Genomic DNA, 72,089 nt, shown 5'->3' on the forward strand with positions numbered 1-72,089 from the left:
AATCATTCGGTGAAACTTCTTTCTGATCTGTGCATTCAGCTAACAGAGTTAAACCATACTTTTGATTGAACAGATCTGAACACTCTTTCTGTAGAAAATGCAACTGGACATTTGGAGCGCTAAGAGCGTAGTAGTGGAAAAAGGAATATATTCAAATATAAACTACACAGAAGCATTCTGTGAAACTTCTTTCTGATCTGAGCATTCAGCTAACAGAGTTAAACCATACTTTTGATTGAGCAGTTTTGAAACACTCTGTCTGTAGAAAATGCAACTGGACATTCGTAGCGCAAAGTGGGTAATAGTGGAAAAAAGAATATGTTCAAATATAAACTACACAGAAGCATTGTATGAAACTACTTTCTGTTCTGTGCATTCAACTAACAGAGTTGAACCTTACTTTTGATTGAGCCGTTCTGAAACACTCTTTCTGTAGAAACTGCAATTGGACATTCTGAGCGCTAAGAGGCCTGTATTGGGAAAAAGAATGTCTACAAATAAAAACTACACAGAAGAATTGTGTGAAACTTCTTTCTGTTCTGTTTGTTCAACTAAAAGAGTTGAACCTTAGTTTAGATTGAGCCGTTCTGAAACACTCTTTCTGTAGAAAATGCAAGTGGAGATTCGGAGCGCTAAGAGGGTAATAGTGGAAAAAGGAATGCCTCCAAATATAAACTACACAGAATCATTCTGTGAAACTTCTTTCTGATCTGTGCATTCAGCTAACAGAGTTAAAACATACTTTTGATTGAGCAGATCTGAACACTCTTTCTGTAGAAAATGCAACCGGACATTTGGAGCGCTAAGAGAGTAGTAGTGGAAAAAGGAATATATTCAAATATAAACTACACAGAAGCATTCTGTGAAACTTCTTTCTGATCTGAGCATTCAGCTAACAGAGTTAAACCATACTTTTGATTGAGCAGTTTTGAAACTCTCTGTCTGTAGAAAATGCAACTGGACATTCGTAGCGCTAAGTGGGAAATAGTGGGAAAAAGAATATGTTCAAATATAAACTACACAGAAGCATTGTATGAAATTTCTTTCTGTTCTGTGCATTCAACTAACAGAGATGAACCTTACTTTTGATTGAGCCTTTCTGAAACACTCTTTCTGTATAAACTGCAATTGGACATTCTGAGCGCTAAGAGGCCTATATTGGGAAAAATAATATCTTCAAATAAAAACTACACAGAAGCATTGTGTGAAACTTATTTCTGATATGTTCATTAAGCTAACAGAGTTAAACCATACTTTTGATTGCGCAGTTCTGAACACTCTTTCTGTAGAAAATGCAAGTGGGCATTCGGAGCGCTAAGAGGGTAATAGTGGAGAAAGGAATATATTCAAATATAAACTACACAGTAGCATTCTGTGAAAATTCTTTCTGTTCTGTGCATTCAACTAACAGAGTTGAACCTTAATTTTGATTGAGCCGTTCTGAAACACTCTTTCTGTAGAAACTGCAATTGGGCATGCTAAGCGCTAAGAGGCCTACATTGGGAAAAAGAATATCTTCAAATAAAAACTACACAGATGCATTCTGTGAAACTTATTTCTGATCTGTAAATTCAGTTAACAGAGATAAAACATATTTTTGATTGAGCAGTTATGAAACACTCTTTTTGTAGAAAATGCAAGTGGAGATTCGGAGCGCTAAGAGAGTAATAGTGGAAAAAGGAATGTCTTCAAATATAAACTACATAGAATCATTCGGTGAAACTTCTTTCTGATCTGTGCATTCAGCTAACAAAGTTAAACCATACTTTTGATTGAGCAGATCTGAACACTCTTTCTGTAGAAAATGCAACTGGACATTTGGAGCGCTAAGATCGTAGTAGTGGAAAAAGGAATATATTCAAATATAAACTACACAGAAGCATTCTGTGAAACTTCTTTCTGATCTGAGCATTCAGCTAACAGAGTTAAACCATACTTTTGATTGAGCAGTTTTGAAACACTCTGTCTGTAGAAAATGCAACTGGACATTCGTAGCGCTAAGTGGGTAATAGTGGAAAAAAGAATATGTTCAAATATGAACTACACAGAAGCATTGTATGAAACTTCTTTCTGTTCTGTGCATTCAACTAACAGAGTTGAACCTTACTTTTGATTGAGCCGTTCTGAAACACTCTTTCTGTAGAAACTGCAATTGGACATTCTGAGCGCTAAGAGGCCTATATTGGGAAAAAGAATGTCTACAAATAAAAACTACACAGAAGAATTGTGTGAAACTTCTTTCTGTTCTGTTTGTTCAACTAAAAGAGTTGAACCTTAGTTTTGATTAAGCCGTTCTGAAACACTCTTTCTGTAGAAAATGCAAGTGGACATTCGGAGCGCTAAGAGGGTAATAGTGGAAAAAGGAATGTCTCCAAATATAAACTACACAGAATCATTCTGTGAAACTTCTTTCTGATCTTTGCATTCAGCTAACAGAGTTAAACCATACTTTTGATTGAGCAGATCTGATCACTCTATCTGTAGAAAATGCAACTGGACATTTGGAGCGCTAAGAGAGTAGTAGTGGAAAAAGGAATATATTCAAATATAAACTACACAGAAGCATTCTGTGAAACTTCTTTCTGATCTGAGCATTCAGCTAACAGAGTTAAACCATACTTTTGATTGAGCAGTTTGAAACACTCTGTCTGTAGAAAATGCAACTGGACATTCGTAGCGCTAAGTGGGTAATAGTGGAAAAAAGAATATGTTCAAATATAAACTACACAGAAGCATTGTATGAAACTTCTTTCTGTTCTGTGCATTCAACTAACAGAGTTGAACCTTACTTTTGATTGAGCCTTTCTGAAACACTCTTTCTGTAGAAACTGCAATTGGACATTCTGAGCGCTAAGAGGCCTCTATTGGGAAAAATAATATCTTCAAATAAAAACTACACAGAAGCATTTTGTGAAACTTATTTCTGATATGTTCATTAAGCTAACAGAGTTAAACCATACTTTTGATTGCGCAGTTCTGAACACTCTTTCTGTAGAAAATGCAAGTGGACATTCGGAGCGCTAAGAGGGTAATAGTGGAGAAAGGAATATATTCAAATATAAACTACACAGTAGCATTCAGTGAAAATTCTTTCTGTTCTGTGCATTCAACTAACAGAGTTGAACCTTACTTTTGATTGAGCCGTTCTGAAACACTCTTTCTGTAGAAACTGCAATTGGACATGCTAAGCGCTAAGAGGCCTACATTGGGAAAAAGAATATCATCAAATAAAAACTACACAGATGCATTCTGTGAAACTTATTTCTGATCTGTAAATTCAGTTAACAGAGATAAAACATATTTTTGATTGAGCAGTTATGAAACACTCTTTTTGTAGAAAATGCAAGTGGAGATTCGGAGCGCTAAGAGGGAAATAGTGGAAAAAGGAATGTCTTCAAATATAAACTACACAGAATCATTCGGTGAAACTTCTTTCTGATCTGTGCATTCAGCTAACAGAGTTAAACCATACTTTTGATTGAACAGATCTGAACACTCTTTCTGTAGAAAATGCAACTGGACATTTGGAGCGCTAAGAGCGTAGTAGTGGAAAAAGGAATATATTCAAATATAAACTACACAGAAGCATTCTGTGAAACTTCTTTCTGATCTGAGCATTCAGCTAACAGAGTTAAACCATACTTTTGATTGAGCAGTTTTGAAACACTCTGTCTGTAGAAAATGCAACTGGACATTCGTAGCGCAAAGTGGGTAATAGTGGAAAAAAGAATATGTTCAAATATAAACTACACAGAAGCATTGTATGAAACTACTTTCTGTTCTGTGCATTCAACTAACAGAGTTGAACCTTACTTTTGATTGAGCCGTTCTGAAACACTCTTTCTGTAGAAACTGCAATTGGACATTCTGAGCGCTAAGAGGCCTGTATTGGGAAAAAGAATGTCTACAAATAAAAACTACACAGAAGAATTGTGTGAAACTTCTTTCTGTTCTGTTTGTTCAACTAAAAGAGTTGAACCTTAGTTTAGATTGAGCCGTTCTGAAACACTCTTTCTGTAGAAAATGCAAGTGGAGATTCGGAGCGCTAAGAGGGTAATAGTGGAAAAAGGAATGCCTCCAAATATAAACTACACAGAATCATTCTGTGAAACTTCTTTCTGATCTGTGCATTCAGCTAACAGAGTTAAAACATACTTTTGATTGAGCAGATCTGAACACTCTTTCTGTAGAAAATGCAACCGGACATTTGGAGCGCTAAGAGAGTAGTAGTGGAAAAAGGAATATATTCAAATATAAACTACACAGAAGCATTCTGTGAAACTTCTTTCTGATCTGAGCATTCAGCTAACAGAGTTAAACCATACTTTTGATTGAGCAGTTTTGAAACTCTCTGTCTGTAGAAAATGCAACTGGACATTCGTAGCGCTAAGTGGGAAATAGTGGGAAAAAGAATATGTTCAAATATAAACTACACAGAAGCATTGTATGAAATTTCTTTCTGTTCTGTGCATTCAACTAACAGAGATGAACCTTACTTTTGATTGAGCCTTTCTGAAACACTCTTTCTGTATAAACTGCAATTGGACATTCTGAGCGCTAAGAGGCCTATATTGGGAAAAATAATATCTTCAAATAAAAACTACACAGAAGCATTGTGTGAAACTTATTTCTGATATGTTCATTAAGCTAACAGAGTTAAACCATACTTTTGATTGCGCAGTTCTGAACACTCTTTCTGTAGAAAATGCAAGTGGGCATTCGGAGCGCTAAGAGGGTAATAGTGGAGAAAGGAATATATTCAAATATAAACTACACAGTAGCATTCTGTGAAAATTCTTTCTGTTCTGTGCATTCAACTAACAGAGTTGAACCTTAATTTTGATTGAGCCGTTCTGAAACACTCTTTCTGTAGAAACTGCAATTGGGCATGCTAAGCGCTAAGAGGCCTACATTGGGAAAAAGAATATCTTCAAATAAAAACTACACAGATGCATTCTGTGAAACTTATTTCTGATCTGTAAATTCAGTTAACAGAGATAAAACATATTTTTGATTGAGCAGTTATGAAACACTCTTTTTGTAGAAAATGCAAGTGGAGATTCGGAGCGCTAAGAGAGTAATAGTGGAAAAAGGAATGTCTTCAAATATAAACTACATAGAATCATTCGGTGAAACTTCTTTCTGATCTGTGCATTCAGCTAACAAAGTTAAACCATACTTTTGATTGAGCAGATCTGAACACTCTTTCTGTAGAAAATGCAACTGGACATTTGGAGCGCTAAGATCGTAGTAGTGGAAAAAGGAATATATTCAAATATAAACTACACAGAAGCATTCTGTGAAACTTCTTTCTGATCTGAGCATTCAGCTAACAGAGTTAAACCATACTTTTGATTGAGCAGTTTTGAAACACTCTGTCTGTAGAAAATGCAACTGGACATTCGTAGCGCTAAGTGGGTAATAGTGGAAAAAATAATATGTTCAAATATGAACTACACAGAAGCATTGTATGAAACTTCTTTCTGTTCTGTGCATTCAACTAACAGAGTTGAACCTTACTTTTGATTGAGCCGTTCTGAAACACTCTTTCTGTAGAAACTGCAATTGGACATTCTGAGCGCTAAGAGGCCTATATTGGGAAAAAGAATGTCTACAAATAAAAACTACACAGAAGAATTGTGTGAAACTTCTTTCTGTTCTGTTTGTTCAACTAAAAGAGTTGAACCTTAGTTTTGATTAAGCCGTTCTGAAACACTCTTTCTGTAGAAAATGCAAGTGGACATTCGGAGCGCTAAGAGGGTAATAGTGGAAAAAGGAATGTCTCCAAATATAAACTACACAGAATCATTCTGTGAAACTTCTTTCTGATCTTTGCATTCAGCTAACAGAGTTAAACCATACTTTTGATTGAGCAGATCTGATCACTCTATCTGTAGAAAATGCAACTGGACATTTGGAGCGCTAAGAGAGTAGTAGTGGAAAAAGGAATATATTCAAATATAAACTACACAGAAGCATTCTGTGAAACTTCTTTCTGATCTGAGCATTCAGCTAACAGAGTTAAACCATACTTTTGATTGAGCAGTTTGAAACACTCTGTCTGTAGAAAATGCAACTGGACATTCGTAGCGCTAAGTGGGTAATAGTGGAAAAAAGAATATGTTCAAATATAAACTACACAGAAGCATTGTATGAAACTTCTTTCTGTTCTGTGCATTCAACTAACAGAGTTGAACCTTACTTTTGATTGAGCCTTTCTGAAACACTCTTTCTGTAGAAACTGCAATTGGACATTCTGAGCGCTAAGAGGCCTCTATTGGGAAAAATAATATCTTCAAATAAAAACTACACAGAAGCATTTTGTGAAACTTATTTCTGATATGTTCATTAAGCTAACAGAGTTAAACCATACTTTTGATTGCGCAGTTCTGAACACTCTTTCTGTAGAAAATGCAAGTGGACATTCGGAGCGCTAAGAGGGTAATAGTGGAGAAAGGAATATATTCAAATATAAACTACACAGTAGCATTCAGTGAAAATTCTTTCTGTTCTGTGCATTCAACTAACAGAGTTGAACCTTACTTTTGATTGAGCCGTTCTGAAACACTCTTTCTGTAGAAACTGCAATTGGACATGCTAAGCGCTAAGAGGCCTACATTGGGAAAAAGAATATCATCAAATAAAAACTACACAGATGCATTCTGTGAAACTTATTTCTGATCTGTAAATTCAGTTAACAGAGATAAAACATATTTTTGATTGAGCAGTTATGAAACACTCTTTTTGTAGAAAATGCAAGTGGAGATTCGGAGCGCTAAGAGGGAAATAGTGGAAAAAGGAATGTCTTCAAATATAAACTACACAGAATCATTCGGTGAAACTTCTTTCTGATCTGTGCATTCAGCTAACAGAGTTAAACCATACTTTTGATTGAACAGATCTGAACACTCTTTCTGTAGAAAATGCAACTGGACATTTGGAGCGCTAAGAGCGTAGTAGTGGAAAAAGGAATATATTCAAATATAAACTACACAGAAGCATTCTGTGAAACTTCTTTCTGATCTGAGCATTCAGCTAACAGAGTTAAACCATACTTTTGATTGAGCAGTTTTGAAACACTCTGTCTGTAGAAAATGCAACTGGACATTCGTAGCGCAAAGTGGGTAATAGTGGAAAAAAGAATATGTTCAAATATAAACTACACAGAAGCATTGTATGAAACTACTTTCTGTTCTGTGCATTCAACTAACAGAGTTGAACCTTACTTTTGATTGAGCCGTTCTGAAACACTCTTTCTGTAGAAACTGCAATTGGACATTCTGAGCGCTAAGAGGCCTGTATTGGGAAAAAGAATGTCTACAAATAAAAACTACACAGAAGAATTGTGTGAAACTTCTTTCTGTTCTGTTTGTTCAACTAAAAGAGTTGAACCTTAGTTTAGATTGAGCCGTTCTGAAACACTCTTTCTGTAGAAAATGCAAGTGGAGATTCGGAGCGCTAAGAGGGTAATAGTGGAAAAAGGAATGCCTCCAAATATAAACTACACAGAATCATTCTGTGAAACTTCTTTCTGATCTGTGCATTCAGCTAACAGAGTTAAAACATACTTTTGATTGAGCAGATCTGAACACTCTTTCTGTAGAAAATGCAACCGGACATTTGGAGCGCTAAGAGAGTAGTAGTGGAAAAAGGAATATATTCAAATATAAACTACACAGAAGCATTCTGTGAAACTTCTTTCTGATCTGAGCATTCAGCTAACAGAGTTAAACCATACTTTTGATTGAGCAGTTTTGAAACTCTCTGTCTGTAGAAAATGCAACTGGACATTCGTAGCGCTAAGTGGGAAATAGTGGGAAAAAGAATATGTTCAAATATAAACTACACAGAAGCATTGTATGAAATTTCTTTCTGTTCTGTGCATTCAACTAACAGAGATGAACCTTACTTTTGATTGAGCCTTTCTGAAACACTCTTTCCGTATAAACTGCAATTGGACATTCTGAGCGCTAAGAGGCCTATATTGGGAAAAATAATATCTTCAAATAAAAACTACACAGAAGCATTGTGTGAAACTTATTTCTGATATGTTCATTAAGCTAACAGAGTTAAACCATACTTTTGATTGCGCAGTTCTGAACACTCTTTCTGTAGAAAATGCAAGTGGGCATTCGGAGCGCTAAGAGGGTAATAGTGGAGAAAGGAATATATTCAAATATAAACTACACAGTAGCATTCTGTGAAAATTCTTTCTGTTCTGTGCATTCAACTAACAGAGTTGAACCTTAATTTTGATTGAGCCGTTCTGAAACACTCTTTCTGTAGAAACTGCAATTGGGCATGCTAAGCGCTAAGAGGCCTACATTGGGAAAAAGAATATCTTCAAATAAAAACTACACAGATGCATTCTGTGAAACTTATTTCTGATCTGTAAATTCAGTTAACAGAGATAAAACATATTTTTGATTGAGCAGTTATGAAACACTCTTTTTGTAGAAAATGCAAGTGGAGATTCGGAGCGCTAAGAGAGTAATAGTGGAAAAAGGAATGTCTTCAAATATAAACTACATAGAATCATTCGGTGAAACTTCTTTCTGATCTGTGCATTCAGCTAACAAAGTTAAACCATACTTTTGATTGAGCAGATCTGAACACTCTTTCTGTAGAAAATGCAACTGGACATTTGGAGCGCTAAGATCGTAGTAGTGGAAAAAGGAATATATTCAAATATAAACTACACAGAAGCATTCTGTGAAACTTCTTTCTGATCTGAGCATTCAGCTAACAGAGTTAAACCATACTTTTGATTGAGCAGTTTTGAAACACTCTGTCTGTAGAAAATGCAACTGGACATTCGTAGCGCTAAGTGGGTAATAGTGGAAAAAAGAATATGTTCAAATATGAACTACACAGAAGCATTGTATGAAACTTCTTTCTGTTCTGTGCATTCAACTAACAGAGTTGAACCTTACTTTTGATTGAGCCGTTCTGAAACACTCTTTCTGTAGAAACTGCAATTGGACATTCTGAGCGCTAAGAGGCCTATATTGGGAAAAAGAATGTCTACAAATAAAAACTACACAGAAGAATTGTGTGAAACTTCTTTCTGTTCTGTTTGTTCAACTAAAAGAGTTGAACCTTAGTTTTGATTAAGCCGTTCTGAAACACTCTTTCTGTAGAAAATGCAAGTGGACATTCGGAGCGCTAAGAGGGTAATAGTGGAAAAAGGAATGTCTCCAAATATAAACTACACAGAATCATTCTGTGAAACTTCTTTCTGATCTTTGCATTCAGCTAACAGAGTTAAACCATACTTTTGATTGAGCAGATCTGATCACTCTATCTGTAGAAAATGCAACTGGACATTTGGAGCGCTAAGAGAGTAGTAGTGGAAAAAGGAATATATTCAAATATAAACTACACAGAAGCATTCTGTGAAACTTCTTTCTGATCTGAGCATTCAGCTAACAGAGTTAAACCACACTTTTGATTGAGCAGTTTGAAACACTCTGTCTGTAGAAAATGCAACTGGACATTCGTAGCGCTAAGTGGGTAATAGTGGAAAAAAGAATATGTTCAAATATAAACTACACAGAAGCATTGTATGAAACTTCTTTCTGTTCTGTGCATTCAACTAACAGAGTTGAACCTTACTTTTGATTGAGCCTTTCTGAAACACTCTTTCTGTAGAAACTGCAATTGGACATTCTGAGCGCTAAGAGGCCTCTATTGGGAAAAATAATATCTTCAAATAAAAACTACACAGAAGCATTTTGTGAAACTTATTTCTGATATGTTCATTAAGCTAACAGAGTTAAACCATACTTTTGATTGCGCAGTTCTGAACACTCTTTCTGTAGAAAATGCAAGTGGACATTCGGAGCGCTAAGAGGGTAATAGTGGAGAAAGGAATATATTCAAATATAAACTACACAGTAGCATTCAGTGAAAATTCTTTCTGTTCTGTGCATTCAACTAACAGAGTTGAACCTTACTTTTGATTGAGCCGTTCTGAAACACTCTTTCTGTAGAAACTGCAATTGGACATGCTAAGCGCTAAGAGGCCTACATTGGGAAAAAGAATATCATCAAATAAAAACTACACAGATGCATTCTGTGAAACTTATTTCTGATCTGTAAATTCAGTTAACAGAGATAAAACATATTTTTGATTGAGCAGTTATGAAACACTCTTTTTGTAGAAAATGCAAGTGGAGATTCGGAGCGCTAAGAGGGAAATAGTGGAAAAAGGAATGTCTTCAAATATAAACTACACAGAATCATTCGGTGAAACTTCTTTCTGATCTGTGCATTCAGCTAACATAGTTAAACCATACTTTTGATTGAACAGATCTGAACACTCTTTCTGTAGAAAATGCAACTGGACATTTGGAGCGCTAAGAGCGTAGTAGTGGAAAAAGGAATATATTCAAATATAAACTACACAGAAGCATTCTGTGAAACTTCTTTCTGATCTGAGCATTCAGCTAACAGAGTTAAACCATACTTTTGATTGAGCAGTTTTGAAACACTCTGTCTGTAGAAAATGCAACTGGACATTCGTAGCGCAAAGTGGGTAATAGTGGAAAAAAGAATATGTTCAAATATAAACTACACAGAAGCATTGTATGAAACTACTTTCTGTTCTGTGCATTCAACTAACAGAGTTGAACCTTACTTTTGATTGAGCCGTTCTGAAACACTCTTTCTGTAGAAACTGCAATTGGACATTCTGAGCGCTAAGAGGCCTGTATTGGGAAAAAGAATGTCTACAAATAAAAACTACACAGAAGAATTGTGTGAAACTTCTTTCTGTTCTGTTTGTTCAATTAAAAGAGTTGAACCTTAGTTTAGATTGAGCCGTTCTGAAACACTCTTTCTGTAGAAAATGCAAGTGGAGATTCGGAGCGCTAAGAGGGTAATAGTGGAAAAAGGAATGCCTCCAAATATAAACTACACAGAATCATTCTGTGAAACTTCTTTCTGATCTGTGCATTCAGCTAACAGAGTTAAAACATACTTTTGATTGAGCAGATCTGAACACTCTTTCTGTAGAAAATGCAACCGGACATTTGGAGCGCTAAGAGAGTAGTAGTGGAAAAAGGAATATATTCAAATATAAACTACACAGAAGCATTCTGTGAAACTTCTTTCTGATCTGAGCATTCAGCTAACAGAGTTAAACCATACTTTTGATTGAGCAGTTTTGAAACTCTCTGTCTGTAGAAAATGCAACTGGACATTCGTAGCGCTAAGTGGGATATAGTGGGAAAAAGAATATGTTCAAATATAAACTACACAGAAGCATTGTATGAAATTTCTTTCTGTTCTGTGCATTCAACTAACAGAGATGAACCTTACTTTTGATTGAGCCTTTCTGAAACACTCTTTCCGTATAAACTGCAATTGGACATTCTGAGCGCTAAGAGGCCTATATTGGGAAAAATAATATCTTCAAATAAAAACTACACAGAAGCATTGTGTGAAACTTATTTCTGATATGTTCATTAAGCTAACAGAGTTAAACCATACTTTTGATTGCGCAGTTCTGAACACTCTTTCTGTAGAAAATGCAAGTGGGCATTCGGAGCGCTAAGAGGGTAATAGTGGAGAAAGGAATATATTCAAATATAAACTACACAGTAGCATTCTGTGAAAATTCTTTCTGTTCTGTGCATTCAACTAACAGAGTTGAACCTTAATTTTGATTGAGCCGTTCTGAAACACTCTTTCTGTAGAAACTGCAATTGGGCATGCTAAGCGCTAAGAGGCCTACATTGGGAAAAAGAATATCTTCAAATAAAAACTACACAGATGCATTCTGTGAAACTTATTTCTGATCTGTAAATTCAGTTAACAGAGATAAAACATATTTTTGATTGAGCAGTTATGAAACACTCTTTTTGTAGAAAATGCAAGTGGAGATTCGGAGCGCTAAGAGAGTAATAGTGGAAAAAGGAATGTCTTCAAATATAAACTACATAGAATCATTCGGTGAAACTTCTTTCTGATCTGTGCATTCAGCTAACAAAGTTAAACCATACTTTTGATTGAGCAGATCTGAACACTCTTTCTGTAGAAAATGCAACTGGACATTTGGAGCGCTAAGATCGTAGTAGTGGAAAAAGGAATATATTCAAATATAAACTACACAGAAGCATTCTGTGAAACTTCTTTCTGATCTGAGCATTCAGCTAACAGAGTTAAACCATACTTTTGATTGAGCAGTTTTGAAACACTCTGTCTGTAGAAAATGCAACTGGACATTCGTAGCGCTAAGTGGGTAATAGTGGAAAAAAGAATATGTTCAAATATGAACTACACAGAAGCATTGTATGAAACTTCTTTCTGTTCTGTGCATTCAACTAACAGAGTTGAACCTTACTTTTGATTGAGCCGTTCTGAAACACTCTTTCTGTAGAAACTGCAATTGGACATTCTGAGCGCTAAGAGGCCTATATTGGGAAAAAGAATATCTACAAATAAAAACTACACAGAAGAATTGTGTGAAACTTCTTTCTGTTCTGTTTGTTCAACTAAAAGAGTTGAACCTTAGTTTTGATTAAGCCGTTCTGAAACACTCTTTCTGTAGAAAATGCAAGTGGACATTCGGAGCGCTAAGAGGGTAATAGTGGAAAAAGGAATGTCTCCAAATATAAACTACACAGAATCATTCTGTGAAACTTCTTTCTGATCTTTGCATTCAGCTAACAGAGTTAAACCATACTTTTGATTGAGCAGATCTGATCACTCTATCTGTAGAAAATGCAACTGGACATTTGGAGCGCTAAGAGAGTAGTAGTGGAAAAAGGAATATATTCAAATATAAACTACACAGAAGCATTCTGTGAAACTTCTTTCTGATCTGAGCATTCAGCTAACAGAGTTAAACCACACTTTTGATTGAGCAGTTTGAAACACTCTGTCTGTAGAAAATGCAACTGGACATTCGTAGCGCTAAGTGGGTAATAGTGGAAAAAAGAATATGTTCAAATATAAACTACACAGAAGCATTGTATGAAACTTCTTTCTGTTCTGTGCATTCAACTAACAGAGTTGAACCTTACTTTTGATTGAGCCTTTCTGAAACACTCTTTCTGTAGAAACTGCAATTGGACATTCTGAGCGCTAAGAGGCCTCTATTGGGAAAAATAATATCTTCAAATAAAAACTACACAGAAGCATTTTGTGAAACTTATTTCTGATATGTTCATTAAGCTAACAGAGTTAAACCATACTTTTGATTGCGCAGTTCTGAACACTCTTTCTGTAGAAAATGCAAGTGGACATTCGGAGCGCTAAGAGGGTAATAGTGGAGAAAGGAATATATTCAAATATAAACTACACAGTAGCATTCAGTGAAAATTCTTTCTGTTCTGTGCATTCAACTAACAGAGTTGAACCTTACTTTTGATTGAGCCGTTCTGAAACACTCTTTCTGTAGAAACTGCAATTGGACATGCTAAGCGCTAAGAGGCCTACATTGGGAAAAAGAATATCATCAAATAAAAACTACACAGATGCATTCTGTGAAACTTATTTCTGATCTGTAAATTCAGTTAACAGAGATAAAACATATTTTTGATTGAGCAGTTATGAAACACTCTTTTTGTAGAAAATGCAAGTGGAGATTCGGAGCGCTAAGAGGGAAATAGTGGAAAAAGGAATGTCTTCAAATATAAACTACACAGAATCATTCGGTGAAACTTCTTTCTGATCTGTGCATTCAGCTAACAGAGTTAAACCATACTTTTGATTGAACAGATCTGAACACTCTTTCTGTAGAAAATGCAACTGGACATTTGGAGCGCTAAGAGCGTAGTAGTGGAAAAAGGAATATATTCAAATATAAACTACACAGAAGCATTCTGTGAAACTTCTTTCTGATCTGAGCATTCAGCTAACAGAGTTAAACCATACTTTTGATTGAGCAGTTTTGAAACACTCTGTCTGTAGAAAATGCAACTGGACATTCGTAGCGCAAAGTGGGTAATAGTGGAAAAAAGAATATGTTCAAATATAAACTACACAGAAGCATTGTATGAAACTACTTTCTGTTCTGTGCATTCAACTAACAGAGTTGAACCTTACTTTTGATTGAGCCGTTCTGAAACACTCTTTCTGTAGAAACTGCAATTGGACATTCTGAGCGCTAAGAGGCCTGTATTGGGAAAAAGAATGTCTACAAATAAAAACTACACAGAAGAATTGTGTGAAACTTCTTTCTGTTCTGTTTGTTCAACTAAAAGAGTTGAACCTTAGTTTAGATTGAGCCGTTCTGAAACACTCTTTCTGTAGAAAATGCAAGTGGAGATTCGGAGCGCTAAGAGGGTAATAGTGGAAAAAGGAATGCCTCCAAATATAAACTACACAGAATCATTCTGTGAAACTTCTTTCTGATCTGTGCATTCAGCTAACAGAGTTAAAACATACTTTTGATTGAGCAGATCTGAACACTCTTTCTGTAGAAAATGCAACCGGACATTTGGAGCGCTAAGAGAGTAGTAGTGGAAAAAGGAATATATTCAAATATAAACTACACAGAAGCATTCTGTGAAACTTCTTTCTGATCTGAGCATTCAGCTAACAGAGTTAAACCATACTTTTGATTGAGCAGTTTTGAAACTCTCTGTCTGTAGAAAATGCAACTGGACATTCGTAGCGCTAAGTGGGAAATAGTGGGAAAAAGAATATGTTCAAATATAAACTACACAGAAGCATTGTATGAAATTTCTTTCTGTTCTGTGCATTCAACTAACAGAGATGAACCTTACTTTTGATTGAGCCTTTCTGAAACACTCTTTCTGTATAAACTGCAATTGGACATTCTGAGCGCTAAGAGGCCTATATTGGGAAAAATAATATCTTCAAATAAAAACTACACAGAAGCATTGTGTGAAACTTATTTCTGATATGTTCATTAAGCTAACAGAGTTAAACCATACTTTTGATTGCGCAGTTCTGAACACTCTTTCTGTAGAAAATGCAAGTGGGCATTCGGAGCGCTAAGAGGGTAATAGTGGAGAAAGGAATATATTCAAATATAAACTACACAGTAGCATTCTGTGAAAATTCTTTCTGTTCTGTGCATTCAACTAACAGAGTTGAACCTTAATTTTGATTGAGCCGTTCTGAAACACTCTTTCTGTAGAAACTGCAATTGGGCATGCTAAGCGCTAAGAGGCCTACATTGGGAAAAAGAATATCTTCAAATAAAAACTACACAGATGCATTCTGTGAAACTTATTTCTGATCTGTAAATTCAGTTAACAGAGATAAAACATATTTTTGATTGAGCAGTTATGAAACACTCTTTTTGTAGAAAATGCAAGTGGAGATTCGGAGCGCTAAGAGAGTAATAGTGGAAAAAGGAATGTCTTCAAATATAAACTACATAGAATCATTCGGTGAAACTTCTTTCTGATCTGTGCATTCAGCTAACAAAGTTAAACCATACTTTTGATTGAGCAGATCTGAACACTCTTTCTGTAGAAAATGCAACTGGACATTTGGAGCGCTAAGATCGTAGTAGTGGAAAAAGGAATATATTCAAATATAAACTACACAGAAGCATTCTGTGAAACTTCTTTCTGATCTGAGCATTCAGCTAACAGAGTTAAACCATACTTTTGATTGAGCAGTTTTGAAACACTCTGTCTGTAGAAAATGCAACTGGACATTCGTAGCGCTAAGTGGGTAATAGTGGAAAAAAGAATATGTTCAAATATGAACTACACAGAAGCATTGTATGAAACTTCTTTCTGTTCTGTGCATTCAACTAACAGAGTTGAACCTTACTTTTGATTGAGCCGTTCTGAAACACTCTTTCTGTAGAAACTGCAATTGGACATTCTGAGCGCTAAGAGGCCTATATTGGGAAAAAGAATGTCTACAAATAAAAACTACACAGAAGAATTGTGTGAAACTTCTTTCTGTTCTGTTTGTTCAACTAAAAGAGTTGAACCTTAGTTTTGATTAAGCCGTTCTGAAACACTCTTTCTGTAGAAAATGCAAGTGGACATTCGGAGCGCTAAGAGGGTAATAGTGGAAAAAGGAATGTCTCCAAATATAAACTACACAGAATCATTCTGTGAAACTTCTTTCTGATCTTTGCATTCAGCTAACAGAGTTAAACCATACTTTTGATTGAGCAGATCTGATCACTCTATCTGTAGAAAATGCAACTGGACATTTGGAGCGCTAAGAGAGTAGTAGTGGAAAAAGGAATATATTCAAATATAAACTACACAGAAGCATTCTGTGAAACTTCTTTCTGATCTGAGCATTCAGCTAACAGAGTTAAACCATACTTTTGATTGAGCAGTTTGAAACACTCTGTCTGTAGAAAATGCAACTGGACATTCGTAGCGCTAAGTGGGTAATAGTGGAAAAAAGAATATGTTCAAATATAAACTACACAGAAGCATTGTATGAAACTTCTTTCTGTTCTGTGCATTCAACTAACAGAGTTGAACCTTACTTTTGATTGAGCCTTTCTGAAACACTCTTTCTGTAGAAACTGCAATTGGACATTCTGAGCGCTAAGAGGCCTCTATTGGGAAAAATAATATCTTCAAATAAAAACTACACAGAAGCATTTTGTGAAACTTATTTCTGATATGTTCATTAAGCTAACAGAGTTAAACCATACTTTTGATTGCGCAGTTCTGAACACTCTTTCTGTAGAAAATGCAAGTGGACATTCGGAGCGCTAAGAGGGTAATAGTGGAGAAAGGAATATATTCAAATATAAACTACACAGTAGCATTCAGTGAAAATTCTTTCTGTTCTGTGCATTCAACTAACAGAGTTGAACCTTACTTTTGATTGAGCCGTTCTGAAACACTCTTTCTGTAGAAACTGCAATTGGACATGCTAAGCGCTAAGAGGCCTACATTGGGAAAAAGAATATCATCAAATAAAAACTACACAGATGCATTCTGTGAAACTTATTTCTGATCTGTAAATTCAGTTAACAGAGATAAAACATATTTTTGATTGAGCAGTTATGAAACACTCTTTTTGTAGAAAATGCAAGTGGAGATTCGGAGCGCTAAGAGGGAAATAGTGGAAAAAGGAATGTCTTCAAATATAAACTACACAGAATCATTCGGTGAAACTTCTTTCTGATCTGTGCATTCAGCTAACAGAGTTAAACCATACTTTTGATTGAACAGATCTGAACACTCTTTCTGTAGAAAATGCAACTGGACATTTGGAGCGCTAAGAGCGTAGTAGTGGAAAAAGGAATATATTCAAATATAAACTACACAGAAGCATTCTGTGAAACTTCTTTCTGATCTGAGCATTCAGCTAACAGAGTTAAACCATACTTTTGATTGAGCAGTTTTGAAACACTCTGTCTGTAGAAAATGCAACTGGACATTCGTAGCGCAAAGTGGGTAATAGTGGAAAAAAGAATATGTTCAAATATAAACTACACAGAAGCATTGTATGAAACTACTTTCTGTTCTGTGCATTCAACTAACAGAGTTGAACCTTACTTTTGATTGAGCCGTTCTGAAACACTCTTTCTGTAGAAACTGCAATTGGACATTCTGAGCGCTAAGAGGCCTGTATTGGGAAAAAGAATGTCTACAAATAAAAACTACACAGAAGAATTGTGTGAAACTTCTTTCTGTTCTGTTTGTTCAACTAAAAGAGTTGAACCTTAGTTTAGATTGAGCCGTTCTGAAACACTCTTTCTGTAGAAAATGCAAGTGGAGATTCGGAGCTCTAAGAGGGTAATAGTGGAAAAAGGAATGCCTCCAAATATAAACTACACAGAATCATTCTGTGAAACTTCTTTCTGATCTGTGCATTCAGCTAACAGAGTTAAAACATACTTTTGATTGAGCAGATCTGAACACTCTTTCTGTAGAAAATGCAACCGGACATTTGGAGCGCTAAGAGAGTAGTAGTGGAAAAAGGAATATATTCAAATATAAACTACACAGAAGCATTCTGTGAAACTTCTTTCTGATCTGAGCATTCAGCTAACAGAGTTAAACCATACTTTTGATTGAGCAGTTTTGAAACTCTCTGTCTGTAGAAAATGCAACTGGACATTCGTAGCGCTAAGTGGGAAATAGTGGGAAAAAGAATATGTTCAAATATAAACTACACAGAAGCATTGTATGAAATTTCTTTCTGTTCTGTGCATTCAACTAACAGAGATGAACCTTACTTTTGATTGAGCCTTTCTGAAACACTCTTTCTGTATAAACTGCAATTGGACATTCTGAGCGCTAAGAGGCCTATATTGGGAAAAATAATATCTTCAAATAAAAACTACACAGAAGCATTGTGTGAAACTTATTTCTGATATGTTCATTAAGCTAACAGAGTTAAACCATACTTTTGATTGCGCAGTTCTGAACACTCTTTCTGTAGAAAATGCAAGTGGGCATTCGGAGCGCTAAGAGGGTAATAGTGGAGAAAGGAATATATTCAAATATAAACTACACAGTAGCATTCTGTGAAAATTCTTTCTGTTCTGTGCATTCAACTAACAGAGTTGAACCTTAATTTTGATTGAGCCGTTCTGAAACACTCTTTCTGTAGAAACTGCAATTGGGCATGCTAAGCGCTAAGAGGCCTACATTGGGAAAAAGAATATCTTCAAATAAAAACTACACAGATGCATTCTGTGAAACTTATTTCTGATCTGTAAATTCAGTTAACAGAGATAAAACATATTTTTGATTGAGCAGTTATGAAACACTCTTTTTGTAGAAAATGCAAGTGGAGATTCGGAGCGCTAAGAGAGTAATAGTGGAAAAAGGAATGTCTTCAAATATAAACTACATAGAATCATTCGGTGAAACTTCTTTCTGATCTGTGCATTCAGCTAACAAAGTTAAACCATACTTTTGATTGAGCAGATCTGAACACTCTTTCTGTAGAAAATGCAACTGGACATTTGGAGCGCTAAGATCGTAGTAGTGGAAAAAGGAATATATTCAAATATAAACTACACAGAAGCATTCTGTGAAACTTCTTTCTGATCTGAGCATTCAGCTAACAGAGTTAAACCATACTTTTGATTGAGCAGTTTTGAAACACTCTGTCTGTAGAAAATGCAACTGGACATTCGTAGCGCTAAGTGGGTAATAGTGGAAAAAAGAATATGTTCAAATATGAACTACACAGAAGCATTGTATGAAACTTCTTTCTGTTCTGTGCATTCAACTAACAGAGTTGAACCTTACTTTTGATTGAGCCGTTCTGAAACACTCTTTCTGTAGAAACTGCAATTGGACATTCTGAGCGCTAAGAGGCCTATATTGGGAAAAAGAATGTCTACAAATAAAAACTACACAGAAGAATTGTGTGAAACTTCTTTCTGTTCTGTTTGTTCAACTAAAAGAGTTGAACCTTAGTTTTGATTAAGCCGTTCTGAAACACTCTTTCTGTAGAAAATGCAAGTGGACATTCGGAGCGCTAAGAGGGTAATAGTGGAAAAAGGAATGTCTCCAAATATAAACTACACAGAATCATTCTGTGAAACTTCTTTCTGATCTTTGCATTCAGCTAACAGAGTTAAACCATACTTTTGATTGAGCAGATCTGATCACTCTATCTGTAGAAAATGCAACTGGACATTTGGAGCGCTAAGAGAGTAGTAGTGGAAAAAGGAATATATTCAAATATAAACTACACAGAAGCATTCTGTGAAACTTCTTTCTGATCTGAGCATTCAGCTAACAGAGTTAAACCATACTTTTGATTGAGCAGTTTGAAACACTCTGTCTGTAGAAAATGCAACTGGACATTCGTAGCGCTAAGTGGGTAATAGTGGAAAAAAGAATATGTTCAAATATAAACTACACAGAAGCATTGTATGAAACTTCTTTCTGTTCTGTGCATTCAACTAACAGAGTTGAACCTTACTTTTGATTGAGCCTTTCTGAAACACTCTTTCTGTAGAAACTGCAATTGGACATTCTGAGCGCTAAGAGGCCTCTATTGGGAAAAATAATATCTTCAAATAAAAACTACACAGAAGCATTTTGTGAAACTTATTTCTGATATGTTCATTAAGCTAACAGAGTTAAACCATACTTTTGATTGCGCAGTTCTGAACACTCTTTCTGTAGAAAATGCAAGTGGACATTCGGAGCGCTAAGAGGGTAATAGTGGAGAAAGGAATATATTCAAATATAAACTACACAGTAGCATTCAGTGAAAATTCTTTCTGTTCTGTGCATTCAACTAACAGAGTTGAACCTTACTTTTGATTGAGCCGTTCTGAAACACTCTTTCTGTAGAAACTGCAATTGGACATGCTAAGCGCTAAGAGGCCTACATTGGGAAAAAGAATATCATCAAATAAAAACTACACAGATGCATTCTGTGAAACTTATTTCTGATCTGTAAATTCAGTTAACAGAGATAAAACATATTTTTGATTGAGCAGTTATGAAACACTCTTTTTGTAGAAAATGCAAGTGGAGATTCGGAGCGCTAAGAGGGAAATAGTGGAAAAAGGAATGTCTTCAAATATAAACTACACAGAATCATTCGGTGAAACTTCTTTCTGATCTGTGCATTCAGCTAACAGAGTTAAACCATACTTTTGATTGAACAGATCTGAACACTCTTTCTGTAGAAAATGCAACTGGACATTTGGAGCGCTAAGAGCGTAGTAGTGGAAAAAGGAATATATTCAAATATAAACTACACAGAAGCATTCTGTGAAACTTCTTTCTGATCTGAGCATTCAGCTAACAGAGTTAAACCATACTTTTGATTGAGCAGTTTTGAAACACTCTGTCTGTAGAAAATGCAACTGGACATTCGTAGCGCAAAGTGGGTAATAGTGGAAAAAAGAATATGTTCAAATATAAACTACACAGAAGCATTGTATGAAACTACTTTCTGTTCTGTGCATTCAACTAACAGAGTTGAACCTTACTTTTGATTGAGCCGTTCTGAAACACTCTTTCTGTAGAAACTGCAATTGGACATTCTGAGCGCTAAGAGGCCTGTATTGGGAAAAAGAATGTCTACAAATAAAAACTACACAGAAGAATTGTGTGAAACTTCTTTCTGTTCTGTTTGTTCAACTAAAAGAGTTGAACCTTAGTTTAGATTGAGCCGTTCTGAAACACTCTTTCTGTAGAAAATGCAAGTGGAGATTCGGAGCTCTAAGAGGGTAATAGTGGAAAAAGGAATGCCTCCAAATATAAACTACACAGAATCATTCTGTGAAACTTCTTTCTGATCTGTGCATTCAGCTAACAGAGTTAAAACATACTTTTGATTGAGCAGATCTGAACACTCTTTCTGTAGAAAATGCAACCGGACATTTGGAGCGCTAAGAGAGTAGTAGTGGAAAAAGGAATATATTCAAATATAAACTACACAGAAGCATTCTGTGAAACTTCTTTCTGATCTGAGCATTCAGCTAACAGAGTTAAACCATACTTTTGATTGAGCAGTTTTGAAACTCTCTGTCTGTAGAAAATGCAACTGGACATTCGTAGCGCTAAGTGGGAAATAGTGGGAAAAAGAATATGTTCAAATATAAACTACACAGAAGCATTGTATGAAATTTCTTTCTGTTCTGTGCATTCAACTAACAGAGATGAACCTTACTTTTGATTGAGCCTTTCTGAAACACTCTTTCTGTATAAACTGCAATTGGACATTCTGAGCGCTAAGAGGCCTATATTGGGAAAAATAATATCTTCAAATAAAAACTACACAGAAGCATTGTGTGAAACTTATTTCTGATATGTTCATTAAGCTAACAGAGTTAAACCATACTTTTGATTGCGCAGTTCTGAACACTCTTTCTGTAGAAAATGCAAGTGGGCATTCGGAGCGCTAAGAGGGTAATAGTGGAGAAAGGAATATATTCAAATATAAACTACACAGTAGCATTCTGTGAAAATTCTTTCTGTTCTGTGCATTCAACTAACAGAGTTGAACCTTAATTTTGATTGAGCCGTTCTGAAACACTCTTTCTGTAGAAACTGCAATTGGGCATGCTAAGCGCTAAGAGGCCTACATTGGGAAAAAGAATATCTTCAAATAAAAACTACACAGATGCATTCTGTGAAACTTATTTCTGATCTGTAAATTCAGTTAACAGAGATAAAACATATTTTTGATTGAGCAGTTATGAAACACTCTTTTTGTAGAAAATGCAAGTGGAGATTCGGAGCGCTAAGAGAGTAATAGTGGAAAAAGGAATGTCTTCAAATATAAACTACATAGAATCATTCGGTGAAACTTCTTTCTGATCTGTGCATTCAGCTAACAAAGTTAAACCATACTTTTGATTGAGCAGATCTGAACACTCTTTCTGTAGAAAATGCAACTGGACATTTGGAGCGCTAAGATCGTAGTAGTGGAAAAAGGAATATATTCAAATATAAACTACACAGAAGCATTCTGTGAAACTTCTTTCTGATCTGAGCATTCAGCTAACAGAGTTAAACCATACTTTTGATTGAGCAGTTTTGAAACACTCTGTCTGTAGAAAATGCAACTGGACATTCGTAGCGCTAAGTGGGTAATAGTGGAAAAAAGAATATGTTCAAATATGAACTACACAGAAGCATTGTATGAAACTTCTTTCTGTTCTGTGCATTCAACTAACAGAGTTGAACCTTACTTTTGATTGAGCCGTTCTGAAACACTCTTTCTGTAGAAACTGCAATTGGACATTCTGAGCGCTAAGAGGCCTATATTGGGAAAAAGAATGTCTACAAATAAAAACTACACAGAAGAATTGTGTGAAACTTCTTTCTGTTCTGTTTGTTCAACTAAAAGAGTTGAACCTTAGTTTTGATTAAGCCGTTCTGAAACACTCTTTCTGTAGAAAATGCAAGTGGACATTCGGAGCGCTAAGAGGGTAATAGTGGAAAAAGGAATGTCTCCAAATATAAACTACACAGAATCATTCTGTGAAACTTCTTTCTGATCTTTGCATTCAGCTAACAGAGTTAAACCATACTTTTGATTGAGCAGATCTGATCACTCTATCTGTAGAAAATGCAACTGGACATTTGGAGCGCTAAGAGAGTAGTAGTGGAAAAAGGAATATATTCAAATATAAACTACACAGAAGCATTCTGTGAAACTTCTTTCTGATCTGAGCATTCAGCTAACAGAGTTAAACCATACTTTTGATTGAGCAGTTTGAAACACTCTGTCTGTAGAAAATGCAACTGGACATTCGTAGCGCTAAGTGGGTAATAGTGGAAAAAAGAATATGTTCAAATATAAACTACACAGAAGCATTGTATGAAACTTCTTTCTGTTCTGTGCATTCAACTAACAGAGTTGAACCTTACTTTTGATTGAGCCTTTCTGAAACACTCTTTCTGTAGAAACTGCAATTGGACATTCTGAGCGCTAAGAGGCCTCTATTGGGAAAAATAATATCTTCAAATAAAAACTACACAGAAGCATTTTGTGAAACTTATTTCTGATATGTTCATTAAGCTAACAGAGTTAAACCGTACTTTTGATTGCGCAGTTCTGAACACTCTTTCTGTAGAAAATGCAAGTGGACATTCGGAGCGCTAAGAGGGTAATAGTGGAGAAAGGAATATATTCAAATATAAACTACACAGTAGCATTCAGTGAAAATTCTTTCTGTTCTGTGCATTCAACTAACAGAGTTGAACCTTACTTTTGATTGAGCCGTTCTGAAACACTCTTTCTGTAGAAACTGCAATTGGACATGCTAAGCGCTAAGAGGCCTACATTGGGAAAAAGAATATCATCAAATAAAAACTACACAGATGCATTCTGTGAAACTTATTTCTGATCTGTAAATTCAGTTAACAGAGATAAAACATATTTTTGATTGAGCAGTTATGAAACACTCTTTTTGTAGAAAATGCAAGTGGAGATTCGGAGCGCTAAGAGGGAAATAGTGGAAAAAGGAATGTCTTCAAATATAAACTACACAGAATCATTCGGTGAAACTTCTTTCTGATCTGTGCATTCAGCTAACAGAGTTAAACCATACTTTTGATTGAACAGATCTGAACACTCTTTCTGTAGAAAATGCAACTGGACATTTGGAGCGCTAAGAGCGTAGTAGTGGAAAAAGGAATATATTCAAATATAAACTACACAGAAGCATTCTGTGAAACTTCTTTCTGATCTGAGCATTCAGCTAACAGAGTTAAACCATACTTTTGATTGAGCAGTTTTGAAACACTCTGTCTGTAGAAAATGCAACTGGACATTCGTAGCGCAAAGTGGGTAATAGTGGAAAAAAGAATATGTTCAAATATAAACTACACAGAAGCATTGTATGAAACTACTTTCTGTTCTGTGCATTCAACTAACAGAGTTGAACCTTACTTTTGATTGAGCCGTTCTGAAACACTCTTTCTGTAGAAACTGCAATTGGACATTCTGAGCGCTAAGAGGCCTGTATTGGGAAAAAGAATGTCTACAAATAAAAACTACACAGAAGAATTGTGTGAAACTTCTTTCTGTTCTGTTTGTTCAACTAAAAGAGTTGAACCTTAGTTTAGATTGAGCCGTTCTGAAACACTCTTTCTGTAGAAAATGCAAGTGGAGATTCGGAGCGCTAAGAGGGTAATAGTGGAAAAAGGAATGCCTCCAAATATAAACTACACAGAATCATTCTGTGAAACTTCTTTCTGATCTGTGCATTCAGCTAACAGAGTTAAAACATACTTTTGATTGAGCAGATCTGAACACTCTTTCTGTAGAAAATGCAACCGGACATTTGGAGCGCTAAGAGAGTAGTAGTGGAAAAAGGAATATATTCAAATATAAACTACACAGAAGCATTCTGTGAAACTTCTTTCTGATCTGAGCATTCAGCTAACAGAGTTAAACCATACTTTTGATTGAGCAGTTTTGAAACTCTCTGTCTGTAGAAAATGCAACTGGACATTCGTAGCGCTAAGTGGGAAATAGTGGGAAAAAGAATATGTTCAAATATAAACTACACAGAAGCATTGTATGAAATTTCTTTCTGTTCTGTGCATTCAACTAACAGAGATGAACCTTACTTTTGATTGAGCCTTTCTGAAACACTCTTTCTGTATAAACTGCAATTGGACATTCTGAGCGCTAAGAGGCCTATATTGGGAAAAATAATATCTTCAAATAAAAACTACACAGAAGCATTGTGTGAAACTTATTTCTGATATGTTCATTAAGCTAACAGAGTTAAACCATACATTTGATTGCGCAGTTCTGAACACTCTTTCTGTAGAAAATGCAAGTGGGCATTCGGAGCGCTAAGAGGGTAATAGTGGAGAAAGGAATATATTCAAATATAAACTACACAGTAGCATTCTGTGAAAATTCTTTCTGTTCTGTGCATTCAACTAACAGAGTTGAACCTTAATTTTGATTGAGCCGTTCTGAAACACTCTTTCTGTAGAAACTGCAATTGGGCATGCTAAGCGCTAAGAGGCCTACATTGGGAAAAAGAATATCTTCAAATAAAAACTACACAGATGCATTCTGTGAAACTTATTTCTGATCTGTAAATTCAGTTAACAGAGATAAAACATATTTTTGATTGAGCAGTTATGAAACACTCTTTTTGTAGAAAATGCAAGTGGAGATTCGGAGCGCTAAGAGAGTAATAGTGGAAAAAGGAATGTCTTCAAATATAAACTACATAGAATCATTCGGTGAAACTTCTTTCTGATCTGTGCATTCAGCTAACAAAGTTAAACCATACTTTTGATTGAGCAGATCTGAACACTCTTTCTGTAGAAAATGCAACTGGACATTTGGAGCGCTAAGATCGTAGTAGTGGAAAAAGGAATATATTCAAATATAAACTACACAGAAGCATTCTGTGAAACTTCTTTCTGATCTGAGCATTCAGCTAACAGAGTTAAACCATACTTTTGATTGAGCAGTTTTGAAACACTCTGTCTGTAGAAAATGCAACTGGACATTCGTAGCGCTAAGTGGGTAATAGTGGAAAAAAGAATATGTTCAAATATGAACTACACAGAAGCATTGTATGAAACTTCTTTCTGTTCTGTGCATTCAACTAACAGAGTTGAACCTTACTTTTGATTGAGCCGTTCTGAAACACTCTTTCTGTAGAAACTGCAATTGGACATTCTGAGCGCTAAGAGGCCTATATTGGGAAAAAGAATGTCTACAAATAAAAACTACACAGAAGAATTGTGTGAAACTTCTTTCTGTTCTGTTTGTTCAACTAAAAGAGTTGAACCTTAGTTTTGATTAAGCCGTTCTGAAACACTCTTTCTGTAGAAAATGCAAGTGGACATTCGGAGCGCTAAGAGGGTAATAGTGGAAAAAGGAATGTCTCCAAATATAAACTACACAGAATCATTCTGTGAAACTTCTTTCTGATCTTTGCATTCAGCTAACAGAGTTAAACCATACTTTTGATTGAGCAGATCTGATCACTCTATCTGTAGAAAATGCAACTGGACATTTGGAGCGCTAAGAGAGTAGTAGTGGAAAAAGGAATATATTCAAATATAAACTACACAGAAGCATTCTGTGAAACTTCTTTCTGATCTGAGCATTCAGCTAACAGAGTTAAACCATACTTTTGATTGAGCAGTTTGAAACACTCTGTCTGTAGAAAATGCAACTGGACATTCGTAGCGCTAAGTGGGTAATAGTGGAAAAAAGAATATGTTCAAATATAAACTACACAGAAGCATTGTATGAAACTTCTTTCTGTTCTGTGCATTCAACTAACAGAGTTGAACCTTACTTTTGATTGAGCCTTTCTGAAACACTCTTTCTGTAGAAACTGCAATTGGACATTCTGAGCGCTAAGAGGCCTCTACTGGGAAAAATAATATCTTCAAATAAAAACTACACAGAAGCATTTTGTGAAACTTATTTCTGATATGTTCATTAAGCTAACAGAGTTAAACCATACTTTTGATTGCGCAGTTCTGAACACTCTTTCTGTAGAAAATGCAAGTGGACATTCTGAGCGCTAAGAGGGTAATAGTGGAGAAAGGAATATATTCAAATATAAACTACACAGTAGCATTCAGTGAAAATTCTTTCTGTTCTGTGCATTCAACTAACAGAGTTGAACCTTACTTTTGATTGAGCCGTTCTGAAACACTCTTTCTGTAGAAACTGCAATTGGACATGCTAAGCGCTAAGAGGCCTACATTGGGAAAAAGAATATCATCAAATAAAAACTACACAGACGCATTCTGTGAAACTTATTTCTGATCTGTAAATTCAGTTAACAGAGATAAAACATATTTTTGATTGAGCAGTTATGAAACACTCTTTTTGTAGAAAATGCAAGTGGAGATTCGGAGCGCTAAGAGGGAAATAGTGGAAAAAGGAATGTCTTCAAATATAAACTACACAGAATCATTCGGTGAAACTTCTTTCTGATCTGTGCATTCAGCTAACAGAGTTAAACCATACTTTTGATTGAACAGATCTGAACACTCTTTCTGTAGAAAATGCAACTGGACATTTGGAGCGCTAAGAGCGTAGTAGTGGAAAAAGGAATATATTCAAATATAAACTACACAGAAGCATTCTGTGAAACTTCTTTCTGATCTGAGCATTCAGCTAACAGAGTTAAACCATACTTTTGATTGAGCAGTTTTGAAACACTCTGTCTGTAGAAAATGCAACTGGACATTCGTAGCGCAAAGTGGGTAATAGTGGAAAAAAGAATATGTTCAAATATAAACTACACAGAAGCATTGTATGAAACTACTTTCTGTTCTGTGCATTCAACTAACAGAGTTGAACCTTACTTTTGATTGAGCCGTTCTGAAACACTCTTTCTGTAGAAACTGCAATTGGACATTCTGAGCGCTAAGAGGCCTGTATTGGGAAAAAGAATGTCTACAAATAAAAACTACACAGAAGAATTGTGTGAAACTTCTTTCTGTTCTGTTTGTTCAACTAAAAGAGTTGAACCTTAGTTTAGATTGAGCCGTTCTGAAACACTCTTTCTGTAGAAAATGCAAGTGGAGATTCGGAGCGCTAAGAGGGTAATAGTGGAAAAAGGAATGCCTCCAAATATAAACTACACAGAATCATTCTGTGAAACTTCTTTCTGATCTGTGCATTCAGCTAACAGAGTTAAAACATACTTTTGATTGAGCAGATCTGAACACTCTTTCTGTAGAAAATGCAACCGGACATTTGGAGCGCTAAGAGAGTAGTAGTGGAAAAAGGAATATATTCAAATATAAACTACACAGAAGCATTCTGTGAAACTTCTTTCTGATCTGAGCATTCAGCTAACAGAGTTAAACCATACTTTTGATTGAGCAGTTTTGAAACTCTCTGTCTGTAGAAAATGCAACTGGACATTCGTAGCGCTAAGTGGGAAATAGTGGGAAAAAGAATATGTTCAAATATAAACTACACAGAAGCATTGTATGAAATTTCTTTCTGTTCTGTGCATTCAACTAACAGAGATGAACCTTACTTTTGATTGAGCCTTTCTGAAACACTCTTTCTGTATAAACTGCAATTGGACATTCTGAGCGCTAAGAGGCCTATATTGGGAAAAATAATATCTTCAAATAAAAACTACACAGAAGCATTGTGTGAAACTTATTTCTGATATGTTCATTAAGCTAACAGAGTTAAACCATACTTTTGATTGCGCAGTTCTGAACACTCTTTCTGTAGAAAATGCAAGTGGGCATTCGGAGCGCTAAGAGGGTAATAGTGGAGAAAGGAATATATTCAAATATAAACTACACAGTAGCATTCTGTGAAAATTCTTTCTGTTCTGTGCATTCAACTAACAGAGTTGAACCTTAATTTTGATTGAGCCGTTCTGAAACACTCTTTCTGTAGAAACTGCAATTGGGCATGCTAAGCGCTAAGAGGCCTACATTGGGAAAAAGAATATCTTCAAATAAAAACTACACAGATGCATTCTGTGAAACTTATTTCTGATCTGTAAATTCAGTTAACAGAGATAAAACATATTTTTGATTGAGCAGTTATGAAACACTCTTTTTGTAGAAAATGCAAGTGGAGATTCGGAGCGCTAAGAGAGTAATAGTGGAAAAAGGAATGTCTTCAAATATAAACTACATAGAATCATTCGGTGAAACTTCTTTCTGATCTGTGCATTCAGCTAACAAAGTTAAACCATACTTTTGATTGAGCAGATCTGAACACTCTTTCTGTAGAAAATGCAACTGGACATTTGGAGCGCTAAGATCGTAGTAGTGGAAAAAGGAATATATTCAAATATAAACTACACAGAAGCATTCTGTGAAACTTCTTTCTGATCTGAGCATTCAGCTAACAGAGTTAAACCATACTTTTGATTGAGCAGTTTTGAAACACTCTGTCTGTAGAAAATGCAACTGGACATTCGTAGCGCTAAGTGGGTAATAGTGGAAAAAAGAATATGTTCAAATATGAACTACACAGAAGCATTGTATGAAACTTCTTTCTGTTCTGTGCATTCAACTAACAGAGTTGAACCTTACTTTTGATTGAGCCGTTCTGAAACACTCTTTCTGTAGAAACTGCAATTGGACATTCTGAGCGCTAAGAGGCCTATATTTTGAAAAAGAATGTCTACAAATAAAAACTACACAGAAGAATTGTGTGAAACTTCTTTCTGTTCTGTTTGTTCAACTAAAAGAGTTGAACCTTAGTTTTGATTAAGCCGTTCTGAAACACTCTTTCTGTAGAAAATGCAAGTGGACATTCGGAGCGCTAAGAGGGTAATAGTGGAAAAAGGAATGTCTCCAAATATAAACTACACAGAATCATTCTGTGAAACTTCTTTCTGATCTTTGCATTCAGCTAACAGAGTTAAACCATACTTTTGATTGAGCAGATCTGATCACTCTATCTGTAGAAAATGCAACTGGACATTTGGAGCGCTAAGAGAGTAGTAGTGGAAAAAGGAATATATTCAAATATAAACTACACAGAAGCATTCTGTGAAACTTCTTTCTGATCTGAGCATTCAGCTAACAGAGTTAAACCATACTTTTGATTGAGCAGTTTGAAACACTCTGTCTGTAGAAAATGCAACTGGACATTCGTAGCGCTAAGTGGGTAATAGTGGAAAAAAGAATATGTTCAAATATAAACTACACAGAAGCATTGTATGAAACTTCTTTCTGTTCTGTGCATTCAACTAACAGAGTTGAACCTTACTTTGGATTGAGCCTTTCTGAAACACTCTTTCTGTAGAAACTGCAATTGGACATTCTGAGCGCTAAGAGGCCTCTATTGGGAAAAATAATATCTTCAAATAAAAACTACACAGAAGCATTTTGTGAAACTTATTTCTGATATGTTCATTAAGCTAACAGAGTTAAACCATACTTTTGATTGCGCAGTTCTGAACACTCTTTCTGTAGAAAATGCAAGTGGACATTCGGAGCGCTAAGAGGGTAATAGTGGAGAAAGGAATATATTCAAATATAAACTACACAGTAGCATTCAGTGAAAATTCTTTCTGTTCTGTGCATTCAACTAACAGAGTTGAACCTTACTTTTGATTGAGCCGTTCTGAAACACTCTTTCTGTAGAAACTGCAATTGGACATGCTAAGCGCTAAGATTCCTACATTGGGAAAAAGAATATCATCAAATAAAAACTACACAGATGCATTCTGTGAAACTTATTTCTGATCTGTAAATTCAGTTAACAGAGATAAAACATATTTTTGATTGAGCAGTTATGAAACACTCTTTTTGTAGAAAATGCAAGTGGAGATTCGGAGCGCTAAGAGAGAAATAGTGGAAAAAGGAATGTCTTCAAATATAAACTACACAGAATCATTCGGTGAAACTTCTTTCTGATCTGTGCATTCAGCTAACAGAGTTAAACCATACTTTTGATTGAACAGATCTGAACACTCTTTCTGTAGAAAATGCAACTGGACATTTGGAGCGCTAAGAGCGTAGTAGTGGAAAAAGGAATATATTCAAATATAAACTACACAGAAGCATTCTGTGAAACTTCTTTCTGATCTGAGCATTCAGCTAACAGAGTTAAACCATACTTTTGATTGAGCAGTTTTGAAACACTCTGTCTGTAGAAAATGCAACTGGACATTCGTAGCGCAAAGTGGGTAATAGTGGAAAAAAGAATATGTTCAAATATAAACTACACAGAAGCATTGTATGAAACTACTTTCTGTTCTGTGCATTCAACTAACAGAGTTGAACCTTACTTTTGATTGAGCCGTTCTGAAACACTCTTTCTGTAGAAACTGCAATTGGACATTCTGAGCGCTAAGAGGCCTGTATTGGGAAAAAGAATGTCTACAAATAAAAACTACACAGAAGAATTGTGTGAAACTTCTTTCTGTTCTGTTTGTTCAACTAAAAGAGTTGAACCTTAGTTTAGATTGAGCCGTTCTGAAACACTCTTTCTGTAGAAAATGCAAGTGGAGATTCGGAGCGCTAAGAGGGTAATAGTGGAAAAAGGAATGCCTCCAAATATAAACTACACAGAATCATTCTGTGAAACTTCTTTCTGATCTGTGCATTCAGCTAACAGAGTTAAAACATACTTTTGATTGAGCAGATCTGAACACTCTTTCTGTAGAAAATGCAACCGGACATTTGGAGCGCTAAGAGAGTAGTAGTGGAAAAAGGAATATATTCAAATATAAACTACACAGAAGCATTCTGTGAAACTTCTTTCTGATCTGAGCATTCAGCTAACAGAGTTAAACCATACTTTTGATTGAGCAGTTTTGAAACTCTCTGTCTGTAGAAAATGCAACTGGACATTCGTAGCGCTAAGTGGGAAATAGTGGGAAAAAGAATATGTTCAAATATAAACTACACAGAAGCATTGTATGAAATTTCTTTCTGTTCTGTGCATTCAACTAACAGAGATGAACCTTACTTTTGATTGAGCCTTTCTGAAACACTCTTTCTGTATAAACTGCAATTGGACATTCTGAGCGCTAAGAGGCCTATATTGGGAAAAATAATATCTTCAAATAAAAACTACACAGAAGCATTGTGTGAAACTTATTTCTGATATGTTCATTAAGCTAACAGAGTTAAACCATACTTTTGATTGCGCAGTTCTGAACACTCTTTCTGTAGAAAATGCAAGTGGGCATTCGGAGCGCTAAGAGGGTAATAGTGGAGAAAGGAATATATTCAAATATAAACTACACAGTAGCATTCTGTGAAAATTCTTTCTGTTCTGTGCATTCAACTAACAGAGTTGAACCTTAATTTTGATTGAGCCGTTCTGAAACACTCTTTCTGTAGAAACTGCAATTGGGCATGCTAAGCGCTAAGAGGCCTACATTGGGAAAAAGAATATCTTCAAATAAAAACTACACAGATGCATTCTGTGAAACTTATTTCTGATCTGTAAATTCAGTTAACAGAGATAAAACATATTTTTGATTGAGCAGTTATGAAACACTCTTTTTGTAGAAAATGCAAGTGGAGATTCGGAGCGCTAAGAGAGTAATAGTGGAAAAAGGAATGTCTTCAAATATAAACTACATAGAATCATTCGGTGAAACTTCTTTCTGATCTGTGCATTCAGCTAACAAAGTTAAACCATACTTTTGATTGAGCAGATCTGAACACTCTTTCTGTAGAAAATGCAACTGGACATTTGGAGCGCTAAGATCGTAGTAGTGGAAAAAGGAATATATTCAAATATAAACTACACAGAAGCATTCTGTGAAACTTCTTTCTGATCTGAGCATTCAGCTAACAGAGTTAAACCATACTTTTGATTGAGCAGTTTTGAAACACTCTGTCTGTAGAAAATGCAACTGGACATTCGTAGCGCTAAGTGGGTAATAGTGGAAAAAAGAATATGTTCAAATATGAACTACACAGAAGCATTGTATGAAACTTCTTTCTGTTCTGTGCATTCAACTAACAGAGTTGAACCTTACTTTTGATTGAGCCGTTCTGAAACACTCTTTCTGTAGAAACTGCAATTGGACATTCTGAGCGCTAAGAGGCCTATATTGGGAAAAAGAATGTCTACAAATAAAAACTACACAGAAGAATTGTGTGAAACTTCTTTCTGTTCTGTTTGTTCAACTAAAAGAGTTGAACCTTAGTTTTGATTAAGCCGTTCTGAAACACTCTTTCTGTAGAAAATGCAAGTGGACATTCGGAGCGCTAAGAGGGTAATAGTGGAAAAAGGAATGTCTCCAAATATAAACTACACAGAATCATTCTGTGAAACTTCTTTCTGATCTTTGCATTCAGCTAACAGAGTTAAACCATACTTTTGATTGAGCAGATCTGATCACTCTATCTGTAGAAAATGCAACTGGACATTTGGAGCGCTAAGAGAGTAGTAGTGGAAAAAGGAATATATTCAAATATAAACTACACAGAAGCATTCTGTGAAACTTCTTTCTGATCTGAGCATTCAGCTAACAGAGTTAAACCATACTTTTGATTGAGCAGTTTGAAACACTCTGTCTGTAGAAAATGCAACTGGACATTCGTAGCGCTAAGTGGGTAATAGTGGAAAAAAGAATATGTTCAAATATAAACTACACAGAAGCATTGTATGAAACTTCTTTCTGTTCTGTGCATTCAACTAACAGAGTTGAACCTTACTTTTGATTGAGCCTTTCTGAAACACTCTTTCTGTAGAAACTGCAATTGGACATTCTGAGCGCTAAGAGGCCTCTATTGGGAAAAATAATATCTTCAAATAAAAACTACACAGAAGCATTTTGTGAAACTTATTTCTGATATGTTCATTAAGCTAACAGAGTTAAACCATACTTTTGATTGCGCAGTTCTGAACACTCTTTCTGTAGAAAATGCAAGTGGACATTCGGAGCGCTAAGAGGGTAATAGTGGAGAAAGGAATATATTCAAATATAAACTACACAGTAGCATTCAGTGAAAATTCTTTCTGTTCTGTGCATTCAACTAACAGAGTTGAACCTTACTTTTGATTGAGCCGTTCTGAAACACTCTTTCTGTAGAAACTGCAATTGGACATGCTAAGCGCTAAGAGGCCTACATTGGGAAAAAGAATATCATCAAATAAAAACTACACAGATGCATTCTGTGAAACTTATTTCTGATCTGTAAATTCAGTTAACAGAGATAAAACATATTTTTGATTGAGCAGTTATGAAACACTCTTTTTGTAGAAAATGCAAGTGGAGATTCGGAGCGCTAAGAGGGAAATAGTGGAAAAAGGAATGTCTTCAAATATAAACTACACAGAATCATTCGGTGAAACTTCTTTCTGATCTGTGCATTCAGCTAACAGAGTTAAACCATACTTTTGATTGAACAGATCTGAACACTCTTTCTGTAGAAAATGCAACTGGACATTTGGAGCGCTAAGAGCGTAGTAGTGGAAAAAGGAATATATTCAAATATAAACTACACAGAAGCATTCTGTGAAACTTCTTTCTGATCTGAGCATTCAGCTAACAGAGTTAAACCATACTTTTGATTGAGCAGTTTTGAAACACTCTGTCTGTAGAAAATGCAACTGGACATTCGTAGCGCAAAGTGGGTAATAGTGGAAAAAAGAATATGTTCAAATATAAACTACACAGAAGCATTGTATGAAACTACTTTCTGTTCTGTGCATTCAACTAACAGAGTTGAACCTTACTTTTGATTGAGCCGTTCTGAAACACTCTTTCTGTAGAAACTGCAATTGGACATTCTGAGCGCTAAGAGGCCTGTATTGGGAAAAAGAATGTCTACAAATAAAAACTACACAGAAGAATTGTGTGAAACTTCTTTCTGTTCTGTTTGTTCAACTAAAAGAGTTGAACCTTAGTTTAGATTGAGCCGTTCTGAAACACTCTTTCTGTAGAAAATGCAAGTGGAGATTCGGAGCGCTAAGAGGGTAATAGTGGAAAAAGGAATGCCTCCAAATATAAACTACACAGAATCATTCTGTGAAACTTCTTTCTGATCTGTGCATTCAGCTAACAGAGTTAAAACATACTTTTGATTGAGCAGATCTGAACACTCTTTCTGTAGAAAATGCAACCGGACATTTGGAGCGCTAAGAGAGTAGTAGTGGAAAAAGGAATATATTCAAATATAAACTACACAGAAGCATTCTGTGAAACTTCTTTCTGATCTGAGCATTCAGCTAACAGAGTTAAACCATACTTTTGATTGAGCAGTTTTGAAACTCTCTGTCTGTAGAAAATGCAACTGGACATTCGTAGCGCTAAGTGGGAAATAGTGGGAAAAAGAATATGTTCAAATATAAACTACACAGAAGCATTGTATGAAATTTCTTTCTGTTCTGTGCATTCAACTAACAGAGATGAACCTTACTTTTGATTGAGCCTTTCTGAAACACTCTTTCTGTATAAACTGCAATTGGACATTCTGAGCGCTAAGAGGCCTATATTGGGAAAAATAATATCTTCAAATAAAAACTACACAGAAGCATTGTGTGAAACTTATTTCTGATATGTTCATTAAGCTAACAGAGTTAAACCATACTTTTGATTGCGCAGTTCTGAACACTCTTTCTGTAGAAAATGCAAGTGGGCATTCGGAGCGCTAAGAGGGTAATAGTGGAGAAAGGAATATATTCAAATATAAACTACACAGTAGCATTCTGTGAAAATTCTTTCTGTTCTGTGCATTCAACTAACAGAGTTGAACCTTAATTTTGATTGAGCCGTTCTGAAACACTCTTTCTGTAGAAACTGCAATTGGGCATGCTAAGCGCTAAGAGGCCTACATTGGGAAAAAGAATATCTTCAAATAAAAACTACACAGATGCATTCTGTGAAACTTATTTCTGATCTGTAAATTCAGTTAACAGAGATAAAACATATTTTTGATTGAGCAGTTATGAAACACTCTTTTTGTAGAAAATGCAAGTGGAGATTCGGAGCGCTAAGAGAGTAATAGTGGAAAAAGGAATGTCTTCAAATATAAACTACATAGAATCATTCGGTGAAACTTCTTTCTGATCTGTGCATTCAGCTAACAAAGTTAAATCATACTTTTGATTGAGCAGATCTGAACACTCTTTCTGTAGAAAATGCAACTGGACATTTGGAGCGCTAAGATCGTAGTAGTGGAAAAAGGAATATATTCAAATATAAACTACACAGAAGCATTCTGTGAAACTTCTTTCTGATCTGAGCATTCAGCTAACAGAGTTAAACCATACTTTTGATTGAGCAGTTTTGAAACACTCTGTCTGTAGAAAATGCAACTGGACATTCGTAGCGCTAAGTGGGTAATAGTGGAAAAAAGAATATGTTCAAATATGAACTACACAGAAGCATTGTATGAAACTTCTTTCTGTTCTGTGCATTCAACTAACAGAGTTGAACCTTACTTTTGATTGAGCCGTTCTGAAACACTCTTTCTGTAGAAACTGCAATTGGACATTCTGAGCGCTAAGGGGCCTATATTGGGAAAAAGAATGTCTACAAATAAAAACTACACAGAAGAATTGTGTGAAACTTCTTTCTGTTCTGTTTGTTCAACTAAAAGAGTTGAACCTTAGTTTTGATTAAGCCGTTCTGAAACACTCTTTCTGTAGAAAATGCAAGTGGACATTCGGAGCGCTAAGAGGGTAATAGTGGAAAAAGGAATGTCTCCAAATATAAACTACACAGAATCATTCTGTGAAACTTCTTTCTGATCTTTGCATTCAGCTAACAGAGTTAAACCATACTTTTGATTGAGCAGATCTGATCACTCTATCTGTAGAAAATGCAACTGGACATTTGGAGCGCTAAGAGAGTAGTAGTGGAAAAAGGAATATATTCAAATATAAACTACACAGAAGCATTCTGTGAAACTTCTTTCTGATCTGAGCATTCAGCTAACAGAGTTAAACCATACTTTTGATTGAGCAGTTTGAAACACTCTGTCTGTAGAAAATGCAACTGGACATTCGTAGCGCTAAGTGGGTAATAGTGGAAAAAAGAATATGTTCAAATATAAACTACACAGAAGCATTGTATGAAACTTCTTTCTGTTCTGTGCATTCAACTAACAGAGTTGAACCTTACTTTTGATTGAGCCTTTCTGAAACACTCTTTCTGTAGAAACTGCAATTGGACATTCTGAGCGCTAAGAGGCCTCTATTGGGAAAAATAATATCTTCAAATAAAAACTACACAGAAGCATTTTGTGAAACTTATTTCTGATATGTTCATTAAGCTAACAGAGTTAAACCATACTTTTGATTGCGCAGTTCTGAACACTCTTTCTGTAGAAAATGCAAGTGGACATTCGGAGCGCTAAGAGGGTAATAGTGGAGAAAGGAATATATTCAAATATAAACTACACAGTAGCATTCAGTGAAAATTCTTTCTGTTCTGTGCATTCAACTAACAGAGTTGAACCTTACTTTTGATTGAGCCGTTCTGAAACACTCTTTCTGTAGAAACTGCAATTGGACATGCTAAGCGCTAAGAGGCCTACATTGGGAAAAAGAATATCATCAAATAAAAACTACACAGATGCATTCTGTGAAACTTATTTCTGATCTGTAAATTCAGTTAACAGAGATAAAACATATTTTTGATTGAGCAGTTATGAAACACTCTTTTTGTAGAAAATGCAAGTGGAGATTCGGAGCGCTAAGAGGGAAATAGTGGAAAAAGGAATGTCTTCAAATATAAACTACACAGAATCATTCGGTGAAACTTCTTTCTGATCTGTGCATTCAGCTAACAGAGTTAAACCATACTTTTGATTGAACAGATCTGAACACTCTTTCTGTAGAAAATGCAACTGGACATTTGGAGCGCTAAGAGCGTAGTAGTGGAAAAAGGAATATATTCAAATATAAACTACACAGAAGCATTCTGTGAAACTTCTTTCTGATCTGAGCATTCAGCTAACAGAGTTAAACCATACTTTTGATTGAGCAGTTTTGAAACACTCTGTCTGTAGAAAATGCAACTGGACATTCGTAGCGCAAAGTGGGTAATAGTGGAAAAAAGAATATGTTCAAATATAAACTACACAGAAGCATTGTATGAAACTACTTTCTGTTCTGTGCATTCAACTAACAGAGTTGAACCTTACTTTTGATTGAGCCGTTCTGAAACACTCTTTCTGTAGAAACTGCAATTGGACATTCTGAGCGCTAAGAGGCCTGTATTGGGAAAAAGAATGTCTACAAATAAAAACTACACAGAAGAATTGTGTGAAACTTCTTTCTGTTCTGTTTGTTCAACTAAAAGAGTTGAACCTTAGTTTAGATTGAGCCGTTCTGAAACACTCTTTCTGTAGAAAATGCAAGTGGAGATTCGGAGCGCTAAGAGGGTAATAGTGGAAAAAGGAATGCCTCCAAATATAAACTACACAGAATCATTCTGTGAAACTTCTTTCTGATCTGTGCATTCAGCTAACAGAGTTAAAACATACTTTTGATTGAGCAGATCTGAACACTCTTTCTGTAGAAAATGCAACCGGACATTTGGAGCGCTAAGAGAGTAGTAGTGGAAAAAGGAATATATTCAAATATAAACTACACAGAAGCATTCTGTGAAACTTCTTTCTGATCTGAGCATTCAGCTAACAGAGTTAAACCATACTTTTGATTGAGCAGTTTTGAAACTCTCTGTCTGTAGAAAATGCAACTGGACATTCGTAGCGCTAAGTGGGAAATAGTGGGAAAAAGAATATGTTCAAATATAAACTACACAGAAGCATTGTATGAAATTTCTTTCTGTTCTGTGCATTCAACTAACAGAGATGAACCTTACTTTTGATTGAGCCTTTCTGAAACACTCTTTCTGTATAAACTGCAATTGGACATTCTGAGCGCTAAGAGGCCTATATTGGGAAAAATAATATCTTCAAATAAAAACTACACAGAAGCATTGTGTGAAACTTATTTCTGATATGTTCATTAAGCTAACAGAGTTAAACCATACTTTTGATTGCGCAGTTCTGAACACTCTTTCTGTAGAAAATGCAAGTGGGCATTCGGAGCGCTAAGAGGGTAATAGTGGAGAAAGGAATATATTCAAATATAAACTACACAGTAGCATTCTGTGAAAATTCTTTCTGTTCTGTGCATTCAACTAACAGAGTTGAACCTTAATTTTGATTGAGCCGTTCTGAAACACTCTTTCTGTAGAAACTGCAATTGGGCATGCTAAGCGCTAAGAGGCCTACATTGGGAAAAAGAATATCTTCAAATAAAAACTACACAGATGCATTCTGTGAAACTTATTTCTGATCTGTAAATTCAGTTAACAGAGATAAAACATATTTTTGATTGAGCAGTTATGAAACACTCTTTTTGTAGAAAATGCAAGTGGAGATTCGGAGCGCTAAGAGAGTAATAGTGGAAAAAGGAATGTCTTCAAATATAAACTACATAGAATCATTCGGTGAAACTTCTTTCTGATCTGTGCATTCAGCTAACAAAGTTAAACCATACTTTTGATTGAGCAGATCTGAACACTCTTTCTGTAGAAAATGCAACTGGACATTTGGAGCGCTAAGATCGTAGTAGTGGAAAAAGGAATATATTCAAATATAAACTACACAGAAGCATTCTGTGAAACTTCTTTCTGATCTGAGCATTCAGCTAACAGAGTTAAACCATACTTTTGATTGAGCAGTTTTGAAACACTCTGTCTGTAGAAAATGCAACTGGACATTCGTAGCGCTAAGTGGGTAATAGTGGAAAAAAGAATATGTTCAAATATGAACTACACAGAAGCATTGTATGAAACTTCTTTCTGTTCTGTGCATTCAACTAACAGAGTTGAACCTTACTTTTGATTGAGCCGTTCTGAAACACTCTTTCTGTAGAAACTGCAATTGGACATTCTGAGCGCTAAGAGGCCTATATTGGGAAAAAGAATGTCTACAAATAAAAACTACACAGAAGAATTGTGTGAAACTTCTTTCTGTTCTGTTTGTTCAACTAAAAGAGTTGAACCTTAGTTTTGATTAAGCCGTTCTGAAACACTCTTTCTGTAGAAAATGCAAGTGGACATTCGGAGCGCTAAGAGGGTAATAGTGGAAAAAGGAATGTCTCCAAATATAAACTACACAGAATTATTCTGTGAAACTTCTTTCTGATCTTTGCATTCAGCTAACAGAGTTAAACCATACTTTTGATTGAGCAGATCTGATCACTCTATCTGTAGAAAATGCAACTGGACATTTGGAGCGCTAAGAGAGTAGTAGTGGAAAAAGGAATATATTCAAATATAAACTACACAGAAGCATTCTGTGAAACTTCTTTCTGATCTGAGCATTCAGCTAACAGAGTTAAACCATACTTTTGATTGAGCAGTTTGAAACACTCTGTCTGTAGAAAATGCAACTGGACATTCGTAGCGCTAAGTGGGTAATAGTGGAAAAAAGAATATGTTCAAATATAAACTACACAGAAGCATTGTATGAAACTTCTTTCTGTTCTGTGCATTCAACTAACAGAGTTGAACCTTACTTTTGATTGAGCCTTTATGAAACACTCTTTCTGTAGAAACTGCAATTGGACATTCTGAGCGCTAAGAGGCCTCTATTGGGAAAAATAATATCTTCAAATAAAAACTACACAGAAGCATTTTGTGAAACTTATTTCTGATATGTTCATTAAGCTAACAGAGTTAAACCATACTTTTGATTGCGCAGTTCTGAACACTCTTTCTGTAGAAAATGCAAGTGGACATTCGGAGCGCTAAGAGGGTAATAGTGGAGAAAGGAATATATTCAAATATAAACTACACAGTAGCATTCAGTGAAAATTCTTTCTGTTCTGTGCATTCAACTAACAGAGTTGAACCTTACTTTTGATTGAGCCGTTCTGAAACACTCTTTCTGTAGAAACTGCAATTGGACATGCTAAGCGCTAAGAGGCCTACATTGGGAAAAAGAATATCATCAAATAAAAACTACACAGATGCATTCTGTGAAACTTATTTCTGATCTGTAAATTCAGTTAACAGAGATAAAACATATTTTTGATTGAGCAGTTATGAAACACTCTTTTTGTAGAAAATGCAAGTGGAGATTCGGAGCGCTAAGAGGGAAATAGTGGAAAAAGGAATGTCTTCAAATATAAACTACACAGAATCATTCGGTGAAACTTCTTTCTGATCTGTGCATTCAGCTAACAGAGTTAAACCATACTTTTGATTGAACAGATCTGAACACTCTTTCTGTAGAAAATGCAACTGGACATTTGGAGCGCTAAGAGCGTAGTAGTGGAAAAAGGAATATATTCAAATATAAACTACACAGAAGCATTCTGTGAAACTTCTTTCTGATCTGAGCATTCAGCTAACAGAGTTAAACCATACTTTTGATTGAGCAGTTTTGAAACACTCTGTCTGTAGAAAATGCAACTGGACATTCGTAGCGCAAAGTGGGTAATAGTGGAAAAAAGAATATGTTCAAATATAAACTACACAGAAGCATTGTATGAAACTACTTTCTGTTCTGTGCATTCAACTAACAGAGTTGAACCTTACTTTTGATTGAGCCGTTCTGAAACACTCTTTCTGTAGAAACTGCAATTGGACATTCTGAGTGCTAAGAGGCCTGTATTGGGAAAAAGAATGTCTACAAATAAAAACTACACAGAAGAATTGTGTGAAACTTCTTTCTGTTCTGTTTGTTCAACTAAAAGAGTTGAACCTTAGTTTAGATTGAGCCGTTCTGAAACACTCTTTCTGTAGAAAATGCAAGTGGAGATTCGGAGCGCTAAGAGGGTAATAGTGGAAAAAGGAATGCCTCCAAATATAAACTACACAGAATCATTCTGTGAAACTTCTTTCTGATCTGTGCATTCAGCTAACAGAGTTAAAACATACTTTTGATTGAGCAGATATGAACACTCTTTCTGTAGAAAATGCAACCGGACATTTGGAGCGCTAAGAGAGTAGTAGTGGAAAAAGGAATATATTCAAATATAAACTACACAGAAGCATTCTGTGAAACTTCTTTCTGATCTGAGCATTCAGCTAACAGAGTTAAACCATACTTTTGATTGAGCAGTTTTGAAACTCTCTGTCTGTAGAAAATGCAACTGGACATTCGTAGCGCTAAGTGGGAAATAGTGGGAAAAAGAATATGTTCAAATATAAACTACACAGAAGCATTGTATGAAATTTCTTTCTGTTCTGTGCATTCAACTAACAGAGATGAACCTTACTTTTGATTGAGCCTTTCTGAAACACTCTTTCTGTAGAAACTGCAATTGGACATTCTGAGCGCTAAGAGGCCTATATTGGGAAAAATAATATCGTCAAATAAAAACTACACAGAAGCATTGTGTGAAACTTATTTCTGATATGTTCATTAAGCTAACAGAGTTAAACCATACTTTTGATTGCGCAGTTCTGAACACTCTTTCTGTAGAAAATGCAAGTGGACATTCGGAGCGCTAATAGGGTAATAGTGGAGAAAGGAATATATTCAAATATAAACTACACAGTAGCATTCTGTGAAAATTCTTTCTGTTCTGTGCATTCAACTAACAGAGTTGATCCTTACTTTTGATTGAGCCGTTCTGAAACACTCTTTCTGTAGAAACTGCAATTGGACATGCTAAGCGCTAAGAGGCCTACATTGGGAATAAGAATATCTTCAAATAAAAACTGCACAGATGCATTCTGTGAAACTTATTTCTGATCTGTAAATTCAGTTAACAGAGATAAAACATATTTTTGATTGAGCAGTTATGAAACACTCTTTTTGTAGAAAATGCAAGTGGAGATTCGGAGCGCTAAGAGGGTAATAGTGGAAAAAGGAATGTCTTCAAATATAAACTACACAGAATCATTCGGTGAAATTTCTTTCTGATCTGTGCATTCAGCTAACAGAGTTAAACCATACTTTTGATTGAGCAGATCTGAACACTCTTTCTGTAGAAAATGCAACTGGACATTTGGAGCGCTAAGAGCGTAGTAGTGGAAAAAGGAATATATTCAAATATAAACTACACAGAAGCATTCTGTGAAACTTCTTTCTGATCTGAGCATTCAGCTAACAGAGTTAAACCATACTTTTGATTGAGCAGTTTTGAAACACTCTGTCTGTAGAAAATGCAACTGGACATTCGTAGCGCTAAGTGGGTAATAGTGGAATAAAGAATATGTTCAAATATAAACTACACAGAAGCATTGTATGAAACTCCTTTCTGTTCTGTGCATTCAACTAACAGAGTTGAACCTTACTTTTGATTGAGCCTTTCTGAAACACTCTTTCTGTAGAAACTGCAATTGGACATTCTGAGCGCTAAGAGGCCTCTAATTGGGAAAAATAATATCTTCAAATAAAAACTACACAGAAGCATTGTGTGAAACTTATTTCTGATATGTTCATTAAGCTAACAGAGTTAAACCATACTTTTGATTGCGCAGTTCTGAACACTCTTTCTGTAGAAAATGCAAGTGGACATTCTGAGCGCTAAGAGGGTAATAGTGGAAAAAGGAATATATTCAAATATAAACTACACAGTATCATTCTATGAAAATTATTTCTGTTCTGTGCATTCAACTAACAGAGTTGAACCTTACTTTTGATTGAGCTGTTCTGAAACACTCTTTCTGTAGAAACTGCAATTGGACATGCTAAGCGCTAAGAGGCCTACATTGGGAAAAAGTATATCTTCAAATAAAAACTACACAGATGCATTCTGTGAAACTTATTTCTGATCTGTAAATTCAGTTAACAGAGATAAAACATATTTTTGATTGAGCAGTTATGAAACACTCTTTTTGTAGAAAATGCAAGTGGAGATTCGGAGCGCTAAGGGGGTAATAGTGGAAAACTGAATGTCTTCAAATATAAACTACACAGAATCATTCGGTGAAACTTCTTTCTGATCTGTGCATTCAGCTAACAGAGTTAAACCATACTTTTGATTGAGCAGATCTGAACACTCTTTCTGTAGAAAATGCAACTGGACATTTGGAGCGCTAAGAGCGTAATAGTGGAAAAAGGAATATATTCTAATGTAAACTACACAGAAGCATTCTGTGAAACTTCTTTCGATCTGAGCATTCAGCTAACAGAGTTAAACCATACTTTTGATTGAGCAGTTTTGAAACACTCTGTCTGTAGAAAATGCAACTGGACATTCGTAGCGCTAAGTGGGTAATAGTGGAAAAAAGAATATGTTCAAATATAAACTACACAGAAGCATTGTATGAAACTTCTTTCTGTTCTGTGCATTCAACTAACAGAGTTGAACCTTACTTTTGATTGAGCCGTTCTGAAACACTCTTTCTGTAGAAACTGCAATTGGACATTCTGAGCGCTAAGAGGCCTATATTGGGAAAAAGAATGTCTACAAATAAAAACTACACAGAAGAATTGTGTGAAACTTCTTTCTGTTCTGTTTGTTCAACTAAAAGAGTTGAACCTTAGTTTTGATTGAGCCGTTCTGAAACACTCTTTCTGTAGAAAATGCAAGTGGAGATTCGGAGCGCTAAGAGGGTTATAGTGGAAAAAGGAATGTCTCCAAATATAAACTACACAGAATCATTCTGTGAAATTTCTTTCTGATCTGTGCATTCAGCTAACAGAGTTAAACCATACTTTTGATTGAGCATATCTGAACACTCTTTCTGTAGAAAATGCAACTGGACATTTGGAGCGCTAAGAGAGTAGTAGTGGAAAAAGGAATATATACAAATATAAACTACACAGAAGCATTCTGTGAAACTTCTTTCTGATCTGAGCATTCAGCTAACAGAGTTAAACCATACTTTTGATTGAGCAGTTTTGAAACACTCTGTCTGTAGAAAATGCAACTGGACATTCGTAGCGCCAAGTGGGTAATAGTGGAAAAAAGAATATATTCAAATATAAACTACACAGAAGCATTGTATGAAACTTCTTTCTGTTCTGTGCATTCAACTAACAGAGTTGAACCTTAATTTTGATTGAGCCTTTCTGAATCACTCTTTCTGTAGAAACTGCAATTGGACATTCTGAGCGTAAGAGGCCTCTATTGGGAAAAATAATATCTTCAAATAAAAACTACACAGAAGCATTGTGTGAAACTTATTTCTGATATGTTCATTAAGCTAACAGAGTTAAACCATACTTTTGATTGCGCAGTTCTGAACACTCTTTCTGTAGAAAATGCAACTGGACATTTGGAGCGCTAAGAGCGTAGTAGTGGAAAAAGGAATATATTCAAATATAAACTACACAGAAGCATTCTGTGAAACTTCTTTCTGATCTGAGCATTCAGCTAACAGAGTTAAACCATACTTTTGATTGAGCAGTTTTGAAACACTCTGTCTGTAGAAAATGCAACTGGACATTCGTAGCGCTAAGTGGGTAATAGTGGAAAAAAGAATATGTTCCAATATAAACTACACAGAAGCATTGTATGAAACTTCTTTCTGTTCTGTGCATTCAACTAACAGAGTTGAACCTTACTTTTGATTGAGCCGTTCTGAAACACTCTTTCTGTAGAAACTGCAATTGGACATTCTGAGCGCTAAGAGGCCTATATTGGGAAAAAGAATGTCTACAAATAAAAACTACACAGAAGAATTGTGTGAAACTTCTTTCTGTTCTGTTTGTTCAACTAAAAGAGTTGAACCTTAGTTTTGATTGAGCCGTTCTGAAACACTCTTTCTGTAGAAAATGCAAGTGGAGATTCGGAGCGCTAAGAGGGTAATAGTGGAAAAAGGAATGTCTCCAAATATAAACTACACAGAATCATTCTGTGAAACTTCTTTCTGATCTGTGCATTCAGCTAACAGATTTAAAACATACTTTTGATTGAGCAGATCTGAACACTCTTTCTGTAGAAAATGCAACTGGACATTTGGAGCGCTAAGAGAGTAGTAGTGGAAAAAGGAATATATTCAAATATAAACTACACAGAAGCATTCTGTGAAACTTCTTTCTGATCTGAGCATTCAGCTAACAGAGTTAAACCATACTTTTGATTGAGCAGTTTTGAAACACTCTGTCTGTAGAAAATGCAACTGGACATTCGTAGCGCTAAGTGGGTAATAGTGGAAAAAAGAATATGTTCAAATATAAACTACACAGAAGCATTGTATGAAACTTCTTTCTGTTCTGTGCATTCAACTAACAGAGTTGAACCTTACTTTTGATTGAGCCTTTCTGAAACACTCTTTCTGTAGAAACTGCAATTGGACATTCTGAGCGCTAAGAGGCCTCTATTGGGAAAAATAACATCTTCAAATAAAAACTACACAGAAGCATTGGGTGAAACTTATTTCTGATATGTTCATTAAGCTAACAGAGTTAAACCATACTTTTGATTGCGCAGTTCTGAACACTCTTTCTGTAGAAAATGCAAGTGGACATTCGGAGCGCTAAGAGGGTAATAGTGGAAAAAGGAATATATTCAAATATAAACTACACAGTAGCATTCTGTAAAAATTCTTTCTGTTCTGTGCATTCAACTAACAGAGTTGAACCTTACTTTTGATTGAGCCGTTCTGAAACACTCTTTCTGTAGAAACTGCAATTGGACATGCTAAGCGCTAAGAGGCCTACATTGGGAAAAAGAATATCTTCAAATAAAAACTACACAGATGCATTCTGTGAAACTTATTTCTGATCTGTAAATTCAGTTAACAGAGATAAAACATATTTTTGATTGAGCAGTTATGAAACACTCTTTTTGTAGAAAATGCAAGTGGAGATTCGGAGCGCTAAGAGGGTAATAGTGGAAAAAGGAATGTCTTCAAATATAAACTACACAGAATCATTCGGTGAAACTTCTTTCTGATCTGTGCATTCAGCTAACAGAGTTAAACCATACTTTTGATTGAGCAGATCTGAACACTCTTTCTGTAGAAAATGCAACTGGACATTTGGAGCGCTAAGAGCGTAGTAGTGGAAAAAGGAATATATTCAAATATAAACTACACAGAAGCATTCTGTGAAACTTCTTTCTGATCTGAGCATTCAGCTAACAGAGTTAAACCATACTTTTGATTGAGCAGTTTTGAAACACTCTGTCTGTAGAAAATGCAACTGGACATTCGTAGCGCTAAGTGGGTAATAGTGGAAAAAAGAATATGTTCCAATATAAACTACACAGAAGCATTGTATGAAACTTCTTTCTGTTCTGTGCATTCAACTAACAGAGTTGAACCTTACTTTTGATTGAGCCGTTCTGAAACACTCTTTCTGTAGAAACTGCAATTGGACATTCTGAGCGCTAAGAGGCCTATATGGGGAAAAAGAATGTCTACAAATAAAAACTACACAGAAGAATTGTGTGAAACTTCTTTCTGTTCTGTTTGTTCAACTAAAAGAGTTGAACCTTAGTTTTGATTGAGCCGTTCTGAAACACTCTTTCTGTAGAAAATGCAAGTGGAGATTCGGAGCGCTAAGAGGGTAATAGTGGAAAAAGGAATGTCTCCAAATATAAACTACACAGAATCATTCTGTGAAACTTCTTTCTGATCTGTGCATTCAGCTAACAGATTTAAAACATACTTTTGATTGAGCAGATCTGAACACTCTTTCTGTAGAAAATGCAACTGGACATTTGGAGCGCTAAGAGAGTAGTAGTGGAAAAAGGAATATATTCAAATATAAACTACACAGAAGCATTCTGTGAAACTTCTTTCTGATCTGAGCATTCAGCTAACAGAGTTAAACCATACTTTTGATTGAGCAGTTTTGAAACACTCTGTCTGTAGAAAATGCAACTGGACATTCATAGCGCTAAGTGGGTAATAGTGGAAAAAAGAATATGTTCAAATATAAACTACACAGAAGCATTGTATGAAACTTCTTTCTGTTCTGTGCATTCAACTAACAGTGTTGAACCTTACTTTTGATTGAGCCTTTCTGAAACACTCTTTCTGTAGAAACTGCAATTGGACATTCTGAGCGCTAAGAGGCCTCTATTGGGAAAAATAACATCTTCAAATAAAAACTACACAGAAGCATTGGGTGAAACTTATTTCTGATATGTTCATTAAGCTAACAGAGTTAAACCATACTTTTGATTGCGCAGTTCTGAACACTCTTTCTGTAGAAAATGCAAGTGGACATTCGGAGCGCTAAGAGGGTAATAGTGGAAAAAGGAATATATTCAAATATAAACTACACAGTAGCATTCTGTGAAAATTCTTTCTGTTCTGTGCATTCAACTAACAGAGTTGAACCTTACTTTTGATTGAGCCGTTCTGAAACACTCTTTCTGTAGAAACTGCAATTGGACATGCTAAGCGCTAAGAGGCCTACATTGGGAAAAAGAATATCTTCAAATAAAAACTACACAGATGCATTCTGTGAAACTTATTTCTTATCTGTAAATTCAGTTAACAGAGATAAAACATATTTTTGATTGAGCAGTTATGAAACACTCTTTCTGTATAAAATGCAAGTGGAGATTCGGAGCGCTAAGAGGGTAATAGTGGAAAAAGGAATGTCTTCAAATATAAACTACACAGAATCATTCGGTGAAACTTCTTTCTGATCTGTGCATTCAGCTAACAGAGTTAAACCATACTTTTGATTGAGCAGATCTGAACACTCTTTCTGTAGAAAATGCAACTGGACATTTGGAGCGCTAAGAGCGTAGTAGTGGAAAAAGGAATATATTCAAATATAAACTACACAGAAGCATTCTGTGAAACTTCTTTCTGATCTGAGCATTCAGCTAACAGATTTAAACCATACTTTTGATTGAGCAGTTTTGAAACACTCTGTCTGTAGAAAATGCAACTGGACATTCGTAGCGCTAAGTGGGTAATAGTGGAAAAAAGAATATGTTCAAATATAAACTACACAGAAGCATTGTATGAAACTTCTTTCTGTTCTGTGCATTCAACTAACAGAGTTGAACCTTACTTTTGATTGAGCCGTTCTGAATCACTCTTTCTGAAGAAACTGCAATTGGACATTCTGAGCGCTAAGAGGCCTATATTGGGAAAAAGAATGTCTACAAATAAAAACTACACAGAAGAATTGTGTGAAACTTCTTTCTGTTCTGTTTGTTCAACTAAAAGAGTTGAACCTTAGTTTTGATTGAGCCGTTCTGAAACACTCTTTCTGTAGAAAATGCAAGTGGAGATTCGGAGCGCTAAGAGGGTAATAGTGGAAAAAGGAATGTCTCCAAATATAAACTACACAGAATCATTCTGTGAAACTTCTTTCTGATCTGTGCATTCAGCTAACAGATTTAAAACATACTTTTGATTGAGCAGATCTGAACACTCTTTCTGTAGAAAATGCAACTGGACATTTGGTGCGCTAAGAGAGTAGTAGTGGAAAAAGGAATATATTCAAATATAAACTACACAGAAGCATTCTGTGAAACTTCTTTCTGATCTGAGCATTCAGCTAACAGAGTTAAACCATACTTTTGATTGAGCAGTTTTGAAACACTCTGTCTGTAGAAAATGCAACTGGACATTCGTAGCGCTAAGTGGGTAATAGTGGAAAAAAGAATATGTTCAAATATAAACTACACAGAAACATTGTATGAAACTTCTTTCTGTTCTGTGCATTCAACTAACAGAGTTGAACCTTACTTTTGATTGAGCCTTTCTGAAACACTCTTTCTGTAGAAACTGCAATTGGACATTCTGAGCGCTAAGAGGCCTCTATTGGGAAAAATAATATCTTCAAATAAAAACTACACAGAAGCATTGGGTGAAACTTATTTCTGATATGTTCGTTAAGCTAACAGAGTTAAACCATACTTTTGATTGCGCAGTTCTGAACACTCTTTCTGTAGAAAATGCAAGTGGACATTCGGAGCGCTAAGAGGGTAATAGTGGAAAAAGGAATATATTCAAATATAAACTACACAGTAGCATTCTGTAAAAATTCTTTCTGTTCTGTGCATTCAACTAACAGAGTTGAACCTTACTTTTGATTGAGCCGTTCTGAAACACTCTTTCTGTAGAAACTGCAATTGGACATGCTAAGCGCTAAGAGGCCTACATTGGGAAAAAGAATATCTTCAAATAAAAACTACACAGATGCATTCTGTGAAACTTATTTCTGATCTGTAAATTCAGTTAACAGAGATAAAACATATTTTTGATTGAGCAGTTATGAAACACTCTTTTTGTAGAAAATGCAAGTGGAGATTCGGAGCGCTAAGAGGGTAATAGTGGAAAAAGGAATGTCTTCAAATGTAAACTACACAGAATCATTCGGTGAAACTTCTTTCTGATCTGTGCATTCAGCTAACAGAGTTAAACCATACTTTTGATTGAGCAGATCTGAACACTCTTTCTGTAGAAAATGCAACTGGACATTTGGAGCGCTAAGAGCGTAGTAGTGGAAAAAGGAATATATTCAAATATAAACTACACAGAAGCATTCTGTGAAACTTCTTTCTGATCTGAGCATTCAGCTAACAGAGTTAAACCATACTTTTGATTGAGCAGTTTTGAAACACTCTGTCTGTAGAAAATGCAACTGGACATTCGTAGCGCCAAGTGGGTAATAGTGGAAAAAAGAATATGTTCAAATATAAACTACACAGAAGCATTGTATGAAACTTCTTTCTGTTCTGTGCATTCAACTAACAGAGTTGAACCTTACTTTTGATTGAGCCTTTCTGAAACACTCTTTCTGTAGAAACTGCAATTGGACATTCTGAGCGCTAAGAGGCCTCTATTGGGAAAAATAATATCTTCAAATAAAAACTACACAGAAGCATTGTGTGAAACTTATTTCTGATATGTTCATTAAGCTAACAGAGTTAAACCATACTTTTGATTGCGCAGTTCTGAACACTCTTTCTGTAGAAAATGCAAGTGGACATTCGGAGCGCTAAGAGGGTAATAGTGGAAAAAGGAATATATTCAAATATAAACTACACAGTAGCATTCTGTGAAAATTCTTTCTGTTCTGTGCATTCAACTAACAGAGTTGAACCTTACTTTTGATTGAGCCGTTCTGAAACACTCTTTCTGTAGAAACTGCAATTGGACCTGCTAAGCGCTAAGAGGCCTACATTGGGAAAAAGAATATCTTCAAATAAAAACTACACAGATGCATTCTGTGAAACTTATTTCTGATCTGTAAATTCAGTTAACAGAGATAAAACATATTTTTGATTGAGCAGTTATGAAACACTCTTTTTGTAGAAAATGCAAGTGGAGATTCGGAGCGCTAAGAGGGTAATAGTGGAAAAAGGAATGTCTTCAAATATAAACTACACAGAATCATTCGGTGAAACTTCTTTCTGATCTGTGCATTCAGCTAACAGAGTTAAACCATACTTTTGATTGAGCAGATCTGAACACTCTTTCTGTAGAAAATGCAACTGGACATTTGGAGCGCTAAGAGCGTAGTAGTGGAAAAAGGAATATATTCAAATATAAACTACACAGAAGCATTCTGTGAAACTTCTTTCTGATCTGAGCATTCAGCTAACAGAGTTAAACCATACTTTTGATTGAGCAGTTTTGAAACACTCTGTCTGTAGAAAATGCAACTGGACATTCGTAGCGCTAAGTGGGTAATAGTGGAAAAAAGAATATGTTCCAATATAAACTACACAGAAGCATTGTATGAAACTTCTTTCTGTTCTGTGCATTCAACTAACAGAGTTGAACCTTACTTTTGATTGAGCCGTTCTGAAACACTCTTTCTGTAGAAACTGCAATTGGACATTCTGAGCGCTAAGAGGCCTATATTGGGAAAAAGAATGTCTACAAATAAAAACTACACAGAAGAATTGTGTGAAACTTCTTTCTGTTCTGTTTGTTCAACTAAAAGAGTTGAACCTTAGTTTTGATTGAGCCGTTCTGAAACACTCTTTCTGTAGAAAATTCAAGTGGAGATTCGGAGCGCTAAGAGGGTAATAGTGGAAAAAGGAATGTCTCCAAATATAAACTACACAGAATCATTCTGTGAAACTTCTTTCTGATCTGTGCATTCAGCTAACAGATTTAAAACATACTTTTGATTGAGCAGATCTGAACACTCTTTCTGTAGAAAATGCAACTGGACATTTGGAGCGCTAAGAGAGTAGTAGTGGAAAAAGGAATATATTCAAATATAAACTACACAGAAGCATTCTGTGAAACTTCTTTCTGATCTGAGCATTCAGCTAACAGAGTTAAACCATACTTTTGATTGAGCAGTTTTGAAACACTCTGTCTGTAGAAAATGCAACTGGACATTCATAGCGCTAAGTGGGTAATAGTGGAAAAAAGAATATGTTCAAATATAAACTACACAGAAGCATTGTATGAAACTTCTTTCTGTTCTGTGCATTCAACTAACAGAGTTGAACCTTACTTTTGATTGAGCCTTTCTGAAACACTCTTTCTGTAGAAACTGCAATTGGACATTCTGAGCGCTAAGAGGCCTCTATTGGGAAAAATAACATCTTCAAATAAAAACTACACAGAAGCATTGGGTGAAACTTATTTCTGATATGTTCTTTAAGCTAACAGAGTTAAACCATACTTTTGATTGCGCAGTTCTGAACACTCTTTCTGTAGAAAATGCAAGTGGACATTCGGAGCGCTAAGAGGGTAATAGTGGAAAAAGGAATATATTCAAATATAAACTACACAGTATCATTCTGTGAAAATTCTTTCTGTTCTGTGCATTCAACTAACAGAGTTGAACCTTACTTTTGATTGAGCCGTTCTGAAACACTCTTTCTGTAGAAACTGCAATTGGACATGCTAAGCGCTAAGAGGCCTACATTGGGAAAAAGAATATCTTCAAATAAAAACTACACAGATGCATTCTGTGAAACTTATTTCTTATCTGTAAATTCAGTTAACAGAGATAAAACATATTTTTGATTGAGCCGTTCTGAAACACTCTTTCTGTAGAAACTGCAATTGGACATTCTGAGCGTTAAGAGGCCTATATTGGGAAAAAGAATGTCTACAAATAAAAACTACACAGAAGAATTGTGTGAAACTTCTTTCTGTTCTGTTTGTTCAACTAAAAGAGTTGAACCTTAGTTTTGATTGAGCCGTTATGAAACACTCTTTCTGTAGAAAATGCAAGTGGAGATTCGGAGTGCTAAGAGGGTAATAGTGGAAAAAGGAATGTCTTCAAATATAAACTACACAGAATCATTCGGTGAAACTTCTTTCTGATCTGTGCATTCAGCTAACAGAGTTAAACCATACTTTTGATTGAGCAGATCTGAACACTCTTTCTGTAGAAAATGCAACTGGACATTTGGAGCGCTAAGAGCGTAGTAGTGGAAAAAGGAATATATTCAAATATAAACTACACAGAAGCATTCTGTGAAACTTCTTTCTGATCTGAGCATTCAGCTAACAGACTTAAACCATACTTTTCATTGAGCAGTTTTGAAACACTCTGTCTGTAGAAAATGCAACTGGACATTCGTAGCGCTAAGTGGGTAATAGTGGAAAAAAGAATATGTTCAAATATAAACTACACAGAAGCATTGTATGAAACATCTTTCTGTTCTGTGCATTCAACTAACAGAGTTGAACCTTACTTTTGATTGAGCCGTTCTGAAACACTCTTTCTGTAGAAACTGCAATTGGACATTCTGAGCGCTAAGAGGCCTATATGGGGAAAAAGAATGTCTACAAATAAAAACTACACAGAAGAATTGTGTGAAACTTCTTTCTGTTCTGTTTGTTCAACTAAAAGAGTTGAACCTTAGTTTTGATTGAGCCGTTCTGAAACAATCTTTCTGTAGAAAATGCAAGTGGAGATTCGGAGCGCTAAGAGCGTAATAGTGGAAAAAGGAATGTCTCCAAATATAAACTACACAGAATCATTCTGTGAAACTTCTTTCTGATCTGTGCATTCAGCTAACAGAGTTAAACCATACTTTTGATTGAGCAGATCTGAACACTCTTTCTGTAGAAAATGCAACTGGACATTTGGAGCGCTAAGAGAGTAGTAGTGGAAAAAGGAATATATTCAAATATAAACTACACAGAAGCATTCTTTGAAACTTCTTTCTGATCTGAGCATTCAGCTAACAGAGTTAAACCATACTTTTGATTGAGCAGTTTTGAAACACTCTGTCTGTAGAAAATGCAACTGGACATTCGTAGCGCTAAGTGGGTAATAGTGGAAAAAAGAATATGTTCAAATATAAACTACACAGAAGCATTGTATGAAACTACTTTCTGTTCTGTGCATTCAACTAACAGAGTTGAACCTTACTTTTGATTGAGCCTTTCTGAAACACTCTTTCTGTAGAAACTGCAATTGGACATTCTGAGCGCTAAGAGGCCTCTATTGGGAAAAATAATATCTTCAAATAAAAACTACACAGAAGCATTGTGTGAAACATATTTCTGATATGTTCATTAAGCTAACAGAGTTAAACCATACTTTTGATTGCGCAGTTCTGAACACTCTTTCTGTAGAAAATGCAAGTGGACATTCGGAGCGCTAAGAGGGTAATAGTGGAAAAAGGAATATATTCAAATATAAACTACACAGTAGCATTCTGTGAAAATTCTTTCTGTTCTGTGCATTCAACTAACAGAGTTGAACCTTACTTTTGATTGAGCCGTTCTGAAACACTCTTTCTGTAGAAACTGCAATTGGACATTCTGAGCGTTAAGAGGCATATATTGGGAAAAAGAATGTCTACAAATAAAAACTACACAGAAGAATTGTGTGAAACTTCTTTCTGTTCTGTTTGTTCAACTAAAAGAGTTGAACCTTAGTTTTGATTGAGCCGTTCTGAAACACTCTTTCTGTAGAAAATGCAAGTGGAGATTCGGAGCGCTAAGAGGGTAATAGTGGAAAAAGGAATGTCTCCAAATATAAACTACACAGAATCATTCTGTGAAACTTTTTTCTGATCTGTGCATTCAGCTAACAGAGTTAAACCATACTTTTGATTGAGCAGATCTGAACACTCTTTCTGTAGAAAATGCAACTGGACATTTGGAGCGCTAAGAGAGTAGTAGTGGAAAAAGGAATATATTCAAATATAAACTACACAGAAGCATTCTGTGAAACTTCTTTCTGATCTGAGCATTCAGCTAACAGAGTTAAACCATACTTTTGATTGAGCAGTTTTGAAACACTCTGTCTGTAGAAAATGCAACTGGACATTCGTAGCGCTAAGTGGGTAATAGTGGAAAAAAAATATGTTCAAATATAAACTACACAGAAGCATTGTATGAAACTTCTTTCTGTTCTGTGCATTCAACTAACAGAGTTGAACCTTACTTTTGATTGAACCTTTCTGAAACACTCTTTCTGTAGAAACTGCAATTGGACATTCTGAGCGCTAAGAGGCCTCTATTGGGAAAAATAATATCTTCAAATAAAAACTACACAGAAGCATTGTGTGAAACTTATTTCTGATATGTTCATTAAGCTAACAGAGTTAAACCATACTTTTCATTGCGCAGTTCTGAACACTCTTTCTCTAGAAAATGCAAGTGGACATTCGGAGCGCTAAGAGGGTAATAGTGGAAAAAGGAATATATTCAAATATAAACTACACAGTAGCATTCTGTGAAAATTCTTTCTGTTCTGTGCATTCAACTAACAGAGTGGAACCTTACTTTTGATTGAGCCGTTCAGAAACACTCTTTCTGTAGAAACTGCAATTGGACATGCTAAGCGCAAAGAGGCCTACATTGGGAAAAAAATATCTTCAAATAAAAACTACACAGATGCATTCTGTGAAATTTATTTCTGATCTGTAAATTCAGTTAACAGAGATAAAACATATTTTTGATTGAGCAGTTATGAAACACTCTTTTTGTAGAAAATGCAAGTGGAGATTCGGAGCGCTAAGAGGGTAATAGTGGAAAAAGTAATGTCTTCAAATATAAACTACACAGAAGCATTGAATGAAACTTCTTTCTGTTCTGTGCATTCAACTAACAGAGTTGAACCTTACTTTTGATTGAGCCGTTCTGAAACACCCTTTCTGTAGAAACTGCAATTGGACATTCTGAGCGCTAAGAGGCCTATATGGGGAAAAAGAATGTCTACAAATAAAAACTACACAGAAGAATTGTGTGAAACTTCTTTCTGTTCTGTTTGTTCAACTAAAAGAGTTGAACCTTAGTTTTGATTGAGCCGTTCTGAAACACTCTTTCTGTAGAAAATGCAAGTGGAGATTCGGAGCGCTAAGAGGGTAATAGTGGAAAAAGGAATGTCTCCAAATATAAACTACAGAGAATCATTCGGTGAAACTTCTTTCTGATCTGTGCATTCAGCTAACAGAGTTAAACCATACTTTTGATTGAGCAGATCTGAACACTCTTTCTCTTGAAAATGCAACTGGACATTTGGAGCGCTAAGAGCGTATTAGTGTAAAAAGGAATATATTCAAATATAAACTACACAGAAGCATTCTGTGAAACTTCTTTCTGATCTGAGCATTCAGCTAACAGAGTTAAACCATACTTTTGATTGAGCAGTTTTGAAACACTCTGTCTGTAGAAAATGCAACTGGACATTCGTAGCACTAAGTGGGTAATAGTGGAAAAAAGAATATGTTCAAATATAAACTACACAGAAGCATTGTATGAAACTTCTTTCTGTTCTGTGCATTCAACTAACAGAGTTGAACCTTACTTTTGATTGAGCCTTTCTGAAACACTCTTTCTGTAGAAACTGCAATTGGACATTCTGAGCGCTAAGAGGCCTATATTGGGGAAAATAATATCTTCAAATAAAAACTACACAGAAGCATTGTGTGAAACTTATTTCTGATATGTTCATTAAGCTAACAGAGTTAAACCATACTTTTGATTGCGCAGTTCTGAACACTCTTTCTGTAGAAAATGCAAGTGGACATTCGGAAAGCTAAGAGGATAATAGTGGAAAAAGGAATATATTCAAATATAAACTACACAGTAGCATTCTGTGAAAATACTTTCTGTTCTGTGCATTCAACTAACAGAGTTGAACCTTACTTTTGATTGAGCCGTTCTGAAACACTCTTTCTGTAGAAACTGCAATTGGACATTCTGAGCGTTAAGAGGCCTATATTGGGAAAAAGAATGTCTACAAATAAAAACTACACAGAAGAATTGTGTGAAACTTCTTTCTGTTCTGTTTGTTCAACTAAAAGAGTTGAACCTTAGTTTTGATTGAGCCGTTCTGAAACACTCTTTCTGTAGAAAATGCAAGTGGAGATTCGGAGCGCTAAGAGGGTAATAGTGGAAAAAGGAATGTCTTCAAATATAAACTACACAGAATCATTCGGTGAAACTTCTTTCTGATCTGTGCATTCAGCTAACAGAGTTAAACCATACTTTTGATTGAGCAGATCTGAACACTCTTTCTGTAGAAAATGCAACTGGACATTTGGAGCGCTAAGAGCGTAGTAGTGGAAAAAGGAATATATTCAAATATAAACTACACAGAAGCATTCTGTGAAACTTCTTTCTGATCTGAGCATTCAGCTAACAGAGTTAAACCATACTTTTGATTGAGCAGTTTTGAAACACTCTGTCTGTAGAAAATGCAACTGGACATTCGTAGCGCTAAGTGGGTAATAGTGGAAAAAAGAATATGTTCAAATATAAACTACACAGAAGCATTGTATGAAACTTCTTTCTGTTCTGTGCATTCAACTAACAGAGTTGAACCTTACTTTTGATTGAGCCGTTCTGAAACACTCTTTCTGTAGAAACTGCAATTGGACATTCTGAGCGCTAAGAGGCCTATATGGGGAAAAAGAATGTCTACAAATAAAAACTACACAGAAGAATTGTGTGAAACTTCTTTCTGTTCTGTTTGTTCAACTAAAAGAGTTGAACCTTAGTTTTGATTGAGCCGTTCTGAAACAATCTTTCTGTAGAAAATGCAAGTGGAGATTCGGAGCGCTAAGAGGGTAATAGTGGAAAAAGGAATGTCTCCAAATATAAACTACACAGAATCATTCTGTGAAACTTCTTTCTGATCTGTGCATTCAGCTAACAGAGTTAAACCATACTTTTGATTGAGCAGATCTGAACACTCTTTCTGTAGAAAATGCAACTGGACATTTGGAGCGCTAAGAGAGTAGTAGTGGAAAAAGGAATATATTCAAATATAAACTACACAGAATCATTCTGTGAAACTTCTTTCTGATCTGAGCATTCAGCTAACAGAGTTAAACCATACTTTTGATTGAGCAGTTTTGAAACACTCTGTCTGTAGAAAATGCAACTGGACATTCGTAGCGCTAAGTGGGTAATAGTGGAAAAAAGGATATGTTCAAATATAAACTCCACAGAAGCATTGTATGAAACTTCTTTCTGTTCTGTGCATTCAACTAACAGAGTTGAACCTTACTTTTGATTGAGCCTTTCTGAAACACTCTTTCTGTAGGAACTGCAATTGGACATTCTGAGCGCTAAGAGGCCTCTATTGGGAAAAATAATATCTTCAAATAAAAACTACACAGAAGCATTGTGTGAAACTTATTTCTGATATGATCATTAAGCTAAAAGAGTTAAACCATACTTTTGATTGCGCAGTTCTGAACACTCTTTCTGTAGAAAATGCAAGTGGACATTCGGAGCCCTAAGGGGGTAATAGTGGAAAAAGGAATATATTCAAATATAAACTACACAGTAGCATTCTGTGAAAATTCTTTCTGTTCTGTGCATTCAACTAACAGAGTTGAACCTTACTTTTGATTGAGCCGTTCTGAAACACTCTTTCTGTAGAAACTGCAATTGGACATTCTGAGCGTTAAGAGGCCTATATTGGGAAAAAGAATGTCTACAAATAAAAACTACACAGAAGAATTGTGTGAAACTTCTTTCTGTTCTGTTTGTTCAACTAAAAGAGTTGAACCTTAGTTTTGATTGAGCCGTTCTGAAACACACTTTCTGTAGAAAATGCAAGTGGAGATTCGGAGCGCTAAGAGGGTAATAGTGGAAAAAGGAATGTCTTCAAATATAAACTACACAGAATCATTCGGTGAAACTTCTTTCTGATCTGTGCATTCAGCTAACAGAGTTAAACCATACTTTTGATTGAGCAGATCTGAACACTCTTTCTGTAGAAAATGCAACTGGACATTTGGAGCGCTAAGAGCGTAGTAGTGGAAAAAGGAATATATTCAAATATAAACTACACAGAAGCATTCTGTGAAACTACTTTCTGATCTGAGCATTCAGCTAACAGAGTTAAACCATACTTTTGATTGAGCAGTTTTGAAACACTCTGTCTGTAGAAAATGCAACTGGACATTCGTAGTGCTAAGTGGGTAATAGTGGAAAAAAGAATATGTTCAAATATAAACTACACAGAAGCATTGTATGAAACCTTTTTGTGTTCTGTGCATTCAACTAACAGAGTTGAACCTTACTTTTGATTGAGCCGTTCTGAACCACTCTTTCTGTAGAAACTGCAATTGGACATTCTGAGAGCTAAGAGGCCTATATTGGGAAAAAGAATGTCTACAAATAAAAACTACACAGAAGAATTGTGTGAAACTTCTTTCTGTTCTGTTTGTTCAACTAAAAGAGTTGAACCTTAGTTTTGATTGAGCCGTTCTGAAACACTCTTTATGTAGAAAATGCAAGTGGAGATTCGGAGCGTTAAGAGGGTAATAGTGGAAAAAGGAATGTCTCCAAATATAAACTACACAGAATCATTCTGTGAAACTTCTTTCTGATCTGTGCATTCAGCTAACAGAGTTAAACCATACTTTTGATTGAGCAGATCTGAACACTCTTTCTGTAGAAAATGCAACTGGACATTTGGAGCGCTAAGAGAGTAGTAGTGGAAAAAGGAATATATTCAAATATAAACTACACAGAAGCATTCTGTGAAACTTCTTTCTGATCTGAGCATTCAGCTAACAGAGTTAAACCATACTTTTGATTGAGCAGTTTTGAAACACTCTGTCTGTAGAAAATGCAACTGGACATTCGTAGCGCTAAGTGGGTAATAGTGGAAAAAAGGATATGTTCAAATATAAACTACACAGAAGCATTGTATGAAACTTCTTTCTGTTCTGTGCATTCAACTAACAGAGTAGAACCTTACTTTTGATTGAGCCTTTCTGAAACACTCTTTCTGTAGAAACTGCAATTGGACATTCTGAGCGCTAAGAGGCCTCTATTGGGAAAAATAATATCTTCAACTAAAAACTACACAGAAGCATTGTGTGAAACTTATTTCTGATATGTTCATTAAGCTAACAGAGTTAAACCATACTTTTGATTGCGCAGTTCTGAACACTCTTTCTGTAGAAAATGCAAGTGGACATTCCGAGCGCTAAGAGGGTAATAGTGGAAAAAGGAATATATTCAAATATAAACTACACAGTAGCATTCTGTGAAAATTCTTTCTGTTCTGTGCATTCAACTAACAGAGTTGAACCTTACTTTTGATTGAGCCGTTCTGAAACACTCTTTCTGTAGAAACTGCAATTGGACATGCTAAGCGCTAAGAGGCCTACATTGGGAAAAAGAATATCTTCAAATAAAAACTACACAGATGCATTCTGTGAAACTTATTTCTGATCTGTAATTTCAGTTAACAGAGATAAAACATATTTTTGATTGAGCAGTTACGAAACACTCTTTTTGTAGAAAATGCAAGTGGAGATTCGGAGCGCTAAGAGGGTAATAGTGGAAAAAGGAATGTCTTCAAATATAAACTACACAGAATCATTCGGTGAAACTTCTTTCTGATCTGTGCATTCAGCTAACAGAGTTAAACCATACTTTTGATTGAGCAGATCTGAACACTCTTTCTGTAGAAAATGCAACTGGACATTTGGAGCGTTAAGAGCGTAGTAGTGGAAAAAGGAATATATTCAAATATAAACTACACAGAAGCATTCTGTGAAACTTCTTTCTGATCTGAGCATTCAGCTAACAGAGTTAAACCATACTTTTGATTGAGCAGTTTTGAAACACTCTGTCTGTAGAAAATGCAACTGGACATTCGTAGCGCTAAGTGGGTAATAGTGGAAAAAAGAATATGTTCAAATATAAACTACACAGAAGCATTGTATGAAACTACTTTCTGTTCTGTGCATTCAACTAACAGAGTTGAACCTTACTTTTGATTGAGCCTTTCTGAAACACTCTTTCTGTAGAAACTGCAATTGGACATTCTGAGCGCTAAGAGGCCTCTATTGGGAAAAATAATATCTTCAAATAAAAACTACACAGAAGCATTGTGTGAAACATATTTCTGATATGTTCATTAAGCTAACAGAGTTAAACCATACTTTTGATTGCGCAGTTCTGAACACTCTTTCTGTAGAAAATGCAAGTGGACATTCGGAGCGCTAAGAGGGTAATAGTGGAAAAAGGAATATATTCAAATATAAACTACACAGTAGCATTCTGTGAAAATTCTTTCTGTTCTGTGCATTCAACTAACAGAGTTGAACCTTACTTTTGATTGAGCCGTTCTGAAACACTCTTTCTGTAGAAACTGCAATTGGACATTCTGAGCGTTAAGAGGCATATATTGGGAAAAAGAATGTCTACAAATAAAAACTACACAGAAGAATTGTGTGAAACTTCTTTCTGTTCTGTTTGTTCAACTAAAAGAGTTGAACCTTAGTTTTGATTGAGCCGTTCTGAAACACTCTTTCTGTAGAAAATGCAAGTGGAGATTCGGAGCGCTAAGAGGGTAATAGTGGAAAAAGGAATGTCTCCAAATATAAACTACACAGAATCATTCTGTGAAACTTTTTTCTGATCTGTGCATTCAGCTAACAGAGTTAAACCATACTTTTGATTGAGCAGATCTGAACACTCTTTCTGTAGAAAATGCAACTGGACATTTGGAGCGCTAAGAGAGTAGTAGTGGAAAAAGGAATATATTCAAATATAAACTACACAGAAGCATTCTGTGAAACTTCTTTCTGATCTGAGCATTCAGCTAACAGAGTTAAACCATACTTTTGATTGAGCAGTTTTGAAACACTCTGTCTGTAGAAAATGCAACTGGACATTCGTAGCGCTAAGTGGGTAATAGTGGAAAAAAAATATGTTCAAATATAAACTACACAGAAGCATTGTATGAAACTTCTTTCTGTTCTGTGCATTCAACTAACAGAGTTGAACCTTACTTTTGATTGAACCTTTCTGAAACACTCTTTCTGTAGAAACTGCAATTGGACATTCTGAGCGCTAAGAGGCCTCTATTGGGAAAAATAATATCTTCAAATAAAAACTACACAGAAGCATTGTGTGAAACTTATTTCTGATATGTTCATTAAGCTAACAGAGTTAAACCATACTTTTCATTGCGCAGTTCTGAACACTCTTTCTCTAGAAAATGCAAGTGGACATTCGGAGCGCTAAGAGGGTAATAGTGGAAAAAGGAATATATTCAAATATAAACTACACAGTAGCATTCTGTGAAAATTCTTTCTGTTCTGTGCATTCAACTAACAGAGTGGAACCTTACTTTTGATTGAGCCGTTCAGAAACACTCTTTCTGTAGAAACTGCAATTGGACATGCTAAGCGCAAAGAGGCCTACATTGGGAAAAAAATATCTTCAAATAAAAACTACACAGATGCATTCTGTGAAATTTATTTCTGATCTGTAAATTCAGTTAACAGAGATAAAACATATTTTTGATTGAGCAGTTATGAAACACTCTTTTTGTAGAAAATGCAAGTGGAGATTCGGAGCGCTAAGAGGGTAATAGTGGAAAAAGTAATGTCTTCAAATATAAACTACACAGAAGCATTGAATGAAACTTCTTTCTGTTCTGTGCATTCAACTAACAGAGTTGAACCTTACTTTTGATTGAGCCGTTCTGAAACACCCTTTCTGTAGAAACTGCAATTGGACATTCTGAGCGCTAAGAGGCCTATATGGGGAAAAAGAATGTCTACAAATAAAAACTACACAGAAGAATTGTGTGAAACTTCTTTCTGTTCTGTTTGTTCAACTAAAAGAGTTGAACCTTAGTTTTGATTGAGCCGTTCTGAAACACTCTTTCTGTAGAAAATGCAAGTGGAGATTCGGAGCGCTAAGAGGGTAATAGTGGAAAAAGGAATGTCTCCAAATATAAACTACAGAGAATCATTCGGTGAAACTTCTTTCTGATCTGTGCATTCAGCTAACAGAGTTAAACCATACTTTTGATTGAGCAGATCTGAACACTCTTTCTCTTGAAAATGCAACTGGACATTTGGAGCGCTAAGAGCGTATTAGTGTAAAAAGGAATATATTCAAATATAAACTACACAGAAGCATTCTGTGAAACTTCTTTCTGATCTGAGCATTCAGCTAACAGAGTTAAACCATACTTTTGATTGAGCAGTTTTGAAACACTCTGTCTGTAGAAAATGCAACTGGACATTCGTAGCACTAAGTGGGTAATAGTGGAAAAAAGAATATGTTCAAATATAAACTACACAGAAGCATTGTATGAAACTTCTTTCTGTTCTGTGCATTCAACTAACAGAGTTGAACCTTACTTTTGATTGAGCCTTTCTGAAACACTCTTTCTGTAGAAACTGCAATTGGACATTCTGAGCGCTAAGAGGCCTATATTGGGGAAAATAATATCTTCAAATAAAAACTACACAGAAGCATTGTGTGAAACTTATTTCTGATATGTTCATTAAGCTAACAGAGTTAAACCATACTTTTGATTGCGCAGTTCTGAACACTCTTTCTGTAGAAAATGCAAGTGGACATTCGGAAAGCTAAGAGGATAATAGTGGAAAAAGGAATATATTCAAATATAAACTACACAGTAGCATTCTGTGAAAATACTTTCTGTTCTGTGCATTCAACTAACAGAGTTGAACCTTACTTTTGATTGAGCCGTTCTGAAACACTCTTTCTGTAGAAACTGCAATTGGACATTCTGAGCGTTAAGAGGCCTATATTGGGAAAAAGAATGTCTACAAATAAAAACTACACAGAAGAATTGTGTGAAACTTCTTTCTGTTCTGTTTGTTCAACTAAAAGAGTTGAACCTTAGTTTTGATTGAGCCGTTCTGAAACACTCTTTCTGTAGAAAATGCAAGTGGAGATTCGGAGCGCTAAGAGGGTAATAGTGGAAAAAGGAATGTCTTCAAATATAAACTACACAGAATCATTCGGTGAAACTTCTTTCTGATCTGTGCATTCAGCTAACAGAGTTAAACCATACTTTTGATTGAGCAGATCTGAACACTCTTTCTGTAGAAAATGCAACTGGACATTTGGAGCGCTAAGAGCGTAGTAGTGGAAAAAGGAATATATTCAAATATAAACTACACAGAAGCATTCTGTGAAACTTCTTTCTGATCTGAGCATTCAGCTAACAGAGTTAAACCATACTTTTGATTGAGCAGTTTTGAAACACTCTGTCTGTAGAAAATGCAACTGGACATTCGTAGCGCTAAGTGGGTAATAGTGGAAAAAAGAATATGTTCAAATATAAACTACACAGAAGCATTGTATGAAACTTCTTTCTGTTCTGTGCATTCAACTAACAGAGTTGAACCTTACTTTTGATTGAGCCGTTCTGAAACACTCTTTCTGTAGAAACTGCAATTGGACATTCTGAGCGCTAAGAGGCCTATATGGGGAAAAAGAATGTCTACAAATAAAAACTACACAGAAGAATTGTGTGAAACTTCTTTCTGTTCTGTTTGTTCAACTAAAAGAGTTGAACCTTAGTTTTGATTGAGCCGTTCTGAAACAATCTTTCTGTAGAAAATGCAAGTGGAGATTCGGAGCGCTAAGAGGGTAATAGTGGAAAAAGGAATGTCTCCAAATATAAACTACACAGAATCATTCTGTGAAACTTCTTTCTGATCTGTGCATTCAGCTAACAGAGTTAAACCATACTTTTGATTGAGCAGATCTGAACACTCTTTCTGTAGAAAATGCAACTGGACATTTGGAGCGCTAAGAGAGTAGTAGTGGAAAAAGGAATATATTCAAATATAAACTACACAGAATCATTCTGTGAAACTTCTTTCTGATCTGAGCATTCAGCTAACAGAGTTAAACCATACTTTTGATTGAGCAGTTTTGAAACACTCTGTCTGTAGAAAATGCAACTGGACATTCGTAGCGCTAAGTGGGTAATAGTGGAAAAAAGGATATGTTCAAATATAAACTCCACAGAAGCATTGTATGAAACTTCTTTCTGTTCTGTGCATTCAACTAACAGAGTTGAACCTTACTTTTGATTGAGCCTTTCTGAAACACTCTTTCTGTAGGAACTGCAATTGGACATTCTGAGCGCTAAGAGGCCTCTATTGGGAAAAATAATATCTTCAAATAAAAACTACACAGAAGCATTGTGTGAAACTTATTTCTGATATGATCATTAAGCTAAAAGAGTTAAACCATACTTTTGATTGCGCAGTTCTGAACACTCTTTCTGTAGAAAATGCAAGTGGACATTCGGAGCCCTAAGGGGGTAATAGTGGAAAAAGGAATATATTCAAATATAAACTACACAGTAGCATTCTGTGAAAATTCTTTCTGTTCTGTGCATTCAACTAACAGAGTTGAACCTTACTTTTGATTGAGCCGTTCTGAAACACTCTTTCTGTAGAAACTGCAATTGGACATTCTGAGCGTTAAGAGGCCTATATTGGGAAAAAGAATGTCTACAAATAAAAACTACACAGAAGAATTGTGTGAAACTTCTTTCTGTTCTGTTTGTTCAACTAAAAGAGTTGAACCTTAGTTTTGATTGAGCCGTTCTGAAACACACTTTCTGTAGAAAATGCAAGTGGAGATTCGGAGCGCTAAGAGGGTAATAGTGGAAAAAGGAATGTCTTCAAATATAAACTACACAGAATCATTCGGTGAAACTTCTTTCTGATCTGTGCATTCAGCTAACAGAGTTAAACCATACTTTTGATTGAGCAGATCTGAACACTCTTTCTGTAGAAAATGCAACTGGACATTTGGAGCGCTAAGAGCGTAGTAGTGGAAAAAGGAATATATTCAAATATAAACTACACAGAAGCATTCTGTGAAACTACTTTCTGATCTGAGCATTCAGCTAACAGAGTTAAACCATACTTTTGATTGAGCAGTTTTGAAACACTCTGTCTGTAGAAAATGCAACTGGACATTCGTAGTGCTAAGTGGGTAATAGTGGAAAAAAGAATATGTTCAAATATAAACTACACAGAAGCATTGTATGAAACTTTTTTGTGTTCTGTGCATTCAACTAACAGAGTTGAACCTTACTTTTGATTGAGCCGTTCTGAACCACTCTTTCTGTAGAAACTGCAATTGGACATTCTGAGAGCTAAGAGGCCTATATTGGGAAAAAGAATGTCTACAAATAAAAACTACACAGAAGAATTGTGTGAAACTTCTTTCTGTTCTGTTTGTTCAACTAAAAGAGTTGAACCTTAGTTTTGATTGAGCCGTTCTGAAACACTCTTTATGTAGAAAATGCAAGTGGAGATTCGGAGCGTTAAGAGGGTAATAGTGGAAAAAGGAATGTCTCCAAATATAAACTACACAGAATCATTCTGTGAAACTTCTTTCTGATCTGTGCATTCAGCTAACAGAGTTAAACCATACTTTTGATTGAGCAGATCTGAACACTCTTTCTGTAGAAAATGCAACTGGACATTTGGAGCGCTAAGAGAGTAGTAGTGGAAAAAGGAATATATTCAAATATAAACTACACAGAAGCATTCTGTGAAACTTCTTTCTGATCTGAGCATTCAGCTAACAGAGTTAAACCATACTTTTGATTGAGCAGTTTTGAAACACTCTGTCTGTAGAAAATGCAACTGGACATTCGTAGCGCTAAGTGGGTAATAGTGGAAAAAAGGATATGTTCAAATATAAACTACACAGAAGCATTGTATGAAACTTCTTTCTGTTCTGTGCATTCAACTAACAGAGTAGAACCTTACTTTTGATTGAGCCTTTCTGAAACACTCTTTCTGTAGAAACTGCAATTGGACATTCTGAGCGCTAAGAGGCCTCTATTGGGAAAAATAATATCTTCAACTAAAAACTACACAGAAGCATTGTGTGAAACTTATTTCTGATATGTTCATTAAGCTAACAGAGTTAAACCATACTTTTGATTGCGCAGTTCTGAACACTCTTTCTGTAGAAAATGCAAGTGGACATTCCGAGCGCTAAGAGGGTAATAGTGGAAAAAGGAATATATTCAAATATAAACTACACAGTAGCATTCTGTGAAAATTCTTTCTGTTCTGTGCATTCAACTAACAGAGTTGAACCTTACTTTTGATTGAGCCGTTCTGAAACACTCTTTCTGTAGAAACTGCAATTGGACATGCTAAGCGCTAAGAGGCCTACATTGGGAAAAAGAATATCTTCAAATAAAAACTACACAGATGCATTCTGTGAAACTTATTTCTGATCTGTAATTTCAGTTAACAGAGATAAAACATATTTTTGATTGAGCAGTTACGAAACACTCTTTTTGTAGAAAATGCAAGTGGAGATTCGGAGCGCTAAGAGGGTAATAGTGGAAAAAGGAATGTCTTCAAATATAAACTACACAGAATCATTCGGTGAAACTTCTTTCTGATCTGTGCATTCAGCTAACAGAGTTAAACCATACTTTTGATTGAGCAGATCTGAACACTCTTTCTGTAGAAAATGCAACTGGACATTTGGAGCGTTAAGAGCGTAGTAGTGGAAAAAGGAATATATTCAAATATAAACTACACAGAAGCATTCTGTGAAACTTCTTTCTGATCTGAGCATTCAGCTAACAGAGTTAAACCATACTTTTGATTGAGCAGTTTTGAAACACTCTGTCTGTAGAAAATGCAACTGGACATTCGTAGCGCTAAGTGGTTAATAGTGGAATAAAGAATATGTTCAAATATAAACTACACAGAAGCATTGAATGAAACTTCTTTCTGTTCTGTGCATTCAACTAACAGAGTTGAACCTTACTTTTGATTGAGCCGTTCTGAAACACTCTTTCTGTAGAAACTGCAATTGGACATTCTGAGCGCTAAGAGGCCTATATGGGGAAAAAGAATGTCTACAAATAAAAACTACACAGAAGAATTGTGTGAAAATTCTTTCTGTTCTGTTTGTTCAACTAAAAGAGTTGAACCTTAGTTTTGATTGATCCGTTCTGAAACACTCTTTCTGTAGAAAATGCAAGTGGAGATTCGGAGCGCTAAGAGGGTAATAGTGGAAAAAGGAATGTCTCCAAATATAAACTACACAGAATCATACTGTGAAACTTATTTCTGATCTGTGCATTCAGCTAACAGAGTTAAACCATACTTTTGATTGAGCAGATCTGAACACTCTTTCTGTAGAAAATGCAACTGGACATTTGGAGCGCTAAGAGAGTAGTAGTGGAAAAAGGAATATATTCTAATATAAACTACACAGAAGCATTCTGTGAAACTTCTTTCTGATCTGAGCATTCAGCTAACAGAGTTAAACCATACTTTTGATTGAGCAGTTTTGAAACACTCTGTCTGTAGAAAATGCAACTGGACATTCGTAGCGCTAAGTGGGTAATAGTGGAAAAAAGAATATGTTCAAATATAAACTACACAGAAGCATTGTATGAAACTTCTTTCTGTTCTGTGCATTCAACTAACAGAGTTGAACCTTACTTTTGATTGAGCCTTTCTGAAACACTCCTTCTGTAGAAACTGCAATTGGACATTCTGAGCGCTAAGAGGCCTATATTGGGAAAAATAATATCTTCAAATAAAAACTACACAGAAGCATTGTGTGAAACTTATTTCTGATATGTTCATTCAGCTAACAGAGTTAAACCATACTTTTGATTGCGCAGTTCTGAACACTCTTTCTGTAGAAAATGCAAGTGGACATTCGGAGCGCTAAAAGGGTAATAGTGGAAAAAGGAATATATTCAAATATAAACTACACAGTAGCATTCTGTGAAAATTCTTTCTGTTCTGTGCATTCAACTAACAGAGTTGAACCTTACTTTTGATTGAGCCGTTCTGAAACACTCTTTCTGTAGAAACTGCAATTGGACATTCTGAGCGTTAAGAGGCCTATATTGGGAAAAAGAATGTCTACAAATAAAAACTACACAGAAGAATTGTGTGAAACTTCTTTCTGTTCTGTTTGTTCAACTAAAAGTGTTGAAACTTAGTTTTGATTGAGCCGTTCTGAAACACTCTTTCTGTAGAAAATGCAAGTGGAGATTCGGAGCGCTAAGAGGGTAATAGTGGAAAAAGGAATGTCTTCAAATATAAACTACACAGAATCATTCTGTGAAACTTCTTTCTGATCTGTGCATTCAGCTAACAGAGTTAAACCATACTTTTGATTGAGCAGTTTTGAAACACTCTGTCTGTAGAAAATGCAACTGGACATTCGTAGCGCTAAGTGGGTAATAGTGGAAAAAAGAATATGTTCAAATATAAACTACACAGAAGCATTGTATGAAACTTCTTTCTGTTCTGTGCATTCAACTAACAGAGTTGAAACTTACTTTTGATTGAGCCTTTCTGAAACACTCTTTCTGTAGAAACTGCAATTGGACATTCTGAGCGCTAAGAGGCCTCTATTGGGAAAAATAATATCTTCAAATAAAAACTACACAGAAGCATTGTGTGAAACTTATTTCTGATATGTTCATTAAGCTAACAGAGATAAACCATACTTTTGATTGCGCAGTCCTGAACACTCTTTCTCTAGAAAATGCAAGTGGACATTCGGAGCGCTAAGAGGGTAATAGTGGAAAAAGGAATATATTCAAATATAAACTACACAGTAGCATTCTGTGAAACTTATTTCTGATCTGTAAATTCAGTTAACAGAGATAAAACATATTTTTGATTGAGCAGTTATGAAACACTCTTTTTGTAGAGAATGCAAGTGGAGATTCGGAGCGCTAAGAGAGTAATAGTGGAAAAAGGAATGTCTTCAAATATAAACTACACAGAAGCATTGAAAGAAATTTCTTTGTGTTCTGTGCATTCAACTAACAGAGTTGAACCTTACTTTTGATTGAGCCGTTCTGAAACACTCTTTCTGTAGAAACTGCAATTGGACATTCTGAGCGCTAAGAGGCCTATATGGGGAAAAAGAATGTCTACAAATAAAAACTACACAGAAGAATTGTGTGAAACTTCTTTCTGTTCTGTTTGTTCAACTAAAAGAGTTGAACCTTAGTTTTGATTGAGCCGTTCTGAAACACTCTTTCTGTAGAAAATGCAAGTGGAGATTCGGAGCGCTAAGAGGGTAATAGTGGAAAAAGGAATGTCTCCAAATATAAACTACACAGAATCATTCTGTGAAACTTCTTTCTGATCTGTGCATTCAGCTAACAGAGTTAAACCATACTTTTGATTGAGCAGATCTGAACACTCTTTCTGTAGAAATGCAACTGGACATTTGGAGCGCTAAGAGAGTAGTAGTGGAAAAAGGAATATATTCAAATATAAACTACACAGAAGCATTCTGTGAAACTTCTTTCTGATCTGAGCATTCAGCTAACAGAGTTAAACCATACTTTTGATTGAGCAGTTTTGAAACACTCTGTCTGTAGAAAATGCAACTTGACATTCGTAGCGCTAAGTGGGTAATAGTGGAAAAAAGAATATGTTCAAATATAAACTACACAGAAGCATTGTATGAAACTCCTTTCTGTTCTGTGCATTCAACTAACAGAGTTGAACCTTACTTTTGATTGAGCCTTTCTGAAACACTCTTTCTGTAGAAACTGCAATTGGACATTCTGAGCCCTAAGAGGCCTATATTGGGAAAAATAATATCTTCAAATAAAAACTACACAGAAGCATTGTGTGAAACTTATTTCTGATATGTTCTTTAAGCTAACAGAGTTAAACCATACTTTTGATAGCGCAGTTCTGAACATTCTTTCTGTAGAAAATGCAAGTGGACATTCGGAGCGCTAAGAGGGTAATAGTGGAAAAAGGAATATATTCAAATATAAACTACACAGTAGCATTCGGTGAAAATTCTTTCTGTTCTGTGCATTCAACTAACAGAGTTGAACCTTACTTTTGATTGAGCCGTTCTGAAACACTCTTTCTGTAGAAACTGCAATTGGACATTCTGAGCGTTAAGAGGCCTATATTGGGAAAAAGAATGTCTACAAATAAAAACTACACAGAAGAATTGTGTGAAACTTCTTTCTGTTCTGTTTGTTCAACTAAAAGAGTTGAACCTTAGTTTTGATTGAGCCGTTCTGAAACACTCTTTCTGTAGAAAATGCAAGTGGAGATTCGGAGCGCTAAGAGGGTAATAGTGGAAAAAGGAATGTCTTCAAATATAAACTACACAGAATCATTCGGTGAAACTTATTCCTGATCTGTGCATTCAGCTAACAGAGTTAAACCATACTTTTGATTGAGCAGATCTGAACACTCTTTCTGTAGAAAATGCAACTGGACATTTGGAGCGCTAAGAGCGTAGTAGTGGAAAAAGGAATCTATTCAAATATAAACTACACAGAAGCATTCTGTGAAACTTCTTTCTGATCTGAGCATTCAGCTAACAGAGTTAAACCATACTTTTGATTGAGCAGTTTTGAAACACTCTGTCTGTAGAAAATGCAACTGGACATTCGTAGCGATAAGTGGGTAATAGTGGAAAAAAGAATATGTTCAAATATAAACTACACAGAAGCATTGTATGAAACTTCTTTCTGTTCTGTGCATTCAACTAACAGAGTTGAACCTTACTTTTGATTGAGCCGTTCTGAAACACTCTTTCTGTAGAAACTGCAATTGGACATTCTGAGAGCTAAGAGGCCTATATTGGGAAAAAGGATGTCTACAAATAAAAACTACACAGAAGAATTGTGTGAAACTTCTTTCTGTTCTGTTTGTTCAACTAAAAGAGTTGAACCTTAGTTTTGATTGAGCCGTTCTGAAACACTCTTTCCGTAGAAAATGCAAGTGGAGATTCGGAGCGCTAAGAGGGTAATAGTGGAAAAAGGAATGTCTCCAAATATAAACTACACAGAATCATTCTGTGAAACTTGTTTCTGATCTGTGCATTCAGCTAACAGAGTTAAACCATACTTTTGATTGAGCAGATCTGAACACTCTTTCTGTAGAAAATGCAACTGGACATTTGGAGCGCTAAGAGAGTAGTAGTGGAAAAAGGATTATATTCAAATATAAACTACACAGAAGCATTCTGTGAAACTTCTTTCTGATCTGAGCATTCAGCTAACAGAGTTAAACCATACTTTTGATTGAGCAGTTTTGAAACACTCTGTCTGTAGAAAATGCAACTGGACATTCGTAGCGCTAAGTGGGTAATAGTGGAAAAAAGAATATGTTCAAATATAAACTACACAGAAGCATTGTATGAAACTTCTTTCTGTTCTGTGCATTCAACTAACAGAGTTGAACCTTACTTTTGATTGAGC

Source organism: Symphalangus syndactylus, chromosome 7 (genome assembly GCF_028878055.3).
Source record: "Symphalangus syndactylus isolate Jambi chromosome 7, NHGRI_mSymSyn1-v2.1_pri, whole genome shotgun sequence".
Lineage (NCBI taxonomy): Eukaryota > Metazoa > Chordata > Mammalia > Primates > Hylobatidae > Symphalangus > Symphalangus syndactylus.